Raw genomic sequence first — 71,056 nt, 5'->3', positions numbered from 1 at the left:
ATGTGCCTCAGTTAATACAAACTCTGTGGAATAAAGGGAACAAACAAGATATGAGATATGAGTATGAAGGAAACAAATCCATCAGGATATCAAACCTTCCCATAACATCTCATTCTGGATCTAAAGCCATGAGACATCATAGCAGAACAGAAAGTCAGAAAGATCCAGTTTAACTTCACTGTTCACAAACTCTGTGACTTAGAGAAATGGTTTAGCTTTTCTGAGATTCCTCTTCTTTATCAATAAGAGATTATAATCCCTGCCTCACAAAATTGTTGTGAAGTTAAATAACACAAATGTAATTTGCCTAGTTTACAGGTTACTTTACCTCTTGTAAATCTCCCATGTCTCTCTCTTTCAGCTTCTGGGATATAGGAGAGCCCAATGACATAGTTACAGTGGAGGACTGCGCCACCATAAGAGACTCTTCAAATCCAAGGCAAAACTGGAATGATATGCCCTGTTTCTTCAATATGTTTCGGATTTGTGAAATGCCAGAAAGAAATAGTTGAACAGAGAAAAATCTCCAAGACAGAAGGCACAACTTAAACATATAAATGAGAAGGAAAAAGTGATAATCACAGCCACACAACTCCAACATAAGAAAAGTGTGCATTGCACTTTATAAGGACTTCATAAGTGTTTGTTGCTTTGATGTAAATAAAAATACATAGTTTTGAATGTTGTAATTCATGATATTGACAGAAGTGCATTTTTCTCTATATCAGTCTTGGGATTTCTCAGAATTTACCAAGCTTCTCTAGCAATGTTGGGGGGGGGGAAGGAGTATTCCTTTCTTCTTTTGGTACATTTGCTTCAGTTATGAGTATTTGTAAGAAAATACAGGGACACAGAACACGCTCCAAATCCAGCAAAGAAGAGGATTTTGGAAAGTGCCTTGAACAATTCGAAATCAGGCTCTGTGTCATGTCTACTTTTTTTTTTTTTTCCACTTTTTTTTTTTTTTTTTTGCGGTATGCGGGCCTCTCACTGTTGTGGCCTCTCCCCATTGCGGAGCGCAGGCTCCGGACGCGCAGGCTCAGCAGCCATGGCTCACGGGCCCAGCCGCTCCGCGGCATGTGGGATCTTCCTGGACCGGGGCACGAACCCGTGTCCCCTGCATCGGCAGGCGGACTCTCAACCACTGCGCCACCGGGTAAGCCCCATGTCTACTTTTTAATTCCTGAAAAGTCTGTCTTCTCTTCTCAGTTTCATCCTGTTTTTCACTCCCTACCTAAGCATATCTCCTCCCTATGTTCTCCTATATAATAAGTAGGAAACTTCTTCAAGTCATGAAACGTATTCCTGCAAAAAAGACTGGTGTGGACTTTCTGGCCAAAGGCATTTACTGCACCTTCTTAGAAAGATCATGCTAACCTTCAGCTCCAAAGAGACTGTCAACCAGTCTACTCATCCCAGGAACTCCATTTCCTCTCTATTCTCTTCCATTGACTAACTGGATCGCACCCAAATTTGTATCTATTGCTTAGCCAGAACCAGAGTCCAATAGTCAAATTATTCTAAGAGAACAGTCAACTTGACACTTTCCTGTCTCAAGCCTATCCACTTATTCCATAATATTCTATCAATACTGACAAGATTATTCAAGAATATATAAATAACATGGCAGCTTTTGTAACTATGTTTCTTGCACACAGCACCATAAAGAGATCCTTGAAATCATTGGAATGTGTAATCATTGAATGGGAAAATTCAACTGAACAAGTGAATATATTAGCTTTCTTTACAAACATTTATTTCTCTTAGGCATACATAACAATCTGTAGTTTTGAAATCAATATGCCTTTAAAACAAAAGTCATTCAACCTGAAAGTAATCCAATAAAAATATCTTCAACTTTCTAATTTCTTTTTTTTCATCTCATAAGTATCAATGAGGAAACATTGAAAAACGTGTGGAAATTTTTTGTTCATTGTTGTTGTACTTCAGGTGGCTATAATTATCTTACATTTTATATCGATATTGAAAGACATATAAAAATATTAATGTATATTATTTCACCATTTATAATTTAAGTTATACAACTAACTCTGTCTTCAAAGCTTGGCAAGAAAAGAAACAATTGTTAAGGGTTTATTTGCTAAAGTAAAGATCATTAGAACCTAAATTATTTATCAGGAAAATTCTTCTTTGAGAAGGAAATCATCCAATTGAAACTGTTTTTAAATATCATATTTTATAGGACTACATAAATACTTAGGCACCAGAAAACCCAAAAAGTTGCAAAAAATAAAGAGTATTTAATCATTCATATTCCCAAGACCATATTCCCCAAATAAACCACTGTTACAACTTAAATACTATTACCATTGGGGTCCCCAATTTTTTTAAAAGTAAAAATCACTGTACTACATCTTATAAAAATGATACATATTTATTATTAGAAATTCCTACAGAGCACAACTGTATAAAGATGAAAGTGAAAAAAATTCAAATCCCAAGTTGATATAGTTAGAAATCATACAACAGATGAGTCTTTTAAAACATTAAGTTTAATTTTACTTGAATTTAACAAATAAAAAAATTGAGGTGAAATTTAAGAATTCTTGAACTTCAAGAATTTTATAGGTCTTATAGATTGCCACAAAAAAAATTTTCCTGAAGGGTCCCTAAAAGAAAAGTGATAAGGAATCAAGTAAAATGTTCTTCTTGCTCTCCTATTTCTTCCTCTTCCCACCCCCCTTTTCCTTTCTCAACAATATAGCCCTAAAATCGTTAATTGGATGGGGCATAGCTAGGTAGCTTTTGCATGTGCATGTGTGAATGCATGGGGGGAAATAGAAACATATATAGATATACATATAAGAAACCAATAATCATAGTTACTTTGAAGAGGCATTTAGGGGTTCAGGGTGGATGAGAGATTCACCTTATACTTTTATTAATGTTTTTTACTGTTTGCCTTTTTAATGCACACATACATTACATTTTCAAAGATAAAAAGTGTTTAGATTTTTTAAGTGTTTCAAAGTTCTAAGACTCTTGCAATGTCCTAAAGAAATAGGCAATTATTTTTATAAAATTACTATCAGCTGTCTTAAAGAAATTGTGAAGACTAGGAGAGGTGCCATGAGACTTGAGAATAGACTGAAAGGGACCAAGTGTGGAAACAGGGAGAACAATCAGAAGGCCATTGCAATAATCCAGGTAAGAGAGATGGTAACTTGGTCTGTGAGGGTAGCCATGGAGGGAATGAAAAATGAACAGCAGCGGGAGAAATAGATTAGAGGTATAGATGTAGACACAGATGTATAAAATCACAAACAGGTCATATTTTATCGACAACTGAATCTTTAAATACAGTTTTATACAAATGAAAAATGGATAATATTAACTATACAAGCCTATTATCATTTACATAAATTTATTTCAACAAGTTTTGTAGATTTGTGCTATGTAATTTATGGCTAACACAGTTAAAGTCACTTGTTGCTATTTCAGTTAAAAGTATCAGCTTTAAACACAGACACACACAAACATGCACACAATCAATCAATCAATCAAACGCTAATATTCCAAACTTACAAGATCACTAATTTACAGAATAAATACTATTTTTAAAAATAGTGGTAAGGGGCTTCCCTGGTGGCGCAGGGGTTGAGAGTCTGCCTGCCGATGCAGGGGACACGGGTTCGTGCCCTGGTCCAGGAAGATCCCACATGCCGCAGAGCGGCTGGGCCCGTGAGCCATGGCCGCTGAGCCTGCGCATACGCAGCCTGTGCCCCGCAACGGGAGAGCCCACAGCGGTGAGAGGCCCGCGTACCGCAAAAAAAAAAAAAAAAAAAAATAGTGGTAAGGAAGTTAGGTTAAAAAGCTGTCGCTTGAAATTTTTTAGCTTGGATGCAGGAAACATCAGCAAAATGAATATATGTACGAAGACAGCCTTATTTCGTTGATGTTGGATATGACTGCTTCACAATTAAAACTACACACATCGCAAACGCATAACTTTAGGTTGTTAAAGCCATGATTTCCTTGCTAGTTTGAACTGCAGCTTTATAGCTCTAAAGAAGCATGCTAACAATTTACATAAATGGATTGAAAATATAATTTTTTTCTGATTCAAATTAAAAATACAGAAACACTAATAAAATGTTGCAAGAATAATTAAAAACTATTACCTTTCAGCCAAGAGGCCACAGCACCTCCAGTAACTCTCCCGTAATACCAAAAGGAACACATTTCACTTGCTATGAAAGGTAGATCTGGGCCATAGTCCTGTTTCTGTCATACACTAGACATGTGAAGGTGAGATCTTTGGCTTCCCAAGGGTTTTGTGTCCACAGCTATAGAATTAAAGGAGTTTGGTAAAGGTGGCCTGTAAGGGACTTTTCCACTCAAAAAGAAATTAAGTCAGCTTGAGACTCCCCACTATGGGAAGACTTTTAAAGTGGAGTAAGAAGTAAATTTTTGAAAAGGTAAATAGACTTTTTTTTCTACCTGGGCAATACCATAATTCTAACTATTCTATTCTGTTATTCAGAAAATATTTTGCTCGTGGAATTTCAATCTAATAGCATACTATTAAGAAGTCTGAAAATGAAGCATCAGACAATAAAAATGTTGCTTAAAAACTTTAAAGAGTTTGTGATATTTGGGTTAAAAACAATGATACACCACTACCAGTAGGAATATCCCACCTTTGAACTTTAAGAGCTAAGAATTGGAGCAGAGGAAACAATGACTTATAGATTTCACCATTCAAGCTACTCTTAGATACGTTAATCAATACACACTAACTGAAAAGTAAATACCTTGAAATACTATCAAGAAAGCAAAGTTAATGAAAATTGATTCTCACAGAAAAATACGATTTTTTTCCACCAAAACGCTACACAAAAGCACATTACCTTGAATGAATTAAACAAGAATAACTAAGGCCATAATGACTGAAAATGTGCTATGACTGAGAATGTTTTCTCTGTTCCCACGATGCATGTACATTCTTCCCTAGTCTAATTGGTTCTTCTTTTCTGTCCTCATAACAGGGACCCCTTCCTAGGCTTCTTGTTGAATGCTGCTCCAGGTATCTTATAAATCCTACTTGTCTTAAAGTCACAAGGAAAATCATTCCAGGCCCAGTTGTCTTTGTCATTAACAAAGACAACACATTTTTCTTTCTGGTAGTTGTTGGGTTCACCCTCGTGCCAGAATCTGAAATGTGTGTGTGTGTGTGTGTGTGTGTGTGTGTGTGTGTGTCTATACATGTTGGGTATGGTAGAGGCCAGAGGACAAGGCAGAGAAAATGCTCCTAGTGAAACATTTAGAGTTGCACTGTCCAATACAAGCGTAGTAGTCTCCTAGTATAGAGGTTACTCAACACACAATGCTCTATTCTGAGTAAGCTTTCTTACATTGGTATACTCCACCCCAAAATGAATTCTGCCTGCTGTCTTCTTCTCACCTTTGCCTATAAAGCTCTTTTGCCCCAGTCAGTATACTCACACAATCTGTGGGTTAAATGGTGTCTTGTCCACCCAATGCCACTGGCCTTCAAGGTTCTCATCTGTAAGTCCCAGGAAATATGAAAATCGTCTATCCAAAAATTGAGTGATAACATTCTGCATAAAAATGTGAATTTTTATAAGTATATTTGCCTTTATCAGGTGATAGCTGTTATGTTAGGAGCAGAGGAAAGAAGTCAAATAAATTACTAGTTAAGCACAAAAGCATTGGCATCAGATCTGTTTTCACAGCCCGCCTCTGGCGTTTATTCCATAATGTTAACAAGTGCTTTAATTTCACCAAATCCCAGTTTTCTCAACTCCAAAAGGGATGACTCCACTATTTCATAGAGTCACTGTGAAGATTAAGTGAGATCAACTTGCAAATCACTTAGCACAGTGCTTAATAGGATTGGATTTCTAGGAACTTTTATTTTTAAAATTGCCTTTATCAATTGTTTGTGTATTTCATTAAACTCCATTTTATTCAGGAGCTGGTGAACCTACAGTTGCAAAGCCATGGAAACAGAATCCTCCAGGAAACCCTGCTAACCAAGAATAGAATCTGAGTCATGGTATCGTACATATATGGAAATATATTATTTGAGGAAATAAATTTCAGTTCAAATTGAATTTACCTTGAGATTTTTTTTTATTGAGAATGACAACCATACTTCTTAATTATTTTTCCTGTGCTCTATTCTGAGAAGCTATATCAATCCTGATTAACCATTCATTTATTTACTTACTCATGAAATATTTATCAGGACCTATCTAAGTGTGCCTAGCACTGCACAGGCCATTGGAGATGCAAAGATGCTTAAGGCATGGCTCCAGCTCTCTACAAAGTAGGACTCATTGGAACACTGAAGTAAGTAAGTGCCATGGTCACACGATGCACAAAGTACCACGGAAGTATCTCCAAACGAGAATAGGAAAGATGGAGCAGAGAAGGTGGTCAGGGTAGTTTTCTGTAGAAAATAACACATGAATCAAATCTGGGAAGACCAGAAGAAGTTGGCCATGTAAAGAAAAATGAGAGAGGAAGAAAAGTCTTTCCAGGCAGCTGGAAGAGATGAAGCAAAGGCACAGAGGTATAGAAGATCATAGAAATTCCTCTTTCTCTGCAAAGAGATTCAAACCAGCAGAGAAACTGATGTAAGCCTCTCAACATACCTGCTCAGCTTCTGTGCTGATGGTGGCCAGATGAGCCCCCATCCCCATACAGTGGCTTTCACTCTGAGCCCACGTCTTGTTGTCATTAAAAGGAAAATAGCAGTTGGACTGGAAGGCTCTCCAGCCCACAAGACAGCAATTCCAGGTGACCCCTCTTGTGAAAATTGAAAGGAAAATAGTTACACCATGTATGTCATCTGTAACAGATTGCATAACTATTTCACCACCTAATATCCAACTAACATTTATGAGAATAATACCAGGATTACCAAAGTCATTCTGTCCCTCCCTTTTTAAAAATCCTGAAAATTATTTATTGCCATACTCGAATGTTTGCAGTGGTATCTCATTGTGAGTTGAATTTGCATTTCCCTGAAAACTAATGAAGTTAAACATATTTTTATATGTTTATTAGACATTTCATTTTTTCCTTTTTATAATGCCTCTTTAAGACTTTGCCCATTTTTTCTGTTGTATTGTCAGTATTTTCCTATTCATTGGAAAGAATTGTTTTTATATTCTGTACACTAACCCTTTATTAATTATATGCATTACAAATATCATCCTGTGGCTTTGTTTTCACTCTTAGTGGTATTTTTGTTGTACAGTAATTCTTACTTTAATGTAGTATACTTTGTTGATACTCTGTTTAATGGCTAGCACATTTGGTGACTTGTTTAAGAAATCATTCCCTGTCTCAGGGTCATGAATATGTAGTCTCCATGTATTTTCTAAAAAGTGTTTTTAATTTGCTTTTTACATTTTGGCCGATAATCCAACTTACATTGGTTTTGTACGATATAAGGCAGGAGAACAATTTCGTTCTTAAAATATGGATAATCAATGGTCTCTACCACATTAATTGAACAAAACTGTCCTTTCCCTACAACTCTGCACTATCCCCTTCTGTTTTATATAAAAAGTTCATGGAAGATCTGTAACATAGCTCTCTATTCTTTTCCTCTGGTCTATTTGTTTACACTTGTATCTATACTATATTACTTTAACTATAATAACTTTATACAATGTCTTGATATCAGAAAGAACAAGTCTTCCAGCTGTTCTTCTTTTCAAAGTCAGACTACAGTCCATCTGAAAGTTGTTTTTTGTTGGTTACTCTTTACTAGTAAGATGCAGTCCTTTGAAGTCCTGGTCCAAAATGGGGAATGATTTACTACAGTCACCAAACTTCACACGTATAGATATGGTCTAAATTCCATCTTTCATTCCCTGACACAAGGCAGCATCATCAAAGAATATAAGGTCAAGTATGTAGCTCTGAATATTAAATCCAAGCCCCTGAAGGCATTCTGGATTGGTATGTTGGGGAAAATCATGATAACAAAAAGTTTAGAGTAACTTTATAAATGGTGTTTGGGTAAATAATTCAAGGAGAGTTCCACTTTTGCTAATAACTTACCCACACAGCTTTCAATAAAACAGGCACTTAGAAGTGACATGAGGGCCTCCCTGGTGGCGCAGTGGTTGAGAGTCCGCCTGCCGATGCAGGGGATACGGGTTCGTGCCCCGGTCTGGGAGGATCCCATATGCCGCGGAGCGGCTGGGCCCGTGAGCCATGGCCGCTGGGCCTGCGCATCCGGAGCCTGTGCTCCGCAACGGGGGAGGCCACAACAGTGAGAGGCCCGCATACCGCAAAAAAAAAAAGAAGTGACATGAAAAAATAGCAGTGGCCCAAGGTATCAGCTGGGAATGCTGGCCTCCTTCTACTAAAATAAAAAGAAAGATAAATAGGTTATCTTCTTCTCAGCCACAAGAACTAGGGAAGCTAATTCCACCCAGGAGAAAACTAAGGATGAGATCATCCAAAATATTTTAGATCTGGAAGAGAGCTTAAAGATTTCCCCTGAATAAATCAATTTTAGAGCTCACTGATAAATAAATAAATAAATAAATAAATAAAATGTAAACAATTTTTTTTTTTGGTTTTTTCGGATTAGGAAAAGGCTTTTTATAGCAAGACTCAAAACCCAAAAATCATTACAAATGGATAACATGAGTACATAAAAATCAAAGCTTCTATACAACAAAAGTAATGTTAAAACACAAGGAACGCATGGAAGAAAAATCTTGTTACAATGTTAATATCCAGACTATAGAAAGAATTTCAAAAATCAATTTGAAAACTGAGCAAAAATTTGAGCAGGAAATTTGCTGAAATTATCAAAAATCCATTAAACAAACTAACAAAAAGCATGCTCGGAGAAATGCAGACCAAAATATTATGGCATTGGGCTTCCCTGGTGGCGCAGTGGTTGAGAGTCCACCTGCTGATGCAGGGGACACGGGTTCGTGCCCCGGTCTGGGAGGATCCCACATGTCGCGGAGCGGCTAGGCCCGTGAGCCATGGCCGCTGAGCCTGCGCGTCCAGAGCCTGTGCTCCGCAACGGGAGAGGCCGCAACAGTGAGAGGCCCACATGCCGCAAAAAAAAAAAAAAGTAAATTGAAAATATGTAGTGTAGCAAGGCTTAGGGGAAATAAATATTCAGTGAGGAAATAAATGCTACTGCCAAACTGTAAAGTGGAAAGCCTTTTAGACAGATCAACTTAGGAACATTTATAAAATTTTAAATGCATTACATTTGCCACAATTTCAATTCTAGAGATCGAGCCTGTAGAAATAACAGGATATTCTTGCAGCAATTATGGAAATAGAAAAAAAAAAAAAACACCTAGAACCCAATACTTGCATGTGTATCATCAGTAGCAGAGACTCTAAATCATGATGAATTCATATGATGAAATTCTACATATCAATTAAAATAATCATGTATACATGTATGTATTGACAGAAAAAATCTCCAAAACATATTGTTACATAATTTTCAGACTTCCCTGGTGGCGCAGTGGTTAAGAATCCACCTGCCAATGCAGAGGACACGGGTTCGAGCTCTGGTCCAGGAAGATCCCATATGCCACGGAACAACTAAGCCCGTGCGCTACAACTACTGACCCCACATGCCACAACTACTGAAGCCTGAGTGCCTAGAGCCCGTGCTCTGCAACAGAAGCCACTGCAATGAGAAGCCGGTGGACCACAACGAAGAGTAGCCGGCGCTCGCCACAACTAGAGAAAGCCCACACGCAGCAACGAAGACTCAACACAGCCATAAATAAATAAATAAATAAAAATTTTTTTAAGTTAAAAAAAATGTGATTTTCAGGACCATTGTACGTCGTGATCCCATTGAAGTTTGGGTGGGGTGATAAACATTAATTTTAAAATTATATATTTCTGCATTCATTCTGTATATTCCTCAAAAGCTTTTTTTAATATTCTTGTAATACAAGTCCATTTGTGTCACTTGAGTAGAACATAAAACAAGATAAAGTCAGAGCCTCAGGTACGCTGTTTCCCCAGTGTTTTTTCTGTATCTTTCTTCTCTCTCTTCCCTTAAAAGAATCTTCCCAAATTACTCTCTTCATTTTCATCTTACTTTTTATATACTTGGTGTCCTCTCTTGGCCCAGTTTACATTTAGTAAAGAAGTTTCTACTACCCGAAATCTTTGAACTGATGTCCTTCCTCTTCACCAAAATCATGTTCACTTTCTTCATCCTCCTCCTCCCCATCACCATCTTCAATCTGCACAACTACAACTATCATCAATTCATATTTAAAAATCTTAGTCATAATTAAATATGCTTCTTCAAAACTAAAAGGAGAAAAAATACTCAAATTTATTTTGTGGTTCTTCTTGCCCCATTGTGTGTTAGATCTCTTATGCTTCAGAGGTTGGGAGAAGCAACAGCCTCAGCAGCCTCTTATATTTTTTCTCCAGGGTCTATTTCTGCAGATAAAGAAATATATTCAGGGCCGGAGGGGAAGATGGCGGAAGAGTAAGATGCGGAGATCACCTTCCTCCCCACAAATACATCAGAAATACATCTACACGTGGAACAACTCCTACAGATCACTTCTGAATGCTGGCAGAAGACCTCAGACCTCCCAAAAGGCAAGAAACTCCCCACGTACCTGGGTAGGGCAAAAGAAAAAAGAATAGAGACAAAAGAATAGGGACGGAACCTGCACCAGTGGGAGGGAGCCGTGAAGGAGGAAAGGTTTCCACATACTAGAAGCCCCTTCGCGGGCGGAAACTGCGGGTGGCGGAGGGGGGAAGCTTCGGAGCCGCGGAGGAGAGCGCAGCAACAGGGGTGCGGAGGGCAAAGCGGAGAGATTCCCGCACAGAGGATCGGTGCCGACCGGCACTCACCAGCCCGAGAGCGCGGACCCCAGAGATGGGCATGAGATGCTAAGGCTGCCGCTGCCGCCACCAATAAGCCTGTGTGCGAGCACAGGTCACTCTCCACACCTCCCTTCCGGGGAGCCTGTGCAGCCCGCCACTGCCAGGGTCCCGTGATCCAGGGACACCTTCCCCGGGAGAACGCATGGCGCGCCTCAGGCTGGTGCAACGTCACGCTGGCCTCTGCCGCCGCAGGCTCGCCCCGCACTCCGTACCCCTCCCTACCCCCCGGCCTGAGTGAGCCAGAGCTAAGGACCACACAGTTGTTGATGCTGTGGACCCCAACAGCCTGAACAGAAAACACATCATGCTCTCACCCTGACCCTGACCCAGTGCAACTACACACCCCAGCACTTGGCACCTTGCATCACTAGACCTGGGGTTACAGCATGCTTCAGCATGCCCCCACCCACAGGTGAAAGTCTTCCCTTACCAGAATTGGTCCATAAGTCTGGAAGAAGTGACTGCTTCCTCAGATACTCAGACAACTATGCTAAGCTACAAGGATAACAAGAACCAGGGAAACATGTAAAGGAACACAGTAAACCTCCAGTAACTTGCCCCAGAGAAATGGAGTTCCAGGAATTACCTGACAGAGAATTTAAAATAATTGTTCTAAAGAGGCTCAGGGACTTCCCTGGTGGTCCAGTGGTTAAAACTCCATGCTTCCACTGCAGGGAGCATGGGTTCGATCCCTGGTCAGGGAACTAAGATTCCACATGCCATATGGTGCAAGCAATAAAAGAAAAGAAAAGAAAATGGCTCAGAGAGCTATAAGAGAACACAGATAAACAGTTTGATGATATCAGAAAAACAACAAGAAAAACATCAGAAGTTCAACAAAGAGCTAGAACATAAAAAAGAACCAAACAGAAATTTTGGAGATGAAGAATACAATGACTGAACTGAAGAATTCAATGGAGAGCTTCAACTTCAGACTTAACCAAGCAGAATAAAGAATAGTGATGAAGACAACAGATCAATTGAAAGTATCCAATCAGAGGAGCAAGAAGAAAAAAAAAAGCATGAAAAGGAAGAAAAGAAGCCTGCAGTACTCATGGGAAACCATTAAGACAAACATTCTACCTGTTATTAGAGTACCAGAAGGAGCAGAAAGAGAGAAAGGGACAGGAAGCTGTTTAAAGAAATAATGGCTAAAGATATTCCAAACCTGGGAAGAGATTAGACATCCAAATTCATGAGGCAAAAGGTCACCCCAAAATCTCAATCTAAAACAATCTTCTCCAAGACACATTATAGTAAAACTGTCGAAAATCAAAGACAAAGAGAGAATTTCAAAAGCAACAAGAGAAAAAATATTTCTCTCATACAAACAAACCCCCATAAGGCTATAAGTAAGTTTGTCAGCAGAGACCTTGCAGGCCAGGAGATAATAGAATGATATATTCAAAGTGCTGAAAGAAAGAAACAGCCAATCAAGAACGCTTTACCTATCAAAGTTGTCATTCAGAAATGAGAAAAAGTCTTTCCCTAACAAACAAAAGTTGAGGGAGTTCATCACCACTAGAACTCCCTTGTAATTAATGCTGAAAGGAGTTCTTCAAGCACCAACGAAGGGATGCTAATTAGTAACACAAAAACATTCAACACACTGATACAAGTAAGTATATAGTTAGATTCAGATATTCTAATACTGTGATATGGTGGTATGCTAACCACTTAACTCTAGTATAAAGGTTAAACACAGAAGTGTTAAAAATAGTTATAGCTACAATAATTTGCTAATGGACACACAATATAAAAAGAGGTAGGGCCTCCCTGGTGGCGCAGTGGTTGAGAGTCCGCCTGCCGATGCAGGGGATACGGGTTCGTGCCCCGGTCTGGGAGGATCCCATATGCCGCGGAGCGGCTGGGCCCGTGAGCCGTGGCCGCTGGGCCTGCGCGTCCGGAGCCTGTGCTCCGCAACGGGAGAGGCCACAGCAGTGAGAGGCCCGCATACCGCAAAAAAAAAAAAAAAAAAAAAAAAGAGGTAAATAGTGACATGAAAAACATAAAAAGGGGGAATAAAAGGGTGAAATTTTTGTATGCAATCAAAGTTAAATTGTTACCAGCACACAACACTGTGACAGATAGATAGATGATTGATAGATAGATAGATAGATAGATAGATAGAAGGAAGGAGGGAAGGAAGGAAATGATGTTTTATGTAAGCCTCAGGGTAACCTGAAGCAAAAACCTACAGTAGTCACAAAAAATTAAGAGAAGAGGATCAAAGAATACCACTAAAGAAAATCATCAATTCACAAAGGAAGGCAGCAAGAGAGGAAGAAAGGAACAAGGGAACTACAAAACAGACAAAAACCAATTAGAAAGATGGCATTAATAAGTCCTTATCTATCAATAATTACTCTAAATGGATTGAATTCTCCAATGAAAAGACACAGAGTGGCTGAGAAAAAAAGACTCAGCTATATGTAGCCTATAAGAAACTCACTTCAGCTTTAAGAACACACATAGGCTAAATGAAGGGATGGAAAAGATATTCCATACAAGTGGAAACCAAAAGAAAGTAGGGGTGGCTATACATATATCAGACAAAATAAGACGTTAAGCCAAATATGGTAACAAGAAACAAAGAAGGTCATTATATAATGATCAAAAAGACATAACAATCATAAACATATATGCATTCAACATCAGAGCACCTAAATATATTAAGCAAATACTAACAGATTTGAAGAGAGAAACAGACAATTCAATAATAGTAGGAGACTTCAATACCCCAATTTCAACAATGGATAGGTTAACCAGATAGAAAATCAAAAGGATACATTGGACTTCAACCCTACTTTAGACTAAATGGACCTATAATAGACATATACAGAACATTCCTTCCAACAAAAGCAGACTACACATTCTTCTCAAGTGCAGAACATTCTCCAGAATAGATCATTTGTTAGACCAAAAAACAAGTCTTAGCAAATTTAAGAATGCTGAAATCATACCAAGTACCTTCTCCAAACACAATCGTATGAAACTAGAAATCAATAACAGAAGGAAAGCTGGAAAATGCACAAATGTATGGAAATTAACACACTCCTGAACAATCAATAGGTCAAAGAAATAGAGAAGAAAATCAAAAAATATCTTGAAACAAACAAAAATGGAAACACAACATACCAAAACCTATGCAAGGCTACCAAAACAGCTCTAAAAGGGAAGTTTTTAGCAATAAATGCCTACATTAAGAAAAAAGAAAGACCTCAAATAAACAATTCACTTTACACCTCAAGAAACTAGAAAAAGAAAAACAAAGCCCAAAGTTAGTAGAAGGAATGAAATAACTAAAGTCAGAGTGAAAATAAATGAAACAGAGACCAGAAAAACAATAGAAAAGATCAACAAGACTAAGAGCTGGTGTTTTGAAAAGATAAACAAAATTGACAAACCTTTAGCGAGACTAAGAAAAAAAGAGAAAAGACTCAAATAAATAAAATCAGAAATGAAATGAGGGACATTACAACTGATACTACAGAAATACAAAGGATCATGAGAGACTACTATGAAAAATTACATAGCAACAAACTGGATAACCTAGAAAAATAGAAAAATTCCTAGAAACATATAGCCTACCAAGACTGAAGCAGGAAGTAATAGAAAATCTGAACAGACCAATAACAAGTGAGTATACTGAATCAGTAATCACAAACTTCCCAACAAAGAAAAGGTCAGGACGAGATGGTTTCACTAAATAATTCTACCTAACGTTTTTAAAAATTAACAGCAATCCTTTCCAAACTCTTCCCACAAATTCAAGAGGAGGGAACACTACCAAACCCATTTTACAAGGCCAGCATTACCTTGATACCAACGCCAGATAAGGATACAAGAAAAGGCCAATGTTCCTTATCTATGGATACAAAAATTCTCAACAAAATTAACAAGCCAAATTCAACAGCACATACACCATGATCAAGTGGCGTTCATCCCTGGATTACAAGGATGGTTCAACATACAAAAATTAACAACTGTGACACACCACATTAATAAAATGAAAGGCAAAAATCACAGGATCATCTCAATAGATACAGAAAAAGCATTCGACTAATTACAACATTCTTTCACGATAAAAACTCTCAACAAATTGGGTAGAGAAGGAACATACCTGAACACAATAAAGTTCATATATGACAGGACCACAACTAACATCATACTCAGTGATAAAAGATTGAAAGCTTTTCCTCTAAGTTCAGAACAAGGCAAGGGGGGCCACTCTCACCATTCCTACTCAACATAGTACTGCAAGTCCTAGTTAGACGAATCAAGTTAAGAAAAAGAAATAAAAGTCATCCAAATCAGAAAGAAGTAAAATTGTCTCTGCAGATGATATGATCCTATATATAGAAAATCCTAAGAACTCCACCAAAAAACTGGTAGAACTAATAAATCAATTTAGTGAAGTTGCAGGTTACAGACTAAACACATAAAAATCAGTCTCCTTTCTATATAATAACAGTGAAACAACCAAAAAAGAAATAAAGAAAATGATCCCATTCACAATAACATCAAAAACGATAAAATACTTAGGAATAAATTCAACTAAGGAAGTGAAATTTCTATATATCAAAAACTACAACTTAGATGAAAGAAACTAAAGGCACAAAAAAATGGAAATATATCCTGTGTTCTTGGACTGGAAGAATTAATATTGCTAAAATGTCCATGCTACTCAAGCCAGCTATAGATTCAATACAACCTCTATCAAAATTCCAATGGCATTTTTCACAGACGTAGAAAAAATAATCCTAAGATTTGTGTGGAACTACAAAAGACCACAAAAAAGTAATAACCAAAGCAATCATGAGAAAAAAGAACAAAGCCAGAGGCATCACACTTCCTAATTTCAAATTATACTACAAAGCTATCATAATTAAAACATTAAAAAACTAGCATAAAAAGAGACACATAGACCAATGCAACTAAATAGAGGTGCAGAAATAAACTCCTGCATTTACAGTCAACTAATATTTGACAAGGGAGCTGAGAACACTCAATGAGAAAGGACAGTCTTTTCAACAAAACTATGTGTTGCAAGAACTGGATAACCACATGCAGAAAAATGAAATTGGACCACTATCTTAGACCACTCCCCCAAATTAACTCAAAGTAGATTAAAGACTTAAACTAACACGTGATACCATAAAACTCCTGGAAGAAAACATATGGAGGAAGCTCCTTGACATCGGTCTTAGCCACAATTTTTTAGATATCACACCAAAAGCACAAGCAACGAAAGCAAAAATCAGGAATTGGGACTACATGAAGCTAAAAAGCTTCTGCACAGCACAAGACACAATCAAAAAAGAAAGAAAGAAAGAAAGAAAAGACAACCTACGGAATAAGAGAAAATATTTGCAAACCATATATCTGATAAGAAGATAAGAAGTTAATATCTAAAATATACAAAGAACTCATACAACTCAATAACAAAACAAACAAGAACAATCCAATTTTTAAAATGTGCAGAGGAACTAAACAGACATTTTTCTTAAGAAGACATACAAATAGCCAAAAGATCATTTTTCTAGAGTCACAAGCAGTTGACTGACTCAGTGTGACTCAAGACCACAAAGAAACCATTTCTAATTCACACTGTTCTGAGTCCTGGGGTTGGGGCCCAGGCTGGCAAGAATGATGCTTGGGACCCATTCCCATGAAAACGTACTCAACATCACTAATCATCAGGGAAATGCAAATCAAAACCACAGTGAGATATCTTCTCACGTCTATTAGAACGGTTATCATCAAGAAGACAAGAAGAGATAACAAGTGTTGGTGAGGATGTGGATCAAGGGGAACCCTAGCACCCTCTTGGAGGGGATGAAAACTAGTACAGCCACTCTGGAAGACAGTACGGAGTTTCCTCAAAAGATTAAAAATAGAACTACTATATGATCCAGCAAGTCCACTTCTGGGTATATATCCAAAGGAAATGAAAACACGATATTGAAGAGATATATGCACTCCCATGTTTATTGCAGCATTATTCACAATAGCAAGGTATGGAAACAACCATAGGGTCCACTTGCAACGAATGGATAAAGAAGATGTGGTATACATATGCAAGAAAATATTATTTGGCCATAAGAAAGAAGGAAATCTTGCCATTTGCAATAACGTGGAGAGACCTTGAGGTTATTATGCTAGGTGAGAAAAGTCAGAGAAAGACAAATACTATATTTTATGATACCACTTATATGTGGAATCTAAAAAAGCCAAACTCATAGAAACAGAGAGTAGACTGGTGGTTACCAGAGGCTAGGAGGTGGAGGAATTGGGGCGATGCAGTTTAAAGATGCAAACTTTCAACCAGTAGGTAAGTTCTGGAGATCTAATGCATAGTACAGTCATTATAGGCATACCTTGGAGAAATCACAGGTCCAGTTCTAGACTACCAGAATAAAGCAAATATTGCAATAAAGCAAGTCACACAAATTTTTGGTTTCCCAAGGCATAGAGAAGTTATGTCTATACTACACTGTAGTCTATTAAGTGTGCAGTAGTATTATGCCTTGAAAAACAATATACATACCTTAATTTTAAAATACTTTATTGCTAAAAAATGTTTTCCATCATCTGAGCCTGCAGCAAGTCATAGTAGTAACATCAAAGATCACAGATCACCATAACAAATATAATAATGATGAAAAAGTTTGAAATACTGTGAGAATTACCAGGACATGACACAGAGACACAAAGTGAGCAAATGCTATTGAAAAATGGCACTGATAGATTTCCTCGATGAGGTGTTGCTACAAACCTTCAATCTGTAAAAAACATAGTATCTGCAAAGTGCAATAAAGCAAAGTTCAATAAAATGAGGTATGCCTGTATAGACAATATTATATTACAAACTTCCAAGTTGCTAAGAGATTAGATCTTAGTTGCTCTCACCACAAAAAAGAAATGACAATTACATAAGCGTTAGCTAACACTACATTATTGCAATAAATGTATCACATTTTGTACACCTAAACATTTACAATGTTATATGTCAATTATAACCCCATAAAAATTAATTTTTTAAAAAAGGAAAGGATCTCATCATTTTGCCCTTATACTTACCATGTTATTGCAATCCTAATAGCCAGAATTAGGATAGCCAGCCAAGCAGCAGTAGTGGAAGCAGTACCAACAGAGAATTTACCATATGCCAGCCTTTGTTCTAAGCACCTTAAATTTTTAACCTATTTTATTGACAACAACTCTATAAATTAGGAACTATTATCTTCATTTTGCATATGAGGAAACCAAGGCAAACAAGGGTTAATTTGTCCAAGTCAAGAAGCCAGTAAGTGGCAGAGTAAAATTCTGTGCCAAGGCAGTCTGTCTCTTTCCAAATTCATGCTCATAACCACTCCTCTTTACTGCCCATTAATCACCTATTTTGGTGGGACTGGGGCGGGGGGGGGGGTTCATTCAAATCAATAAGTATATTCCCCATTCAAAGATTTATTTAAGTATTAAAGTCTGAAGAAAGTATTATTCTGTTCTTCATTTTCCACCTACCCAAACAGCTGTTCTTCTACATTCCCAACAAACTTTGGATCGGGTACATGTTTATAGACTCCATAGATGCAATGTCCCTTGACAATCTTCATTTATGCTTTTAGGTGTCTCCCCTGCCACCAGGAAATCTGAGCAGTATTTCCCACCACTGTGCTAGTTACTAGGGGGAGCCCGCCCTCTAGTGGTCCCATGCTGATATGCAGCCAGTTAAAGCATCCACAGAAATTGCCTCAAAGACATTTTTTTACGACTATTAGGTGCAGTGGCAGAACACACATAAGACAAAAGAAAATATTAAAAAGCAACCAGAAACATTCATGTGTTGGTCTTAATGCATTATTGTGTTTAATTGAGGGGATGACACTAGTCTTAGATTGATAGGGCAGAACATGAGGTCTCAAAGGACAATTATTTCACTCCTGACTGAGATGTAGACTTTAGTATACTAGAGCTTTTTCAAAAACATACCACCCCCATATCTTAGTAACTTTCAAAAAGGGACTGAAAATGACAATTCTTATTCTGAAATAAATGCCATACGACATGGTTTCAACCATGGTTGCTGTGAAAACCATACCAAGCCTACACATTCCCCAGGCTTAAGGGACTTGCAAGTAAATGTAATCCTCTTCTTTTTTCCTTTCTTTCTCAAGAGAATATGGGATTGATGGGGAGCTCCTGAGTATGAGTTCTAGTCACAAACCATATGTATTTTCCTCATGTACAGTCAAGAGGCAATAACAGAAATGATTTTATTAAAAAGCTAAAAAAAAGCTAAATACAACCAAGTGCAATCTTAGCCAGTTGTGATAACTGAGATCAGACAGTAAGCTGCCAGATTTATCAGCAGCTGTGCCACATGATATCCAGTTTTCCTTTTCCCAGGCCATAGCGTCTACGTACCAAAGTAAAATTTGTCTTCAATGCTACTTTCTTGGGCCCTAATATTAACTGACTCTGGAGCATATAAATGAGACCTTCTTCAACTATAACAAAGCATATAAGGAATACTTATGTCCTGTAGCTAGGAACAACCAAAATGAGAATGAGTGAAAAAAGGAAAAACCCAACTTTCTGATTTCTAGTCCCTCTTCACTGAAATCACTGTTAATTCAACAAGTGTATATTTATGGCATAAGGGAAGTATTGAGTAGATAAAAATGAAGACATGGTCCTTATATCAAAGAGCTCACAAACTAGTAAGAAGAGAATTTCAACAGCAACCCCAAAAAACAAGGGAGATCACCTTTCAGACTGAGGGGATAAGTAACGTTTCACAAAGCAGCACTTGAGCTTTCCAGGATGGGAAGGATTTCACCAGGCAGGTAGAGAAGGGAAGTAGTTCTAGGCAGAGGGAATTGCAAGCACTCAATGCCCAGGGTGCTGATGGCATCTGCAGAATGACTAGTGTGCGGGAGCAGACTGAGAGAAAGGGAAAACTGAGGGCTGAGGATGAAACCGTACTTTGGACGTTAAATCTGTAAGCAAAGGAGAATTATTAAAGGTAATCAATGAGTAGGGGAGGAAAGGGCCTGAGCAGGGTTTGGTTTCAGGAAGGTTATTCTGGTGTCGACATGTAAGCTGAACTAGGGCTGAGAAAGCTAGAGGCAAGCCAACTACCTAGAAGGTTAGCGGAATGGAGGAAGTAAGGAGTAATAAAAGCTCACATGACAACCGTGAAGGCAGATGTCAATGTCTCACCAAGGGGGTTGAGCTGGAAAAATTATTATCTGCATCTTCTGCCCAAAAAACCCCCTGCAGTTTAGGATATATGCTTATCCATGATAGTGCCTCACAACCTCAGTAATGATAAGAAAGGCCATGGTTGGGGAAGCCATCCAAGCCCTTCCCTGGGAGGGCGAATGGGGCCGGTGTATCAGAATCTCTGGAGAGAGCAGTATGTTATTTTAAATTGAAAAAAAAAAAAAAAAAAAAAAAAGAAGTACCCATATCATTCTGATTCATGTCCCGTGACAATCACTGAATGAGAACTCCAAGATCCTTCTGGCTTCCAAAGTCTATGACTCTCACTTTAGTTCTATCTCATGCGTTGATTCCCTTCATTTATGCTGACCATAGTTCTGGGATCTGAAAGGTGGCCTAGATCACAAAGATAATTTGAAGCAAATGAAATTAACTGTACCAGCAAATAAATAATAAATACAAATGATCTCGACAAGGAGCCTCTGTGGGTTTAGAGACATGAGGACAGACAGAGGTCTAGCCTTAACTTCTTAAAACCTCCATTTCTTGAAAATGAGTAATAGATATAAAACGTCCTTTTATTACCTACTGGCCACCTATATTGGGTCAATTAAATAAAAAAGATAATGAAACAGGCAAAGAGAAAGATAAAAGAGACACTACCTCTTTCCATATTTTTAATTAACATTATTGCACCAATACAGCATACATATGCTCTATATACATATATCTGAAACTGCATTTTCTTCAGCAATTCAAATACATAATATAGTATCATCTTGAGAATACAAAGAACACAACATAGAGGAAGATTGAGAAAATAGGCTCCCAGCAGTTAGTCACTAGTGATTCTATAGGCTTTCCTTTTAGTGTTTTCTATTGGAATTCTTAAATGTCCTGTCATGGCTCTGCAAGAAAAGAGCTGCCTGGAACGGGAAGCAATGAAAAAAAAAAAAAAAAAAAAGGACCCAAAGTTAAAAAGAGTCAAGAAGGAAATCCAAGAGAGAGGATCTATTTTGAAACTAAATATAAGGACTCCCTTCAGCCAGAGGGTACACATCCAAATAGGTGCTAAGGGAAGAAGTGAGATCCTCCCATTTCACTCTCAAAATTGCCCCTTAGCAGACAAAATAGCTGGTGCCAGTTCACCTAAGAGCGGGACCCCTTCACAGCATTGTAAAAGGAATGGTGGGCAGAGAGAGGGAAAGTGGTGGGGGGCAACTTGCTTCTGAGATACTCCTGGTGATGGGTGTTGCAGCCGTTGTTTGGGCAAAGTCTACCACAGCTAAAGCCATGGCTCTCCAGCTTGCTTCATAAACGATGGTACATGCAATAGCAGCTTTCTGTTGAAGAGCGGGCGGACTGAAACAATAAACGTGTATGAAAAGGAGCCAGGTACCCAGGCAGCAAGGCAACGTGGGTACTGTACAAGAGTTAAGTGCTTTCAATCTCTCCGCTCTACAAATTAGGTTAAAAACTCTAAACCCTTTAACTTTAGGACAAATAATGGGGCCATTACAAAGTAACGCTGTGCTTCAAATGCAGCAACTAGATGGAGCTGCAAGAAAAGTAACTGCTTCTCTAGAAAAGAAGTAGGAAAACATAGTCCCTTGAACCTCCTTCATCCGAGAGACACCCACTGATCAGAGATGCTGCACTATTCAACAAAAGGAGAGTGGGGTGCCACCAACACAACCCTCTTGTCACAGGAGGAGACATGTAAACGCACTAGAGGGTCAGGGGGCTGCACCCAGCACTGGATGTTCACTGAATAAGACAAGCCTGAGGGAGGATATATAGCAGAGACCCAGGAAACAGGTCTTTCTTCACACCTACCCCTATCAAAATTCTGAATCTGTAAACACTGTGATCAGTCTGTCCATTGTTAGAGTCTTCAGTTAATGGAAAAGGAAGTTCTGAGGTTTTTGTCTCCCCTGAAATTGCTAAACAGAGCTTCACAAAGAGGCACACAAGGGTCATGAGATGATTCTGACAGAAGTTAAAGAATTTAAAGATGGGGAAAATTTTACAGATGTTGGAGGTTATTTCCCCACCAAAGAGACCCTGGCCTTTAGAGCCCTGCAATAGTCAGCCACAAGTATCATAAGACTCACTATTCCCCTGCCCTGATAGTGAACAGGAGATAAGAAATACTTTCTTGGCTGTACAGCAAGGAACACCACCGGGGAGTGACACACCAGCCTGAACGCAATGGAGAAGCTATGAAAACAACTGTTCAATAATTTTGGTTCTGGGGAGGGAAGGGGTTCCGAGCTCCCCTCACAGATGGGTGCCCTCAAGGTCATTTTGATTCTTCAAGTCTGTCCTTAACATCCTGCCAGTGCTCCTCAGAACTGGACCCAGTTGGATGGCTGTGGTGCCTGGTTTGCAACAGAGCTGCAAGACAGAACAGAGAGAGAGCCAAAGGCATATTAGGATAGGGACTCCATCCTTAACAGTAAGAAATTTCTGCCCAGAATTCCTGACACTATACTTCACGGCAATTCTACTTATTAAGGCCTGAGATATTCCACTCGAGCCTCGTGCTGCAGCTTCCTTATCCCACCCCCCGCCCCCAGCACTCCTCTACTTTCTTACCTAGAACTCCTGCTGAAGACTCTATACGACCTACAAATGCCCTGCTTTCCCAGATCAGAGACTTCATTTGACTGTACATACATCATCGATACCCTGGTTGAGAGTATGCTGGTTTCCCTATGTTAATACCTGGATGCAGTGCTAAAGTCACCCCACAAGTCATTGCTTGCAGAAACTGGAGCCGGTGCTGGTGTCGTTACAGGAGCAGGAGAATCCAAATCTAAAAGGATATCTGAATACAAGGTAAGAGAAGAAGTAAGAAAAGGGGAAACATAATAAAACTTTTAGAAACAAAAACATGTTCACACAAAAACCTATACGTAAATGTTCACAGTGACTTTGTTTGTAACAGCCCAAAACTGGAAACAACCCAGATGCTTTTCCATGGGTGATGATTAAACATACTGTGGTACAACCATACCATGGAATACTACTCAGCAATAAATAGGAACAAACTGTTGATATATACAACTTGATGACTCTCAAGGGAATCATCCTGAGTGGGAAAAGTCAATCCCAAAGGTTATATACTATATGGTTCCATTTATGTAACATTCCTGAAGTGACAAAATTAGAGATGGAGAACAGATTAGTGACTGATTGCTGAGGGTTAGGGATTGTGGGGAGAGGCAAAGAGGTGTGGCTATAAAAGGGCGACACAAGGGATCCTTGTCGTGGTAGATCTGTTCAGTATCCTGACCATGGTGGTGGATCCAGGAATCTACACATGATAAAAACTGCACAGAACAACAGCCGACGCTTGAACGACATGGGTCTGAACTGCGTGGGTCCACTTACGCAGGGATTTTTTTTCAATAAACACTCACTACAGTACTACATGATCTGTGGTTGGCTGAATCTGCAGATTTGGAACCGCAGATATGGAGGGACAACTATGAAGTTATACACAGATTTTTGACTGCATGGGGGGGCGGGGGGGGCAGGGAGGAAGTGGTCAGTGCACCTGAGCCCTGCACTGTTCAAGGGTCAACTGCACACACAAATGAGAATATGTAAAAATGACGAAATCTGGACTTCCCTGGTGGCGCCGTGGTTGAGAATCCGCCTGCCAATGCAGGAGACATGGGTTCGAGCCCTGGTCCGGGAAGATCCCACGTGCCGCACGGAGCAACTAGGCCCATGCGCCACAACTGCTGAGCCTGCACTCTAGAGGCTGTGAGCCACAACTACTGAAATCTGCATGCCTAGAGCCCATGCTCCGCAACAAGAGAGGGCACCGCAACGAGAAGCTCAATGCAGCCAAAAAAAACAAACAAACAAACAGACGAAATCTAAGTAAGATGAGGAGATGGTCTCAATGTCAATTCTGCAAAATGTTGAGGGTAACTGGGTAAAGGGTATGTGGGATTTCTTTGTATTATTTTTTATAACTGCATGTGAATCTACAATTAGCAAGTTTAATTTTAAAAAATAAAAATAAATAAACCTTAGATACTATCGTCAGTGCCTTCTGGCAACACTTAGCAAAAGAAGTAGCCTATAACCACTTTTACCTCAAAAATTCCAGAAGGATAAAGTTTGCTCTTAGCAATCAATTACAAATGATTACTGATATAATTTAAAACTTAAATTATATTAAATTATAATTAACTAATTAACGACGTAACTTAAAACTCCCAGATTCTAATACTAGGTTCTCTAATCTTAGGAAAATTCCTTCCCAAGTTCTAATTTCTCATCCTTTAAATGGAAATAACTGTATCTATTCTTTTTTCCCACCAGACAGTAAAGAGAAACGAAAATGTACTCATAAACTCAGATGGCGTCTCATTTCCTCTCATGGCCCTTGTGAAGAAATGGAACGGATTAAGAAGTGACATTCACTGAATGGCTACTATATTCCAAGAACTGGGCTAGGTACCATCACATCATTTCACCCTCAGAGTCTTGGGGTAGTTTTACATCTCCATTTTACAGGTAAGGATACTGAGACTCAAAGAAATTAAATAATGTTACCCAACACATTCAGATAAAAAGTAGCAGAGCCATGACCAAAGTCTTGGCCCATCTGACTCTCAGGCCCACTAGCATCTCTCTCACCGAGGCACAATGAAGGAAACAGTCTCCTCAATATCTACTCATTTTCAGCCAAAGGACCACCCAGAACCATGACTCTCAGCTCACTAGAAAAGCTTCAATGCCTTGCTAGGGGTTCCCAGGGTCACCTTGTCAGTGTCAAGTGCCATTTAACAGCAAAACCATCGACACTCTCCTTGGCAATTAGGTGTTACCCAGTTAAACCCTAAGATATGATTTCTCAAGGTTAAAGTGCTAGAGACAGTTACCTGCATCAGTACCTCCATGACTGGATTTTGGTACAGGCGGTGGAGTGACATGATTGCTGATGGCAACTGAGGAGGACGGTGGGGGAATTGTGACTCTGCCTCCAGGCGGGGGTGGGAGTAAGCTTAGGCCCCCAGCTGCTGTAGTCTTGGGCCTAGAAGCACCTCCTTTCTTGGTTGTGATGTTCTACAGAAGAAAAAAAAAAGAGCAGAGTGAGAGAAAGAAAAAGAATAAGTCACAGGCTTATGGAAATACAAGGAGGGGTGGGGGGAACCATACTCACCCCAATACTCAACTTGATGGTCTGCCCCTCCTTGAAGCCCAGATCCAACTTAGGACGATTATCCATTTCCTGAGATTCTTTGGAAATCTCAGATTCCTGCTTTACCCACCTTCAGTAAAAGAGTAAGCTATTTTAATTGGGATTCCCTGAAAGTGGAGTCTGACACACAAATTTGAGTGTAGCTAATTTATGTGAAACATGATTCCAGAAAGTAGAATAAGGGAACATGAGATGTGAGAAAGGAAAGGAAGAAAAGCCAAGAGAGGGCAACTGGGGTTCAATACCGCTGAGGAACCATTCAAAATGCCTATTAAACTTGTCCCTCCAAAAGAGGGCACTTAGCCACCAATTCCCATCCCCCATGGTTGAGGGCGGCCCCTGAGGGGGTGTTAATTCCTCAGTCCTTCCAGGTTGCCCCCCCTTGCTAACTGGGTGGCCTTCCACAATTTCAGGAAGTCCTAAAGCAGAAAAGCCTGCCCTTGAGGTAGGAAGCTGACAGTGTGCATGGTGCTGTCTACCACAGCTGAGCCAAAATCGAATGGGCTGAAGAAATACTGCAATAGGCCCAAAACATGTCAGCTACGTGGAGTAACAAAGCTGGCACATAACTCCCCACATATCTCACAGACAGCCCTGCTGTTACTGTTAGGCCTCCTTCAGCCACCTAAAAGCAAGGGCAAATTCCCCAGAGGCATAAACAAAAGCCCCATCTCAAACCACTGTACAAGGGATTAAAAACATATTCTAGCTATAAGGAAAGGATAGAATAGATACAAATATAATGTAAGAAAACAGAGTGAATGGGAAGATTTATATTCATGTGAACTAGTTTACCAAGTAAATAAACCAGGAGGTAAAAGAGATAGTGCCCCCTCAACTGAGGAGCAGTATTCCCCAAATATTTAACCTGGTAAATAAAGACAAGCTTCACTCACTTGAAGTGATCTTGCAAAGAGACATTAAAGTCAAAGGCATCACCCCGATCTGAGAAGCCAATGCCAATGAAAGCACTACGCCCTGTGAAAAAGACAGGAATCTTCAGAACAGGAAGTATCCCTTAGGGCAAACTCTATCCAATGAAAATATCAATGTAATATTTACCCTAACTAGATAACATCTGTGAATGTGAAATATTTTCTCATGGACCAGGGATCGGCAAACCGCATGCAGCCCATGGGGCAAATGCTGCCAGAGCTTGTTCCTGTAAATAAAGTTTCACTGGAACAAAGGCACACCAGTTTGTTTACATACCATCCATGGCAGCGTTCACATTACATCAACAGAACTGAGTCGTTGCAAGAGATCATTTGGCCCACAAAACCTAAAATATTTATTATCTGTGTATTTCCAGAAAAAATTTGCCAACCTCTGATTGGAGAAAAGATGACTGCCATAAACACAAATGATGTAAGATAGTCCCACAAAAAAACCACCACAACAATGAACAGGCAATATGTGTCAATTCTTTGGTTAGATAAACATTTTGATTTATTTATGTCTACTTTTAATAACCACATCTTGGAACTTGTGTTCATATCAATTACAAACATGTTAATCCTTCTCCTTTAGCAACTAGAGTTAACTTTGGACAAAGGGGAGGAAAAACTTAGTAAACTGAAGTAAGATAAATGCATTGGGGCACACTTCTGTTGAAGTGCATTAACTCTTTTCCTAATCTCAACCCATTCAAAATCCCTGATCCCTTACCAGTACCATCCTGGATCCGGATTACAAAGTAGCGGCTGGAATCTGTCACTGTCTCCACAGCAATACCAGGATATTGTTCTACTGGTGCTTGAGCAAAGAGCTCCCCTGACAGGTAAGGAAAAGACTTCTTTGAGCAAAGGAAGCAAACATTTAAAACTCAATGGACAAGTATTTGAACTCCAGTCCCCAATTTGAAGGTATTTATAAAAGAATACCAAACCAATATCCTTAATATGTTAGAAAGTCACCAGCACAGATTACCTGAAACTTTATCCTCAAGTTTGATATAAGCAATCTTCCCTTTTGAAGTGATTCGGAGGCGACCAGTCCAATCAGGCTGATCTAATTTCCAGTCAGATGCCCTAGGATAGGAAAATGGAGAAGCCTCAGGCCTCGGGTCCATGTCTTTAATACACTAAAAACCTACGCAGAATCATTTGCTATATTTCTGTTTCCCTCTTCTGAATTGCTTACTCTTCCTACGTATTAAATAATCAAAAGACTAACTCATGATTATCTCTATTCAGATGCCTCATGTTACACACAGTCCAAAGCAAATAGAAGAAATGTTACTAATGAAGTGCAAAAAGCATCAATAAAAGTATAAAGTACAAAAAAAAGCAATTTAAAAATGTATCACAATGACACTATTTTATATAATACTGTAGATGGTATTTTATATAATAGTGTTTTGCTGATCAGGGAACAACAAGGCCTACTAAATGAAATATATTAGGTACAGAAGCCTCCCAAATCCCTAAACATATTATCTTTCACTGAATTCAATCAATATTTACAGAGTGTGGATTAAGTTGCAGGTACTGTTCTAGGTACTTGGGATACAAGAGGGAACCAAATTTAAAGCCCTCATGAAGCTTTCATTCTAATAGAAGATAGATAATAAAAAAGAAGCAATAAATAAGTAAAATAACATCTCAGAGGTGATAACTGCTACAGTAAAAAGAAAATGCAGAGGCAGAAAAGGGAGATCGGGAGGGTCGTGGGAGCATGAACAGGTTGCAGCATTCAAAAGGGTGGTCAAGGTTAATAAGGCAGGCCTTACTAACAAGGTGAAATGTGAGCAAAAATGTGAAGGAAGGGGCTTCCCTGGTGGCGCAGTGGTTGAGAGTCCGCCTGCCGATGCAGGGGACACGGGTTCGTGCCCCGGTCTGGGAAGATCCCACATGCCGCGGAGCGGCTGGGCCTGTGAGCCATGGCCGCTGAGCCTGCGCGTCCGGAGCCTGTGCTCCGCAACGGGAGCGGCCACAACAGTGAGAGGCCCGTGTACCGCAAGAAGAAACAAAAAAAATATGTGAAGGAAGTGAGAGTTACCCATGCAGACATCTGGAGGAAAAGCATTCCGGGTGTAGGAAACAGCTAGTGCAAAGATGCTAAGATAGGAGCATGCCTGCCATTATCTGCCCTCAAGCAAGGAGGCCACTGTGGTTAGAATAAAGAGATGAGGTGGGAGAGCTAACTGAGGGACAGATCAGGTACAGGTAGGGTTTTGTAAGCCATTATACGAACTCTGGCTTTTACTGTGAGTGAAAAAGGAGCCATTTAAGAAGAGGTGTGACATGATCTCCCTTCTAATTTAAAAGGACTACTTTGCCATCATAGCAGAGATGCAGCAATATGAACACTGAAGCAGGGGGATTAGTTAAGAGACTGCTGTGCTAATCTAGGAGAGTCACGATGGTGACTAGGAAGAGAAAGGAGCAGAAGTGGCTAGACTGTGGATATATTTAAAGTAAGGCAGCGGGATTTTCTAATGGAATGGATTTGAGGTAGAAGAGAGAGAGAGAGACATCAAAGATAAAAATCAAGGATGCCTCCAGGGTTTTTAGCCTGAACAGAGGAATTGCCAATAATTGAGATGAGGAAGGCTACAAGTAGAGCAAGTCTGGGAAGAAAGATCAGGAGTTTAGTTTTGGCTATGCTGAGTCTGAGGTGTCTTACAGATTTTCAAGAGGAGATACAGAGTATGCGTTTGGATATATGAATCTGGACTTCAGGAAGGACATGTGGATTAGAGATACAAATGTCCACGGAAACAGTACAAACACTGAATCCTTATGATCTGTGTTATAAATGAATCTGAATGAAATCTAAGACATTATTTAAACATGAAACAATTTTACAAAACATTGTATTTGTGATTTTGTTTTGCCAGCAGTGTGGAAAAGGGAGGGCAAATAAAAGTTATTAATAACTCATCCCTAAAAAAAAATAAAATAAAATAACTCATCCCTTGGGAACCTAAAGACTAATACTTGCAGGTTAGGAAGGTAACAATAAAGTATATCTGAATAAAAATAATTTTCACAAGGTGGTAAGCAAATGGTGGAAAGGAAGAAATGAAAATTTACATTAGGACAAGTTCTGAATAGGATTTGCAAGATAAAATCTTTGTCACGCCCTTCTCTCTTGATGTCCCGCCTCAAAGACCCTCAAGTACCTGAATCTGATCCAGATTAGAGCAAGCTCTAGAGGTCCCTGTCTATGAAATTTTTTTAATGAGTCATTACTTATTCCACTATACCGCCATGAGCTAGACATAGTGTAAATGGGCTACTGAAGATATTAGGAACAAGCCTACTAGACACGCTTCTTTGGACAGGTTCCTAGGCTTATTTGTGTGTCTGGTGGCCAATATTTAACAAATCCTCAGTAAATGAATGGATACTCATGGCAGCAGCTTCCCTCAGCCCTGAGCCTTACCTCCTCTCCCACTCCCCTGACCTAGCCTGAGGAACTCTTGGTTTTACTGATCTTCTAAACCAACCTCACAAATTTTCATCTACCTTGGCAATAAATCTTACAGCAGCCATATGGAATAGGCATGAAAAGTCTACCACCTCTCTCTAAATGAAGAAATAGACAATAACACACTAAGTAACAATCCCTAACTTCAAAGTCCAGCATTCTTTTCATTACATTAAACCACACTATAGGGTTTAATACTGATTTAGCTGAGGAGGAGGGTAATGATGAATAAAAAAAAGTTTTATAGGTTGGGAAACCATTTTCTAATCACTTATAAGTTTTGCATCAACCTAAATTCCATAAGTCTGGTCAGTGAAAGTCTGGGGAGCAATAGCTTATGCTAGGTGAATCAAAGTCAATTATTCCCTCTCATCTTACTAGTCACTCAAAGAAAGCATTTCTCCTGCTTCGTACAAAGTCCAGTTTTTCCTTTAATGGCAGCCTGGAGAACAAATCATGCTCATAATGTAAAATGGACACAGACAAAAAGGGAGAAAAGTAATATTTATCAAGCACCTGTTCCAGGCATTATGCCCATTCTTGTGAAAACTGAGAGGATCTCACAAAGTAAGTAATTTTATATCCATTTCTATAGACGAGGAAACTAAAGTTCGAAAGAGTTAAGTGACTTGCCAAAGGTAACCCAGCAAATAAATGAGAATCACAATTCAAATTCAGTTCTGCTCTCTTCACTGACTAAGAGAGTTTGATGTAAAAAGCCTCTTGTAGGATAAGATGTCAATAATAAGCATGGAAAACACAGAATGACAACAAGAAAAAGGGTAAAAGAGGAAAATTAAGAAACTGCTTTGATGGCTCAATGCAGTTAATTGACATAAGGATAAAGGATAAACCAGAAGTGAAGATAGAGAAAGCAGACGGGTGAGAGAAGCTTCAAGCTTTTAAAAAGCTTGAAATAGAAGAAAAAGAACAGAACCTCACTTCAACGTGTATCATATCGTTTAGGAAGTCTCAACGCGTAAACTTGGAGGTCATGAGCTCCAACTTATTTCACAGTTCAATCAATGCTAATTTAAATGTAATCTACTAATTTCTTTCAGTCAACATTTACAGAGTCTCCACTATGTGCCAGAAACTGTGCTAGACCCTAGGAATATAAAGTTTAAAAAGACCTCAAGTTGTTCACAGTCTAGTCTGGAGAACTGGGAGACCAAACAATCAATGAGAATGCAGAAGGAAGAGCTCTGTGATAGAGACAAGCCCAGGTGCTATGGAAGCACCAAGAGCACACCTAAGCCAGAATGGAGGGTCAAGGAGGGCTCACCAAAGAAGGAGAGTTCTCAACTGACGCACACATATTAGTACCCGTGACTACCATCAAAAAGCATGTAGAGTCTTATTCATGGTCAATTTGGGGTCTGATTGAAAGTCTGAAATGAGGACTACCTCTTTGCCAAAAGGTACAACCCACAGGGTCTAGTGCACAGGTCAGCAAGCAGAAAGATACTGATTCATGATGAATGAACCTCTGATAAGGAGGCAAAACACTGGACACAGGGAGAGGATAACTTTTCGGCCAAGGTAATAATAAATGCCAAGAGGAAAATCATCATGGTGATGTGAGTCAGAGAGAGAAATCAAAACAGTATCTCATGTTTATATGCTGCTTTACTGTTTTCCTAAATTCTTTTTAGGAAATGTATCTTAAATTCTTTTTCACATTTATTATATGATTTCATTTAACCCTCTAAAAACTTCTACAAGGTACGTAGCTATTACAGGTTTTATTACCACCTTTTTTTTTCTATTTTACAGATGAGAAAACTGAGGCTTGGAGAGGCTAAGAGATTTGTCTCAAATCATACAGCTGTAAAGTTGCGAGGGCTCACACTCATATTTTTTAACATGCAACCCAGTGAGTTACATGTGAACTCTTTGGACTACATGACTTGGTGACTACCTACAGCATAAGCAGACCCTCCCAGTCATTGGATTACAAGGTGGTTAGTCAGCCCTCCAGTGAAAATGCTGCGTTAACTGTGGAAGTAAAAGCTATAGGCGAAGTGGAGAGAAGGGGGTAGGGAAGAAAGATTGAAAATACTATAGTATCACCAAGAAAACATATGGAAAAGAGACAGAGTGGACAACCATTGGAAAACTTACGATCATAACCTTTGCCCACTGGCAAAAGAGCTGAAAGGAAAAACCATATGGTGGATGATGAGTTTTGGTGACAAGACGGAACAGCACAAAAGACAAATTAGCTCATCCAGAGAGGGGCCAACGACACAATGATTACCCACAAATACGCACGAGGTACTGGAAATGGGGGGCGGGGACAGACAGCGGGGGGAAGATGAGGGTGACAAGCTAAAGGACGCAGGGAAGAGCGAAGGAAAGGTGACTGGCGATGAAGCAGACACGACTGGAAACGGATGGAGAGCAGAGGGGCAACCCAGAGGGATCCGGGGGAGGAGGGGTGGGAGGATGCAGGATGGTCATTTTTTTAAGCGGCGGAAACAAGGATGACAGCAGTCCAGAGTGGGGGAAGAGCAGGAGGACAGGGTGACAACAACCCAGGTGGGGAGCCCAGCAAGGTGACAACCCAGAGGTGGCAGTGGCAGGGACGGGCAGCGTGCTACTGAGGAGCAAAGTGTCAGCCCCGACCGGGTACGCGCGTGCCGCAGTACCTCGGGGTTAGTACCTGTAACCGCGGTTGGAGGCCCGGGGCGGAATCCGGTAGACGCTGACGTCGGGCTTCACACACAGAACAGACTCATACTCCAACTCCGCCGCCATCTTGGCTCTGCTCACCGCCCCGCTGGGGGCGCGGCGTAAGCACGGGGGCGGGACGTGGAGGCGGGGCATCGCGTTACGCAACAACTTCCGTTTACGCTACTTCCGCGAGAGTTCCGCTGGGCTCCTGAGATTAACCTCCGGTGCCGCGGGTCCGGGAAGCCATGTTGAAACCTGGAAACGGTGAGTTTGCGCGACTCACCATCTTGGGTAAGGGCAACGGTGGCCTCCAAGTGAGTGATGCTCGTTAAGGAGCTCTCCATCCCCGAGAAGCGAGGAGGGAAAGCGCCATCTTGCTCCGGGCAACGGTCCGCAGTGCTCTGGGAGGGTGCCGACCTTCGTGAATTCGGGCGAGTTTCTTTCTTCCAAGAGTCACTTTAAGACGTGTCTTAGAAACCGTAGTTTCCAAGCAGAAAAGGGGAATCCGCCCGTCGGTATTCCCAAATTGGGTACCTCCAAAAACTGTATGACCCAGGCGTAGACAGACGTGGTGGATTTTAACCTTCCAGAGTCCAAACTTCAAAAATGGCCGCCCAGCCTGATCCATTGCCTTATACCACCTTTTTATCTCAGAGTTTCGAGAACGGCACCTGTTGAAATAGTCCGCCACACTTTGAGTGTGTATTCTGGTTATCTTTTTGGAAATTTTGCCCGTGTTAAACTGTAAATGGGATCAACTCATTCCTGACCCATTGGGAAAGCACCATGAACTATTTAATAGCCAATATTTGCTCCCAGTTTTATTATAATGATAGATTCTACTGTCTCCATAAACACATGACTCGTACACTCCAAAGGTATACTTGCCACCATTCCATCACTTAATTGATTTAAGTAGCACAGACAGCAAATGGAAAACCGAGATACCAACTCAAGGCTGTCTGACTACAACAGCGGTGATCTTCACCACCTCATTATGTTGACTGGTTGGAAACCTGTCTCTAATTTGTCTACCCTGCGTAGCAAAGTGATATCTTAAAATTCGAAGAGAAGCATAATATCTAGCCCTTATGAGGAGGTGTGTAATCAGCTACTCTCGTACACTGTGAGCAGGAAGGTAATTTGGTACAGCATTTCCGAAGGTAAATTTAGAATTGATCAGAATATTGTGGTAACCTTCAATGTAGCAAATCCACTAATAGCTATTTTAGAGAAGTTTTTAATGTGTGCAAAGAGGTACGTACAATAATGTTTATTACAGCATTGTTTGTAATAGTGAAAAATGGAAACAACATGAATGTCTATCAACAAAATGGGTAATGGCATATCCATTGCTATAGGATGTTTTGAGGTGTGTGTGTGTACAATATATATAGTAAATAAATAAGTATAGGTATATAGATATTAAGGCCATAAAAGAGATCCAAGATTTTTTTAAAAGCAGACATTCACTTAAAATTTCAGTAATCCTCAACTACTTAAGGTTTCCTGAGTTGTCCATGTTCTTCATATTCTTCATACCTTTGCATGCATTAAACCTTCTGTCTTAAACACTCCCCTAGCTTGTTAATTTGGCAAACTAATATAGTCACATATCAGCTCAAATTGTACCTCCTCCTGTGTTTTTGCCAGGTCCTTTAGATGAACTTTCTCTAATGCTTCCACTTGCTTCTGTTATACCTTTTCATTGCATCTAACGTGTTATTATTCTTCAAATATCTCCCACTAAACCATCAGCTCTATAAAGGCAAGAACTTTGCTTTTTCAGCACCCAGCACATTGCCCTTCACATAGTAGGCAGTAATAATTGTTGAATAATACAAGATTTCTGCTTAAGTCCAATCATTTAACTTATTAACTTGGCCATTTCCCCAAATCCCCCAATGTAAGGACTCTACATATACTTTGCAAAAAATTCAGAGAATATGAAATTATAAAATGAAACGTGAACTTCCACATTTCTATATTATTAACAACTTTATGCCAACAAATTTAATAACTTAAATGGTAATGGATGTACACAATTTACCAAAAATAATTCAAGAAGAGATAGAAAATTTGAATAGCCCTGTACCTGTTAAAGAATTTGAATTTATAACTAAAAACCTTCCCACAAAAAAACAAACCTCCGTGCCCAAAATGTTTCATCATTGATCAAACATTTTAGGAAGAAATAATGTAAATCCCATACAAATGCTCTAAAAAAAAAAAGAAGAGGTAAGACACTTTCCAACTAATTTTTTTTTTTTTTTTTTGCGATACGCAGGCCTCTCACTGTTGTGGCCTCTCCCATTGCGGAGCACAGGCTCTGGACACACAGGCTCAGTGGCCATGGCTCACGGGCCCAGCCGCTCTGCGGCATGTGGGATCTTCCCGGACCGGGGCACGAACCCGTGTCCCCTGCATCGGCAGGCGGACTCTTAACCACTGCACCACCAGGGAAGCCCCTCCAACTAATTTTTATAAGACAATATTACCTTGATACCAAAACCAGAAAAAGATGTTACAAGAAATATATATATATATATACATACACACACACATATATGAAACTACAATGAGACAACACAAAAAGAACCTGGGTAAGGCAAAAGAAAAAAGAAAAAACAGAGAAAAAGAATAGGGATGGGACCTGGACCTCTGGGAGGGAGCTGTGAAGGAGGAAAAGTTTCCACACACTAGGAAGCCCCTCAACTGGCAGAGACGGGGTCGGGGGGCAAGCTTCAGAGCCACGGAGGAGAACGTGGAAACGGGGGTGCAGAGAGCAAAAAAATTTGATCATTTGACCAAAATGCAGTGACCAGAGGCTGGCAGAACTCAACCCCATATATCCCCTAGCAGCAGTGGTCCAGTGTCTGCTAATTCAGTGTTCCTGGTGACATTATAGAACATAACTTCCACGAACACGGAGACAGTAGACCAGATTAGCATTCACAGGGCAGCATGGTGGCTAAGAGCATAGGCTCTGGAGGCCAGCTGTCTGGTTCTAAGTCTTCCATTTACATAGTGGTGTGAATTTGGATAACTCATTAGCCTCTTTGCATCTCAGTATCCTTTTTGACAATGAGGTACTAATATTAGTACCTATCTCATCATTGGGGTGTCGTTAGAGTTAAATAACATGCAGCCAATGAAGCACTCAGCACAGTGTCTCGTAGATGTCCTCAACGTGTAAGTTACCACTATTATTAATATTAATTTATATTTGGAACAAGAATGATCATGTTTGTTTAGGTAATTATAAACATAGACACATTCAGTTTTAGAATTTCAGGAGCTGCACAGCAAAGAACATAATAACTAAAATGGAGTTACCATTCGAACACCATTTTTCCCTAAATGACTGACAAATATGGCCAGTGTAGAAAAAAACATTTCACCTGAAATGAGTATGCGTGCTACTGTGATTTATAATAGGAAATATATATATATCTTGATCTGTGCCCCCGGCTCCTAAAACCCTTGTAAATTCCTAGGTGACAAGAGCATTAGGAGCAACTTTTGTTCTAGTATTTGGTCACTGATCCCAGTTTCTGACACAAGGGAAACCCTTGTAATTTCCTGGTGATAGGAGTGTCTTTTGATCCAATGAGGTGACTGGGTGGGCTCTTGGATGGCTTCTGGATAAGGGCTCTGCAGAGACCAAGCCATGATTAGAAGCTTAGAATTTTCAGTCCCACCCCCCATGCTCTTGAGAAGGGAGAAGGACTGGAAATGAAGTTAATAATTGAACTTGCCTGTGTGATGAAGCCTCCAAAAAAACGCAGTAACATGGGGTTGAGAGAACTTCCAGGTTGGTGAACACATCCATGTACTGAAAGGGTGACACACCCCAACCCTACTGGAGACAGAAGCTCCTGCACTCAGGACCCTCCCAGACCTCGCCTTATGTAGCTCTTCATCTGGCTGTTCATCTGTGTCCTTTATCATATTCTTTAATAAACTGGTAAACCTAAATAAATGTCTCCCTGAGTCTGTGAGCCACTCTAGCAAATAATCGAATCCAAGGGGAAGAAAGTCATGGGAACCTCTGATTTGTAGCCAAGACAGAGAGAAGTTGTGGGTAACCTGGGGATCTACAACTTGCAATTGGCATCTGAAGTGGGGAGCAGTCTTGTGGAACTCAGCCCTTAAGCTGTGGGATGTGACGCTATCTCCAGGTAGATAGTGTCAGAATTGAGTCAAATTGTAGGACACCCAGCTGATGTTACAGAATTGTTTGATGTGGGGGGAAAAAAACACACACATTTGGTGACCACAAGTGTCAGAAGTGAAGTGTCCTGTGTGAAAGTAAAGGAGACACATGGGAGATGGAGACCTGTGGTTTTCCCTGCACAGAAGGAAAAACTGGGTGGTTTTCAACCCAACATCCTTTTGTATCACCACTTTCTTTGCCCACATTCTAGTGGAAATGAAATGGGGAAGAAAAGGCAAAGGATAAATGAAATGGAGAAGACATTTTCTAAATAATGCACAAATAGGATAGCTAACCTAAAAAATCCATCAAAATTTACTCAAAAATTTATCTACACTTAAAACATTTATGAGAGCCATCTACCCCTCGATAATCCTGAATTCTGTCCCCCCTAAAAAATTTTCTTATGTCTTCTCATTAGGTCAGATAAACACAAACTGAAACCTAGTCCCTGGTCCATTTTGGGTTTCATGGAACTAAAGTCACAAAGGGTGTTCATGAAACACTCAGTTTACTTCCCCTTCAATCTCTCTTCCTTGGCTGACTGCCCTGGATACATATTATAATAGAAAATCAATCATCAATGAATCAATAGAAGAAACAAAGTTTGCTAAATTTTCTTTAAACCACTCAGATTTGAATGATTCATCATGCCAAATTTGGCTGGGTTCTTTCAAGATCCAGGCATCAGTTCATCAGATATTTGTTATTATGACTGGATTAACAGTTTTTGTTTGTTTTATTTTATTTACCTTTCGACTGAATTACTTTAATTTCTGGGTGACTTTGTCCTTCAGTTTGTGCTCTTACTTTGTTTTATTATAACTATGTGCATAATTAGGCAGCTATACTATAGGGAGTAGAGAGTGTGTCAAATCTACATCCTTGAGGGCTATGGGTTAGAATTTGATTCGACAGAAATGATGTAACTTAACAATGTGAAGGGAACATTCTGTAAATTATTTTCTAAGAGTCCAAGATGGGAGAATAGTTTTGATACGATAGTCAACTGGAAGCCACATTAGTTTTTTGACCTAATAACTGCTAACATTTATTGAATGCTTATGTGCCAGCAGTGTCTTAAGCGCTTTGCATGTATTAATTTATTTACTCCTAGCAGTCCTATAGAGTAGGTACAGTGAATATTCCCCGACTGTCATTGCCCAGCCAGGAAAACAGAAACCATTGTAGGTATTTCAAACAAGGTATTTAATACAAGGACTTCGTTGCAAAAGTGTTGGAAGGACTAGAGGAATAAAGGGGGAGAAGATAATATAACTTCAGGAAGGTACTTCCCTAAAATTGGAAGAGAAATACTCACAGGGCTGTAGCTGCTGCTGAAAGCAGTAATCCTGCCAGAGCCCACAGTTGCCAGCAGCTGCCAGGGTCACACCTGCCATCTCTGTTACAGAAACCCACCAGAGTTGTCTGCTGCTGAAGGAGCCAGAAAATAAATGATCCCCCTTTCAATCTCTCTCTTTTATATTTTAATATTTTTAATGTTTATTCTATTTTATGGTTTTGTTCTTTTATTTTTAAAACATATTTGCAAACTCTGCACAAACTAAATGTCCATCGACGGAGGAATGGATAAAGAAGATGTGGTACATATATACAATGGAATATTATTCAGCCATAAAAAAGAATGACATAAGGCCATTTGCAGTGACATGGATGGACCTCGAGATGGTCATACTGAGTGAAGTAAGTCAAACAGAGAAAGACAAATATCATATGATATCACTTATATGTGGAATCTAAAAAAGTGGTACAAATGAACCTATTTACAAAACAGAAATAGAGTCACAGATGTAGAAAATAAACTTACGGTTACCAGGGGGAAAGGGTGGGGAGGGATAAATTGGGAGATTGAGATGGACACACGCACACTGCTGTATATAAAATAGATAACTAATAAGGGCCTACTGTATAGCACAATGAACTCTACTCAATACTCTGTAATGGCCTCTATGGGAAAAGAATCTAAAAAAGAGTGAATACATGTATATGTAGAACTGATTCACTTTGCTGTACAGCAGAAATGAACACAACATTGTAAATCAACCATACTCCAATAAAAATTAATTTCAAAAAAAAGAATCAAATGCAATGATTCCCTTTTCTCTTCACTTTCCAAGAGCACATGAACATGCCCCTCTGGCAGAGCCTAGGCAGACCCTGCCTGAGAGGCAGTCTCAGAGATGCAGTACTCAGGCTTCACTTAGAGAAATAAAAAGAATGGAAATGGGCCTGAGTATCAATAAATAAAACTTGACACAATCCCTGTTTTGCAGGTGAGGAAATGAAAACACAGAGTCTGAAAAATTCCTGTGCAGCCACACAATTAGTCAGTGGCAGAGCTGGGATTCAAGCTCAGGCTCTCTACGCACCTTCTATTGCTCCCTGTGTGCTTTTTACTCCAGTCAGACCACTTTACCTGTGTCATTCAGTCACACTGGGCTTCCCTCCACCTTAATGTGTGTTTTCCCCCTACTTGAAATGGGAGAATTATAGATTGTTAGATGTAAAAGAAACCTTAAAGATCACTCGAGCCAGCCCTTTAATTTTACATCTAAGAAAAAAATTCTAGGTCAAGCATCCAGCCCAAGGTCAAGTATTTAGTTATTACTAAAACTAGAACTCAAATTCCTAATCTAGAGCAGTTTTCACCTCAAGAATGTTCTTCCATGAAAATTTTCCAGCTAATTCTAACCTCCACCAGGTTTCATCAGATTTGTCCTTAGCTAACTAGCCATAGCATTTGTCTATGTCATCCATAGTTTTTGGCACTTGGTTATTTTTTCATTTAGAGTATAATTATACTTGGTCTAATAATGAACCTAATCATTTTTCATCAAAGTCCTTAAGGACAGAAACTTTGTCATATATTTATTTTTAATTCTCTCAGAGCAGGCTAGAGATTATACAATTCTAAAATTTTTATTTTGGCCAAATGACTACAGATTTCCATCATTGAAAATGTAGAATTAATCAGCGACTCATAAAATGTTGTAATATGACTGTGTTTGCAACCTATATTCAAAATTTCACTCTTTCCAAAGCATCTGATCTCTGCTTAGAAACTTATAATTAGATATTAAAAAGGGACAAAACAGAAGAGAATCACATAAATTCCCCCCAAGTTTTCCACCTTACACCATAAAACTAGTACTTTATAAGGAGGGCAGAAGCCATCTAGAAATACAAGCCCTATTCACAAGGTGTTTTCAGTCATTTCCTTCCTGATCTGAAAATCCAAGTAATACAGCTGGCAGTCTCCAACTGGTTTTAATTGCTGTATAATCTTTAGAGAAAGAGGAATCAGTAAAACTGGATCCACACCAGAAACAACTTTAAAGACTCAAATCAATTCTTTGAATTAGATTCAAACGCCACTATCCTTTTCAACCAAACTTTCATTCATGCATTCATTGGTGCCCCAGACAGGTATTATTCCAGGCACGGTAGCAGGCTCTGGAGATGGCCACAAACTCTTGGTCTAGTAGGAAAGAGAGACAGATAAATTAGTTTATAGCACTATTAGTGTCTGTCAAATTTCTACCCAGCCTTAAAGCCCAGCCCAAGTGTTACCTTCATGTTTGTTTCAGTGAGAATGTCTCTCCCTCTTCCATGTTCCCAGGACTACCCTGCTAGCAGCCCTTACTCAATTATAATTATATATTTACATCTTTCATTTCTTCTGCATCTCCTACAGTGCAAAGTATTGTGTCTATATTAAGAGCAGAGTACTTGTTTATGATACTGAACTTAATGATGAAGACCTTACCTTTTGAAAATGGAATAGATACCCTCGCCACCGTTGATGGAAGTGTAAATTGGTGGAGTCTCTTTAGTGGGAAATGCCATACCTTTCAAAAATGTAAATTCACATACATAGATTTAGCAATTACAGTCCTAGGAAACTATTCTACAGAAATTTTCACAGACGTGTAAAATGCAAGAGTACTCATTGAAACATTGTTTGTAACTGTTGTAAAATTTGATAAGAACAAGATCCATGAAAAGGGGAATAATTGACTACATGGTATAATATAGAATAATTTAAAAAGTATGACGTGGGGACTTCCCTGGTGGTCCAGTGGTTAAGACTCTGCACTTCCACTGCAGGGAGTACAGGTTCAATCCCTGGTCGGGGAACTAAGATTCCCACATGCCCTGAAATGGCCCAAAAAATAATAATAATAAAGATAGTAAAAATAAACAGCTTGTCACCTCTTTCTAGAGAAGTCCCATAATTCTTGAAGAACCTGCCCAGACCTTATTTCTACCTTAAGACTTTCCTAGATTGCCCCAGGCTAAATATACCCCTACATGTCATTTTCTACTCTTTTACTTCTACTGCTATTTCTGTCATTATAGTCTGAATTGTATTACAGGTGTTTTTTGTTGTTGTTGTATGGGTACATATTCTCACCAGACTGTGAGTCTCTAGAGATTAGAACACAGTTTAATTCATCTGATTTTTGCACGACAAACTTCTTTGACACATATTAAGCATATAAGAGATGTTACTTGAAATTCATTACATGGGGTTGTGCAGGTCATTCCCCCCAGTTACTCCCCACCCCCACTCTCACATACCATAGGATCATTTTTGTGCATTTCCAAAACAAAGCAAATCCAAAAACCTATAAAGTGGGAAGCTGATGTAAAAAGTACTCTCTCTCTAAGCATACTCTATGTCCTGCAGAAAATTTTTGAGAACCATGCTCTCCCACTTCTGTTTTTCTTACTTTTCTTATATGAAACATTTAGAAATGACTCACTTTGAAACTCTTCTTGTGGAGTCAGATAGTTGTCAAAAGTGTTGGGTTTAATTTATCATCAGAAACGAAGAGAGAGAAGAAAGAGGAGGTGCTCAGCAACTTTCCTAAACATACTTGACTGTGGTCAAGACAGGACTCGTGGACACCTCCAGATCCATGCTGAAGTCTTCAGCTACTATCTCGGGGTTTTGGTAAGTTGAATTTTGGTTTCAGGATTTTACTTATCTTTTTAATTACTGGTTGGCCAATTCAGTATTGAAAACTAAAAAAAAAAAAAAAAATGTAGAGGTACTTTTCAGCCAAAACACTTGTTGAAATATAAAATGTTATCTTGCCCAGAAAGATTTTTAAGATTCTGATTCATATATACTTTCATTTCAAGACAGATACTATGTAATATTTAAAATATAGCTCACACCAGATGACTCAATTTCTTTGTATTGGAATTTTTCTCTTTTTAATCTTTATCATTTCCTTATTATTCTTAATTATTGTGTGGCTCTTGGTGCCTTTCCCTTTATTAGCAATACCAAAGGCTTTTCAGTTATGTGATTATTTGTAGTAAAAAGAGTATTGGCCTGACAGTCACTGGACCTAGGATATGGCAACCCTCCTACTTGTGAATATGTAAAAGTCCCCTAATTTGCTGAGTTTCAGTGTCCAAAACTACAAAATAAAAATAGAGACAAGAAGAGATGATTGCTAACTTTGCTTTCAGTCCTAGAATTCTATGACTCTATCGGTCTCTCAATATTTTATGGGTCTATGTGTGAATATGTGTGTAGGACAGTGGATCAGGGTAGCTGCCACATACAACAGTGAAGGAAATGACCCTGACAGGACTTGAATATTGGAATAAGCAAGGTTACCGAAAGGAGAATAAGAATCACTTCTTTTTTTTAGTATTCTGTTGTCTTAGTTATTTTAACTTCTGCTAATCCCTATGGCAGCATGTAGTTAACTCAGCAGAACAGCTTCAAGTCACACAAGTATTTTGGACTTCTACAAAAGGAAACATAAAATGCTGTTACAGCCAGTAAGAATTAGGAACTGGAAAACAAAAAAGGAAGTTAGAAGAGACAGCATCCTTACTGGATTAAATGGACAAGAATAAGAATTTTTCATTTAGTTGAAAAAGAAAAAAAGTTAACCCCCAAAATGAGCATCTATCCATTCAAGTAATCTTTAATTGTGCTAAATTCTGTGGAACGAGCATTTAGGAACAAGATTCTTTTTTACCATTATGAAACTTAAGGCTAGAATGATAGATAGGACAGCCACAAAAAGAATTATAATACAAGATGAAATGCATCATTGCACAGAGAATATGAAAAGAAGTTCAACCCCCCACACACACCCAAAAATAGGAGGCTGAAGAAATAAACTATGACTGGGATTATAAGAGAAGTTTCAGGGAAGATATATTTGAGCTTGATCTTAAAGAATGGCTAGGATTTCAACAGATAGAGATTAAGAATGGAGGAAAGAGGAGGTTAAGGTGGAGGATATAATTCCATATAGAAGTAAACAGCACTAGCCAAGGAATAGAAAATGCTATTGACTTGGAATAGTGAGTTGTTCAGGAAAGCTATAAAGTAGGGTATGTTTATGGGAATGTTGAAAATCAGGGAAGGGTAATGTCACAGAGGCCAAGAGAAGAAAGTGTTAAGAAGCCAGTGTATCAAATGACATGGATATTGTGGAGGATAAAGACAGAGAAAAAGATGCTTGGGGGGCTTCCCTGGTGGCGCAGTGGTTGAGAGTCCGCCTGCCGATGCAGGGGACACGGGTTCATGCCCAGGTCCAGGAAGATCCCACATGCCGCGGAGCGGCTGGGCCCGTGAGCCATGGCCGCTGGGCCTGCACGTCCGGAGCCTGTGCTCCGCAACGGGAGGGGCCACAACAGTGAGAGGCCCGCGTACCACAAAAAAAAGATGCTTGGGTTTGTTTATCTAGAGTTAGTTTTAGCAGCATGATGGGGAAGAAGACCAATTACAAAGGGTTGTGAAGTGAGTGGTGAGAACAACAGACCCCAAAACAAGCCAGTATCCTTGAAAAAGAGAAACAGTGCTACATTAAGAGACTTAAGAAACATCCTGATGCAGTGTGATCCTAGACTGGATATAGTTGTTGACAAATCAGGTATAAAGGATTATTTTGGCAACAGCTGGAAAAAATGGATAAAGTCTGAGTATTCCTTAAGGTACAATCTTACTGTATAATGTGGAGACTGCTAACTGATAAAAGTGATAAAAGAAAGCAGTTTATATAAAACAATATGCATTTACACGCATGTTCATAGCAGCATTATCCACAGTAGCTACAATGTGGAAGCAACTCAAATATCCATCGACAGATGAATGGATAAACAAAATGTGGTACATCCATACAGTGGAATATTATTCAGTCTTAAAAAGGAGGAAAATTCTGACACACACACTACAACATGGATGAAACTTGAGGACATTTTGCCAAGTGAAATAAGCCAGTTACAAAAAGACAAATGCTGTAGGATTACATTTATATGAGGTATCTAGAGGAGTCAGATGCATAGAAACTGAAAGTAGGATGGTGATTGCCAGGGGCTGCGGGGAAGGGGAAGTGAGGAGTTGTTTTCTAATAGGTATAGAGTTTCGGGTTTACAAGATGAGAAAGTTCTAAAAATTGGCTGCACAATAATGTAAATATACCTAACACTACTGAACTGTACACTTAAAAATAGTTAAGATGGTAAGTTTTACGTTATATGTATTTCACCACAATTAAAAAAATTTTTAAACCAATGCACAGTATAATCTAATTTTGTTAAATTTTGCTTAACAAAAAATATACATACATATAGTATACATGTATGTATGTGAAAAAAGATCCAAAAGGATGTAAATTAAGATACTAAAATAGTAATCCCTGACTAGTGGTAATCCCTGACATTTTTATTTTCTTATTTTTGCTTGCTTATGTTTTCTAAGTTTCTTCATGAATGATTTCTTTTTTTGTTTTGTTTTGTTTTCTTGGCCATGCCAAGTGGCTTGCGAGATCTTAGTTCCCCGACCAGGGGTGGAACCTGCGCCTCTTACAGTGGAAACGTGGAGTCGTAACCCCTTGACCGCCAGGGAATTCCCTATCTCCATGAATGATTTCTGTTTCTGCAATAATCAAGCTATTTTTCTCAAGTTATACTCATAAAAAACAAATAAGAAAGAAATGATGAGTGGTAAGGAAATCAGTGCAAAGAGGGAAAACAACTCTTGATAAATTTGACAGCAAAAGGAAAAAATGAGGTTGTATCTAAAAGACGTAACGGAGGGAATTCCCTGGTGGTCCAGGGGTTAGGATTCTGAGCTTTCACTGCCGAGGGCCTGGGTTTGACCCCTAGTCGGGGAACTAGGATCCCACAGGTGGTACAGGGCATGGCCAAAAAAGAAAACATTTTTTAAAATGTTATTGAAGTATAGTTGATTTACCATGCTGTGTTCATTTCTACTATACAGCAAAATGACTCAGCTATAAATATATATATATATATATATATTCTCTTCCATTATGGTTTATCACAGATATTGAATATAGTTCCCTGTGCTCTACAATAGGACCTTGTTGTTTATCCATCCTATATATACTAGTTTGCATCTGCTAATCCCAAACTCCCAATACTCCCCTCCCCCACCACCCACTTTGGCAACCACAAGTCTGTTCTCTATGTCAATAGAGTAGATTTTAAATTGTCTTTCAGAGAATGTTTTTGTGTAATCCAATGTGAAGTCGGAAAATAAAACTAAAACAGTGTGAGGGTCTTTGTGACTCTACATCTTTATGTGGGGAGGTTAGAATTCTAAGAATATGCATTTTTTTAAAGATAGTTTTAACATTTTTGTTTATATTTTTATAAAAGTTTAGCAATGGAGTCTTTCTCTGCTGAGACCAATTCAACTGACCTACCATCACAGCCCTGGGATGAACCCCAAGTAATTCTCTCCATGGTCATTCTCAGTTTCACTTTCCTACTGGGATTGCCAGGCAACGGGCTGGTGCTGTGGGTGGCTGGCCTAAAGATGCAACGAAGTGTGAGCACAGTTTGGTTTCTCCATCTCACCTTGGCTGACTTTCTCTGCTGCCTCTCTCTGCCCTTCTCCCTGGTTCACTTGGCTCTCCAAGGACACTGGCCCTACGGCTGGTTCCTATGCAAGCTCATCCCCTCCATCATTGTCCTCAACATGTTTGCCAGCGTCTTCCTGCTGACCGCCATTAGCCTGGACCGCTGTCTTTTGGTACTCAAGCCAATCTGGTGCCAGAATCATCGCAAAGTGGGGACAGCCTTCACTATCTGTGGATGTATCTGGGTGGTGGCTTTTGTAATGTGCATACCTGTGTTCATATACCGGGAAACATTCACTATAGACAACCATAGTATGTGTGGCTACAATTTTGGTCTCTACAGATCATTAGATTATTCAGACTTCAACTTTGATCTACTGGAAAACGGGTCTCTTGACAACTCCATTGTTGAGCTGCCTGAAGAAATGGATGATAGGTTAGATTCTTTCTCTCAACAAACAAATGATTGTCCCTGGGCAGCCACCGCTGGCCTCCGTTCTCAAATATTTCAAAGAACTTCTGGACATTCACTCCCTACGGATTCAGCTAGATTATCTGTTCAATATCCATATTATAATGTGTTTAAACCAGCTGATGAGTTCTTAGCTACAATCCCCAGTGATTTTCCCATTGAAGATCACAGAACTAACCCACTGGAGAACTCTGATGCTTTTCTTCCTGCTGATTTAGACCTTTTCTCTAGTGCCTCCGGCAGCTCCTCATACACATCGGAGCCATTGGAAGATTTCCAGTATGATGATTTAGGCCAATTTGCATATGGCCATCAAGTGCCAACACCCCAGGTAGCAATAACCATCACTAGGCTAGTGCTGGGTTTCCTGTTACCCTTTATCCTCATGGTGGCCTGTTACAGCCTCATTATCTTCAGAATGCGTCGGAGCCGCTTCACCAAGTCTCGGAGCAAAACCTTGAGAGTGGCTATGGTGGTGGTGGCTGTCTTCCTTGTCTGCTGGGCTCCGTACCACATTGTTGGAGCCCTTTTACTGTTTATTGACCCAGAAACTCCCTTTGGGGAAGCTCTGTTGTCCTGGGACCATGTGTCTCTTGCTTTAGCATCTGCCAATAGTTGCTTCAATCCCTTTCTCTATGCCCTTCTGGGGAAAGATTTTAGGAAAAAAGCAAGACAGTCCATGCAGGGAATTCTGGAGGCAGCTTTCAGTGAGGACTTGACACACTCTACCAGCTGCCCCCCAAACAAAGTCTCTTTGGAAAAAAACAGTATCAGTACAGTTGTGTGAAAATATGGAGCAGTTGACCCAAGCAGAGGTTCTTAGGCATTCACCCAGTGCATCATATTTCTAAAAAGACGACAGAGATGGGGAGCAGGGGATTTCAGAAGCTGTCAGAGAATCAATCCAGAGGGTCTTAAAGTGTGGTCCCAGACTAGTGGCATCGGTATCACCTGGAAAGTTGATAGAAATACAAATTCTCCAGCCCCACCAGAGACTTGCTGAACTAGTCTCTGGGGGTGGGGCTCAGACAGTGTTTTCACAAGCTCCCTTGTTTCGGATGAATGCTAAATTTGGGAAGCATTGTAAAAATTAGTCTATTTCTATCTCAAACAAAGCCATGTGAAATAAATGCGAAGGCAGTCTCCTTTAAAATGTTTCCATCATTAAATTTCTAATTTCCTTCCAGATTCAAGTTAAAACCATTTCTTCTAGTCCTACCTGAGTGAAAGGTGATCATTTATTCTATGGCTTTGGTGTGGTGATGGTGGTGGTGGTAGTTTTAAATGAAAAAAAAAAGGTGCATAAAGAAAGTCTATGAAAACAAGGAGTTATGAGTCTGAGTCTGGGGCAGAGTACAGTGCCAGATGCCTGCAACTTGGAATACTCCTGGATACAGGACGTAGGAATTCTGAGTTTCCATTATTACAACTAAATAAGCATCTATTGTGTAAAGACAGACTACTTAGGCATCTAAAGACTTTCTCATGAAACAGTATGTAAGCCGCAGTTTGGGGCGTTCTCTCTTCCCTGTTTTCTCTATCTGCCTATTGATAGAATCATCTATCTTTCTTTCCTTTTCTTAAGCTCCTTAATTCCCTTATTCCTCCCCTGCCTCTAAATCTTCTTCCAGACTTTATGCCTCTAATAACCAATAGTTTCATAAGATGCCAATTACTCCCCTCCTCTAGCTCCACATTAGTACTTTCCAAGAAACTCATTTCAAATGAAAGGAGAAAGACGGTGGAGGATAGGGCAGCTATTCTTGAATTCACTGCAATATAACTGAGTACCCTCTGGGCACGTTATCCAACTTTAAAAGAAAACATGACTGTAGGTGGGTATCTTTCATGCCAAAATTACCAGATATATCTTCGGGGTTTTTTTAAATTAATCTTTATCTTTACCAAAGTAATACATGCACATAACTTAAAGAGAACCTAAGGCTTATAATGAAATCTAACAGGTTTCCTGCCCAGCCCCTCCTTCCTCCCACTGCCACTTCCCAGGGATAACCTTTGAAACGATTTTAGATGTTTCCTCTGATATTCACCATGACATTTCTAAGTCATGACCTTATGCTGCTAGTTTTTGTAGACGTGATAAAATGACTTCTTGTTTTGAAAGATGACGATTTTTATCCAAACACATTCATATTTTTTGTTTATTCAGCATCCCAATATTCATTACCCATAATCCTTTCATTTGTTCATGATCACACATTTTCTTCTACTTTGTCGACCCATTCCAGCCCCCCTTTTCTTTTTCTTTCATTTTTTTCAGAAAACATTATTAAACCCCCATCACCTTCTCATTTTTCTCCGTATATAAAGTTTTATGTGTTAAACCTGTAAATTTTCAGGTTTTGTTTGTACTACAACATAGCCTCATCTGCATACAGTGATTTAATCTGAAAAAATAGAAAATGAGATGTCTTAGACTTTACAAGGCACTATCCTTTGTTCAGTGGTTGAGGGGAGGGTCTGGACTACAAACAAGTTATAAAGTACTATGTGGAAAAATTTCAAATCACTAGGAATGCTTTCAGTTGTGCAGTAATGATATCTGACATGATGTGAGATTTGCCATGCTACCTTCCAATTTAATCTGATCATACATTTGATGTGAATAAATGCTTTCTTTCTGAATGGTTCCTTGCAAGGCTGAGAGATTCATGGATCCTTTTAATTGTTTGACCCTCAGAATATATCATAATCTCTAAACATACAGCAAATATAAATCTCATAGTGGGTTGCTGTAGGCTTGCTATAATGATGATTAGCTGGGCTTCTGGAAATCCCAACATTTCTCACGGGACCCTGGGTATAAGTCCCTAACTTCTAGGGGTACTGTATAGGATACCAGGGTGAATGATTCTGGCATAGTTATAAAGATTCAACAGTTCAGTAGCTGACATTTCTGGACTCCTTTTGAGTTCTATTTACCCTGGAAATGTATTCTGAAGAAATCTCTACAATTGGAATTCCCTCATTTCCAATGAAAAACTCTGGTGAGTACCTGTAAGTGTTCACTGGAAGTCCCAGAGGGGGACCCAAGTCCTCATCAAATTGTAGTATCTTTAATCTTTAAAATATCCCAGAATGCAAGCAAGATGGCTTAGCCCACACAAGCTGCAAGGGGGGACTGCCTCTCCCAACAATATTTCGCTATATTTAATAGCATTTGAAAAAAAGAATGTTAAAGCCATGCTTTTAATTCTTTTTTCCCATCAATCTTACCAAAAATGTCAGGGTCAACTAATCAAACCCAGTGAGGGGTGGTGAGGAGGGGCAATAGAAGACAAATGCTTTCACATTTCTCTTTTCCTACCCTGGCAAAAACAAATTTAAGACCAGCGCCAGGAAGATAAAACCATAAACATTCTTTTTTTTTTTTTTATTAAGAAAGCATGCAAACAACAACAACTTGTGAGACCATACACCCCCCGCCCCAGCCTGCACCAATGCAAAGCATTATGGGTGGTATGAAGGACTCACCAAACCAGAAACGTGGGGGTTGAAGAGAGAAAGGCAGGGATGGGCGGATCAATACCAAAGAATTGCTCCTTCCGTCCCTCTCCTCCACTTTCTCCCTTACTTCCTCTTTTAGGCAGTGAGCTCCTGCAGTTTTGCACACATCACCCAAGACAACAACAATGACAAAACTTTCACGGCCAGCAACGCTGGACCAACAACACAAAGTAGGATTCTTTCCATTTCATGGAGGGTAGGGGAAACCGAGGCCCAAAGAGGGTCAGGTTTGTCCTGTGCCATTTAGCAAGGCTGGGTTTAGTGAAGAGGAGCTAAGATCCCAGAAGGGCTGACGGCCAATCTCCAGCCCTAGCCCCAGACTTCAGTTACTCTGGCTGCCTGCCAGAGTTCTTAATGACCCTCGTTTTCAGAAGACACTGATGAAATATAAACAAGAGACATTTACATGTCTGATTTAGTCTACCCTTGCAAATCCTGTATGGATCTGGGTAGAAAAGGGGTTTAAAAAAGAGTGATGATTTGTCAAGGGGGAATCTTAGGGAGAACAGATGGGACGTTGTATGTAGGAGGCACCTTGATTGGAAGGGTAAGGAAGACACGCCTCAGATAAGGACACTGGGCAAAGGCGTGTCACCACCCTCAAGAGAAATTCTCCTTTCCCCAAGGGGAAATCTTACGGCATACTTCAACCCCACTAACTGCCCTCCGACGCCATGGGGGATTCACACCACTCACACCCCTACTTCTTACAAAGAACTTCAAAGAAATAAAGTGCTGTTTAGTTAACTGCCCTTTCTTGCCCCCTGACTTCAGCCTCACTGGTCGTCTTCAACAAATTCTCATACAGAATCCCTTACAAAGAAAGGAAGGGGCGGATGAGGGGGAAAAGCAGGAGAGCAGAAAGCATGGGTAAATAAAAGAATATGAACACAAAGCAGAAATCACAGAGAGAGTGGCCTTGTCCATTCGGTACATTTTGTCCTGCAGCTCTGAGAAAGTGAACATTCAGCAAAATAAAAACGGAAGTAAAATTGTTCTTCCCTCTCATAACTAAAATTCAGTGATTAATATCAAATATACACTAAGTACTTTGCAGCCATAAATCATGGCCACTCCTTGTTAAAGGAGGTTAAGTTATCCCTGTACCTTTCTCTGGGGGGGTCTCCCTTGGCCCTCATGGAACTCTTTGCTTTAGGTTACTTATTCCCCTCTACCAATTTCCCTTCACCCCTCAAAAGCCTGATGGCAAAAGCCTCAGCCCCAATGATCTGGATTCCAAGAGAAGCATTTGCCTACGTCGTTAAATAACTGAAATATTCTCCACCCATGTCTATGCCAGCTCCCCTCCCCTCCCCGCACCCTCCTGCCACCAGTCCTGTAGGTTTGGTTCTGCTGTGATGGGTGGGAAAGAGATTCCCGTCTTGCCCTAGGACGTGGTGAGACTACAAGGAATAATGGGTTACTCTCCTTTCTTGAGAAAGCCAGAAAATGGGGAAAGAAAATACCACGGGTGGAAGAGGTGAGCAGACAATTACAGAAGGACCAAATAATATTTGCTGAATGAGATAAGGGGGTGAAAGGATAATTGCTAAATGCAAATAAAAGCCACAGTTGGTTTCCAGAGAAAATGATGTTGAAAAAGTCAAAATGGTTCAATTGAAACCATCTCCAAAAAGCTGAACCTATGCTGAAGAGTATCCTCATTTCCACCAGAGAAGCAGAGCCTGGCTAAGCCCGACTCTATCTCCTACAGAGAACAGGCCAGGAATAAGCCAATGGCAGTTTATCTGACAGAGTAGCATAGACGCAATTTCTGACTGTTTTATATTCCATCACCCCTCTACGATATTCTACCCGACCCAAGCCAGACCTCTTATTCCACTAGGGTTTTATTGCCACCACCATCACACTCACCCTTGGTGGGGAATGACGGTCACCAGAAGTAGGATTGGAGAGATAAAGGGACAAGGAAGAGCTCAGAGGACAAAATTAGCACCATTGAGTAAAACCTGCAAATTCATGGTTGCCAAGCAGTGTTTTAGATCCCTTCTACTTGATAACGTGGCTTCTCCAGTCCTGGATCCAACGGATATCCACAGAAAACAATGGGGGACTGAAAGGTGGGACTAACGCTGACTTTCCCAAAACGAAAGGGGAATCAAAGTTTGAGACCTTTCTCTGCGGCTCTCATGGCCTCACCTTCCAGCCAGATGATTTTAAATTAGCAAGAGGTGGACATGGTCCATGGTGGAGGGACAGGAGACCGGAGACAGCATATAACCAATAATAATAATAATAATATAATAAGAATAATAAAAGAATTAGGAAAAAAACAAGAAGGAAGAGGAAGAATGAGGCAGAAAAGAGGGGGTAATCTTCGGCAGCATCTTGCGGTGGCTTCTCTGGCAGAGAAAGAAAAAAAAAAAAAAGAGGATATATATCTATATACAGGCAAGGGTGGAAGGGATGGGCTGGGACTGTGCTTTCCCCACTGCCAGACTTCACCACCCAGCCCTGGGCTGATGGCCAGGCTCTCAGATGCACTAGGTAATCAAGTCCCAGTCGAAGTCATCGGGGATCTCCTCATTGGCCCCAGGAGGTGGAACTGGTGGCCGAGGGACCATGTGGTGTGCTGTGGGAAGAGAGAAGGAGATTAAAAGGAGAGTGGATGGGAAGCCGTTCTATCCATCTCAGTGGATGGTGGTCAACCCCAAACACCACCATGGGGAAGGTCTGGGGAAACTATGGTCCTTATCAGCCCAGAGTTATTTTTGTTTCCGGCCACCACTTCAGTGAGATCTCAGGAAAGACTCAGAGTAAACTAGGTCACATGGCAATGTCCCAGTATGCAGCCATTAAAAATTATACTCATGGGCTTCCCTGGTGGCGCAGTGGTTGAGAGTCCACCTGCCGATGCAGGGGACACAGGTTCGTGCCCCAGTCCGGGAGGATCCCACGTGCCGCGGAGCGGCTGGGCCCGTGAGCCATGGCCGCTGAGCCTGCGCGTCCAGAGCCTGTGCTCCGCAACGGGAGAGGCCACAGCAGTGAGAGGCCCGCGTACAGAAAAAAAAAAAAAAAAAAAAAAAAATTATACTCATGGGGATTTCCCTGGCTGCCCAGTGGTTAGGACTCTGCGCTTTCACTGCCAAGGGCCCGGATGTGATACCTGGTCAGGGAACTAAGATCCCGCAAGCCACGATGCATGGCCAAAAAACAAAAAAAAAAAAAAAGAAAAAAAATTATGCTTATGAAGACTACGTAATAATGACAAAAAAACATACAGAATATACTATTACATGAAATAGCAATACAGAAATTTGTATATAAATCACATGGAGAAGGAATACATGGACAAAGAGCTGAACATCGCCTCCAAAACTGAAAACACTGTGGTTAGGCAGCATGAACAGTGATTTTTCTCAAATGCATTTAAAGGTGAAGGATCTGTTCGTTTTGTAGTATTTATGGCAATTTAGGGTCTCCCCACCTACTCTCACCATCAGAGGTAGTTCAATCCCAGAACCCTGATACTAGAGGTCAGGAGGACAAGAAAGCAGACGTGGGCACAAAGCAGGTACATTTGCATACCATGTTCATGTCATTTGTCTGAGTGTATCTCCCACCTAGATTCCAAAGCTAGGCATAAATGTTCTACACGTCTATCTTTTGTTTATAGCCATGCTTCTACTTCCTTTCATCACTGCAGGCACGAGCTCATTTTAAAGTCAGTTGGTCTTCTTTAGTCTCCCATGACGTACACCTCCCTAGCAGGTGGACCACCCTCCAGCCTTGAGAATCAGGAAGGCTCACCCCCTCCCAGCAGGTGCAGGCAACAGAGCCAAGAATGCAGGTTCGGAGCCATAGGAAAGCCAAACGACTCGCTGGTGGTGAAACAAGCTTCCTGGCTCTTACCTGGGCGATTGTATCCTGCTGAGTCCTGGGTGGCAAGTGGGTACATTGGTGATGGACCCGGGTAGAGGTGGGGGGCTTGAGGGTGCACATAAGAGTTCACTGCCAAAGCAAGACAAGAGTTAAGTGAGTGGGACCGTCGTATTCAAGGAAGCAGAGTCAGATAGAGAGGGAGAAAAAAGTACTCCTCCTCCCCTTCATCTCTTCTCCCTTCCCTGCTCTGTTCTGTGGCTCCTGTGGGCATCAAGGCTTTCTGCAGAAGCTATCAGTCCTCACCACTTAGGGCACAAAGGGACCCAATACTAGTGGAGTTCAATATCACAGCTATCAGAAGGGTGACAAATATAGAACCGTGATCATTGACTCTTACTTCACCAGTTTAAAGACCATATAACTGGAGAGAATCACAACTCCACCTAATTACGATCCAGGGAAGCGTTACTGAGACACAAATTTGGAACAGGGACTTTCTCCTCCCTTTTCTTCAGTAACCCTGACCTCCCAGATCAAGATCTAAAAGGACTCATACGGTCCATTGCTTTGGCATTTGGATCGCGGCTCATGAGCTGATGTTTCTCAGTTCTCTCCTGCCCTTCTCGTCCCCCCTCCTTTTCATCATCCAGTCTCCACCTCCTTGGCAGCTTGCTTTGTGCGGTACCTTGGTTCATGGCTGGCTCCTGTTTGCCACTAGTGAGGGCACAGGAATCAGCAATGCGGGCGGGGGCGGGTGGCCGGTGGGAGCCCCCCTGGGGGGGCACGTGACCAGTCTGAGTGAGGAAGTGGTTGAGGGAGTCACACAGATTGGCAATGTGATGCTGGTCCAGGCTCCAGTTCTTCTGCTCTGCCTGCCGCAGACTCTCCATCAGCTCTGCAAACAGAGCAGCAAGAAAGGCTAGCCTTGCAGACGCCCCAATGCCCCCAGCGGTTCTATGCCCAACTCACTGCTCCAACTACATGGCCAATCAACACCGCTGATTGTATGCGCTACCAGTAATTGACATCTGTTAGAGTCCTACATTTTCAAACTCTCATTCTATTTCTTCCTTACTAAATTCTTTTCTTTCTTTTAATTTTTTTAACATCTTTGTTGGAGTATAATTGCTTTAGAATATTGTGTTAGTTTCTGCTTTATAACAAAGTGAATCAGCTGTACATATACATATATCCCCATACCCCCTCCCTCTTGCATCTCCCTCCCACCCTCCCTATCCCGTCCCTCTAGGTGGTCACAAAGCACCGAGCTGATCTCCCTGTGCTATGCAACTGCTTCCCACTAGCTATCTATTTTACATTTGGTTCCTTAGTAAATTCTTATTATAATTTCCATCTTTCTGATGAATAAGTTTCAAAGTGACTGAGTGAATTAACCGTGGTCACAGTGTCAGTAAATGGTGACAAAACTACAAAATAGTGGTCCAGGGTGATGAATTCCTGAGAGTCTTGTTCTCCTAAAGATAAAACTCAGTGGAATAAACCACCGTCATATTTTGCGTTAAGGCAAAAATCAATTAAAACTGACTTGAAGAGGGCTTCCCTGGTGGTGCAGTGGTTGAGAGTCCGCCTGCCGATGCAGGGGACACGGGTTCGTGCCCCGGTCCAGGAAGATCCCACATGCTGCGGAGCGGCTGGGCCCGTGAGCCATGGCCGCTGAACCTGCGCGTCTGGAGCCTGTGCTCCGCAACGGGAGACGCCACAGCAGTGAGAGGCCCGCGTACCGCAAAAAAAACCAAAAAACAAAAAACTAACTTGAAGAGAGCATCAATATTATCCACCCTGTGTAACATGAAATCCTCCATCCTCAAGCTTCACTTAACCATCCCTCCTGGTTCCGGTTTCCGATGGGTTTTTCCACTTCCGCTATATCCCTCTTACCTCCAGGCACCATCCTTTGATCACTAACCTGAGAACTGTGACTGCTCAATGCTGGACCAGTTGAGCCGGTTCACCATCTTGAAGCTTTCCTTTAAGGAGTCAATATTGGAGCACCAGTCAGGAGGAAAGGCTGTAAAGAGGAGGGGGACGTGGTAATGAGACAGAGTGAGGGGTAAGACAGCCGCCAACTGACAGCAGATTGACTACTGAATGCAAGATTCTTGCGTCTACGTAGGTTATCAGCTGCATGACCAAGATAATTTTGGACTCTCCCTCCCTGGAGATTTAGGACAAACAAAGCTATCGATGCTTTAATTACAGACAGCCAAGCTCATGGGCAAAAGAATATGGAAAACCATCCCAATTTATCCAAGAATTCTCTAATATGGAGCTCTAAGCAGCAACCTCTGTGGCTCAGAAGAGCTCTCACGGGAGAGAGGCTACAAGACCCACTGTTAACTTCCTAACCAGTCGTACCTCCTGCCAGAGTCAGAACAGGGGGCTCAACCCGCAGTCCTCTAGGGTCTCCCTGCACCCTCCCTACTCACCAAAGCCAGTGCTGTTGATGGGAGCCTGGCCTTGTGCCTGCGGCGGTGGCGGCGGCGGCTGGGCAGGGTGGGTGGGGGGATGGTGCTGATGAGGGTGGTAGCCGCTGTGCTGCAGCGGGGGTGGGTGCATGGCCATCACAGGGGGCGGCCCGTAGCCCTCGGCCCCTGCTTGCTTCCCCCCTGGTGGGGCACAACCATCTGGGCTTGGGGTGTGCAGGGGGGGCGCACCGCCCACAGAGGAGGGGCCCTGGGCGGGTGCCTGCTGCGGCTGCGGCTGCGGCTGCGGAGGCGGCGGCGGCGGCGGAGGCGGCGGCGGCGGCTGCTGGTACATGTAGTAGTTGTTAGAGGGCGGCAGGTCCCCCAGGAGAGACGAAAAGCCTGCGGGGAGGGGCGGGGTGGAGGGGGAAGCGGGTACGTGAGCGGGGCAACGCATCGCTCAGGACGTCCACTGGGTGGAGACGGGACGTTCTGGGACAGCAGGGTCCCCTTCCTCCCCCCGGCAGGGAAAACCGACAGACGGAGGCCCTCGACAGCACCGAAAACCGCTGAAATTTTAGCCAAAAGGTCAGCATGCACCTTTTCATGCTATTTTTCAAGGATCTGAGATGTAGTCCTGGAATCACAGTTTCAAAAGACATCGGACATCAGGTAAAGTTCCAAAAGCAAATTATAAATAAAACAAAGCCATGGGCTTCTGTTCTCTCCTTTTCCTTATTGTCCTACACGCTTCTGCCTCTTGCAGTCGCTACGAAAAACGGAGTCTGGGTACGCAGTAGAGTGGGGACGGATGAATCTCTCAAACAGATGGGGCAGGGAAGAGCTGGAGATGGAGACCCGGGCTTTCAGCCGTAATTAAACTTCAGTGAACTCTCTGCTGTCCTCGCTCCATCTAATTTTTCCCTTTGTTTCTGGGAGCCCTCCAAGCTCCCTACTTCCAATCAACCAAATCACCTGAGTTGGATTCATTTCTCAAGCAAATGCTGCAATCTAGCAACACAACTCCAGATAGGAATCCCCTGGGATATAAAAGACAATTAATGACAATTAATACAATTTTCCCCAAAGTGACTCCTAACCTTTTTTTTTTTTTTTTTTCGGTACGCGGGCCTCTCACTGCTGTGGTGTCTCCCGTTGCGGAGCACAGGCTCCGGACACGCAGGCTCAGCGGCCATGGCTCACGGGCCCAGCCGCTCCGTGGCATGTGGATCTTCCCGGACCGGGGCACGAACCCGTGTCCCCTGCATCGGCAGGCGGACTCTCAACCACTGCGCCACCAGGGAAGCCCCCAACCACTGCGCCACCAGGGAAGCCCCTAACCACTTTTTATCATTCCATTCGTCTCCGACCGCCTATCCAAGGCCACTGAACAGAACAAGATCTCATGATTCACCTAAAGTCCTGACTTCATCCCTACCTCTAAATTCTTTTTAAAAATTTAGGGGAGGGCTTCCCTAGTGGCGCAGTGATTGAGAGTCCGCTTGCCGATGCAGGGGACACGGGTTCGTGCCCCGGTCCGGGAAGATCCCACATGCCACGGAGCGGCTGGGCCCGTGAGCCATGGCCGCTGAGCCTGCGCGTCTGGAGCCTGTGCTCCGCAATGGGAGAGGCCACAACAGTGAGAGGCCCGCGTACCGAAAAAAAAAAAAAAAAAATTTAGGGGAATTCCCTGGTGGTCCAACGGTTAGGACTCCGCGCTTCCACTGCAGGGGGGCATGGGTTCAAACCCTGGTGGGGGAATTAAGATCCCGCAAGCCGTGTGGTGCGGCAAAAAAAATAAAAAGTAAAAATAAAATAAAAAATAAAAATTCAAGAAACAGGAATCACAGAGCACTGAACCAGACAATCTCTCAAAAAGTCTTCCAATAACGACTTCAAATCATTCTCATATGCTAATTTGGGAAATTTGAGTACGGATGAGATATAAACTGATATTAAGGAAGCATTATTTACTGTGTTAGGAGTCATCATGGCAATGCATAACTAAAAGAAAAGTCTTCATCATTAAGGATGCATACTGAACCAATATTTGCAGGTAGAATGATGTGCATTAAATTCCACCACTTAAAAGAAAAGCTGGGTGGTAAACAAAACAAGCTTAACATATCGGTAACTGGTAAAGTTGGGCAATGAAAATATGAGGGTTTATTATACTATTTTCTCTATTTTTGCATCTGTTTGAAATTGTTCCTAATAAAAATTAACATAAATACGCTAAAAAATAAAATTAAATTGTTCTCACAGTGAAACGCAGGGATTCTTAGGAAAAGGAAACTACTGCTGTCCCCTAGTGGCCATCCTCAGAATGACTTGCTGGCAGCCTTAAAATCATGGCCCTTAGTTCTAATAGGGGATTCCTCCAAATCACTTACTGAAACTAATGACCCAGCTCGCCTCTTGAAACAGCTGTCCTTCAGAACTAAGCCAGAAGAGCTCTGACTCCAAGCAGTTGTGGCTCATGACATGCTTTCCCTGACCAGTGATCAACCTCTCCTTGTGTTACAAGTAAGAAAGAGGGAAAGAAGAGAATGCCCCCACCTGTTCAAAAACCCAAGGACGTCTCTGCTCCCCTCCCCACTCCAGACTCACCATGCTGAGATGAGGAAGAGGACTTCTCCAGCATGGATTTGTAGAGGTTGCGGAAGGACCAGCTTAGATCCTGAAAATTGATCTCTGAGTAGGAGAATTTGAAGTCATGGTTGGTGTTGTACAGGGGAGGGGCGCCCTCGGTGCTCTCTCGGCCTGGAGCCCCTGCTGCCACTGCTCCACCATCCACAGACCCTGTGCCCTGCAGAAAGAGGTAAGAAAGACTCGATCCATGTCCTACGTGAGGGACCAATACAACCCTTTAGTGGACACCGAGTTCTCCTGCCTGTCCTCTTCATCCTCTCCCAACTTTTCAATGAATGAGCATCATTTTCTCCTTCTTTTCTCATTCGTTCCTATCTTGATGTAGCTTCTTGCCCTTTTCCTGTGCTACATCCATAGTCATCTTTCCTTTCTCATAACCTTTTTGGCTCTCTTTCTTGTCTTCTCACCACTTTTTTTCTGATCTTTCTTAAAATTTTGTTGTCTCTCTCTCTCTCTCCATCTCTCTCTCAGCTTCCCTCTTTCCCTTTCTCCTTCTTTCCCAATTTATCTGCCTACTACAGCACAGATACTCAACACATAATTTTGAACCAACAGATATATGAATCTATTCAACCATCCATCCATCCATCCATCCATCCATCCCTATATCCCCTGCCACCTTCACCTCCTACCTGGCTGTAGCTGGCGATAGATGTGGGGCTCTGAAGTGGCATCTGAGGATTCCCCTCAGGAGGCAGTGAGGCTTCTCCACTCCCTGGAACGCCTCCCCGTGGGCTCTTGCTTGCCTCCTGTTCTGGTGAGTCCTGGGATAGCTGAGGGTTGTGAAAGAAGAGAAATCTATAAGCAGATGCTAAACATCCTCCCAAGACCAATGGTTCCACACCTGCTGGTATTTGACCTTGGCCCCAAATTTAGGAAATGACTGAAAAAGCAGGCAAAGACGTGGAAGGAGCAGCTGGCTCATAAATGGCATCTCATTGAGGTGGAGACTTACATCATCATCGGGAGGGTGTCTTCTCTTTCGGGAGATGTCAGGGCAGGTATCGATTGTCCAATAAGAGCCCTAGAAGGAGAACCCATCCCCATAAAGAAAACAAAAAATCATTAGATACGGAAATTCCCACCTTTGGAAAAGTAGACATTTGAAGGGATTTTTACATAAAATAAGAGTTATAGTTTTAAAAATGACTGGACTGAAATTCAACTATACTTCAATTTAAAAAAAATAAATAAATAACATTAACATTAAAGAACATCATCTATCTGGAACCTTAAAAAAAAGAAAGAAAAGAAAAATGACTGGAAATTCACATAGAATCCTGAGGGTACCAGCTATTTTTGAGAACTAAATTTGTCCTAACAGCTCACTGAGGCCTCGATCATTCTAGAGGGACGGTACATAGCATCTAGTTCAAAGAGCTGGAAATGTCCAGACCAACCCTTCCCTTCCACGTGATCTGAGGCGAAACTCTCTTGGACTTCAGCATCCACAGCTGTCAAACAAAGAGGATGATCTATCTCTTCTCTCTTCTGAAGGTAAAATCATGGGATTTTTATATAGAAAAACTCCTACAAAGGTTATTAAGCCCACTTTTTTCATCTAGAAAGAGCACCATGCACAAAAAAGGGGGCATCAAAGTCCATTTTTTAAATAAATATTTCTATTTAAAAAAAAATTCAGTCTTCCTTAGTCGTTCACTCTCATGGGGACCCACTAGCTTGATAACCAAGCTCTTCCTTTGAGGAAAAAAAGAAAGCTGCTCCTCTAACATGATTTCCTCTTCTGGGTAATTAAAACAGCCATAGGACTCTAAGCTGTCAACTACTTCTCGCTCCTTCCTCCCTTCCCTTCACCGCTTACAGCAGAATCTCACCTTCCCAGGATCATCCCGAGGTCTGGGTACCTTCCGGAAACACTTGTTGAGAGAAAGGTTGTGCCGAATTGAATTCTGGGGAAGCAGAGAAGCAAGTTAGATTTGAGCATTGTGCAAAGCAGAAAATTTTTCAGTAGTGCACAGAGGGACACAAAGGGATATAACACACACTAAAGTTCAAGTATCAGGGTGAACAAAGCACCTCTTAACTATACTGATGGAGGAAATTACCTATCAGATAGCAAGAGCAATGAGATAAGAAAAAGGAAGCAATTAAATTGATGAGAGGTAATGGCTGTAAATTTGACTACCAGGTGCTTCTAGAACGCTGATTATATACTTTTTCAATCTTTCCACCCAACTAACAACATGTATATAAATGCCTCAAAATCACATCTGCCCAAACCTAAGTGTCCATCAATAGATGAATGGATAAAGAAGATGTGGGTGTGTGCATACACACATACACACACACACACACACACACACCAGAATACTGCTCAGCCATGATAAAGAATGAAATTTTGCATCTGCAGCAACATGGATGGACTTGGAGAGCATTATGCTTAGTGGAATAAGTCAGACAGAGAAAGACAAATACTGTACAATATTGCTAACATGTGGAACCTGAAAAATACAACAAACTAGGGAATATAACAACAAAGAAGCAAATTCACAGATATAGAGGACAAACTAGTGGTTATTAGTGGGAAGAGGGGAGTAGGAGCAATATAGGAATAGGGGGGTAAGAGGTACAAACTATTGAGTATAAAATAAGCTGCAAGGCTATATTGTACAATATGGGAAATACAGCCAATATTTCGTCATAACTATAAATGGAGTATAACCTTTAAAAACCGTGAGTCACTATACGGTACACCTATGACTTACATAATAGTGTACAGCAACTATACTTCAATTAAAAAAAAATCACATCTGCCCAGTTCCTTCATTCATTCTATCAGTAGTAAAAGAACAATGTTTTAAAACTGATGATGTGGGAATTCCCCAGCGGTCCAGTGCTTAGGACTCGAGCTTTTGCTGCCAAGGGTGTAGGTTTGATCCCTACTCGGGGAACTAAGATCACACAAGTCGAGGGGTGTGGCCAAGGGTAAAAAAAAAAAAAAAGCAAAAACTGATGATGTAAATGATAACAAAATATAAATTATGAGTGAAACAAGGCACAACTTTGCCTTTGTCTTCTCAACATCCCATGGAATGGTCACACTTGGAGGAAAGAAATATTGCTGCTACATGTCTTGGATGAGGTGGTTGGAGGCTGTGGCAGCTAGCAGGAACATATTTCTAAAGGAAACACTAAATGCTTTCAACAGTCTCCAGCTCATCATCTGGTTTGTATGTCAGCCGGTGATTTACAGAGTGACAGACCTACATTAAATCCCCATTCCTACTCAACAACTGGCAAGCGAGTGATTGCTCCAAAGGACTGAGAACATCAGTCTTCCTTCTTCGCTTGGAAGAGGAGGCCCCTTTTTCCTTTATCTCCAGCCAAACAACTTATCCTCTCCTTCCTTGCATGGTGGATGAGCTGTTGGGGAAGAACCTAATTATATTATTCTTTTTCTTCATACACAATTTGTTAAAAGATGATGACTATGTGGAATGAAGCTCTGCAAACCTGATGAGATGCTACCTCTAGGTAGGATGGAGCAATGCCACACTTTGCACGTGACTTCAACAGAGTAGAGTGGCAATAAATATCTGTGAAATGAACCAGAGGATAAGAGGGTCTGATAAGCGTCAGCATCCTGTTGCCCCCATAACTATACTTAGTGGCTCGGTATCACTGGCGTTTCCCCGATACACCTTACGGAAGTTGTTCAACTCTGGAAAAAAAGTAACGGATGGGAGATTTGAGATTTTTAAGTTCACACATCTCTGAGACACTCAGAGTGAACTGGACCAGGTTATAGGAAGAAATAAAAGTAGAGGAAAAGGTTGTCAGGGCTAAGAATCATCTCAGGGTATAGAAGCCGTCCCACCTTCCAACCAATGCCAGCATTCTTGTAATAGGGGAAGTTATCACAGATCCAGCGGTAAATCTCGCTGAGGGTCATCTTCTTGGCTGGAGAGGAGTTGATGGCATAGGTGATGAGGGTGGCGTAGCTGTATCGGGGTTTGCCATCCTGGTGGACAGCTGCCTCATCTTTGCTCAGGGTGGCGTTAGGATCTGTGGGTGAGCCTGGTGGACATTTGCGGCTGCCGCCTGGAGGCCCAGCCTGGGAGGCACTCCCAAGCTTCTCAATGGTAGCCCGGAGGGTCAGCTGGGGGAGCCAGTCTATGGAGGTGAGGCTGCTCTCTAGGTCAGAAGCCATGGTATTTCTGGGTTCTGCAGAGAAGAGGAAAAAGAGGAAAACAGAATAGACAAATATTACCTGTGGTTACTGGTGGCAAGTAATACACAAATCCTAGGGCTTTAAGGGAAGGAGAGGTTCTTCCCACTCTAATTCCTGTAGAAGACTCCTCTACTGGGATGCCCTCGCCCAGGTGTTACCAGAACCCCCAAATGGATATGTCACCAACTACCTACCAGGTGATAGACTGGTACTTATTCTACATCTTCACGTGGAACGTGGCCAAGAGGCCTCTCCCTTCGCACAGGACTAAAAAGGAGATCAAACCGCCCACCAAACTGAACTATTCCCTCAATTCTTCTCACTTAAAGCCCTATAACATAACTTTTTTAAACTGTGTAGAAATAAATTTTAAAAATAAAATAAAATAAATAGCAGGTAAAATCAGCCAAAGTCTATTCTCCAATTATGTGATGCTTGTTATATTTACATTCAACATCCACAGATAGATAGCACGGGTGAATGTGCAAAGAAAAACAACCAGAGTAAACACAAGTATACACTAATGAAGCACACACCAACACTTTTAAAGATGCTTCACGTTAGTTCCGTACCCGTGCTCACCCTTTTTATCCCACATACACGTGCACATGAGGCATATTACATACTTCCCAACATAAGTTCCATGTGACAACCAGCCAAGCACAGATGCAAGACAGACACATCAACAGTGGCTCACGACCAGAGATCACAATGAGATACACGGCATAACGTTACCCATAGGGCACCAAGTCACACACAGAGCGAACGGAGCCCGAGCACAGCTGCCCTGGCACCTTTAAAGCTCCCCCTGGCGAGCTCCCGCCCACAGACACCGACACCAGGAAGAAGTCATTGGCAAGGCCCTCCCACCTCTCGGCCTGCCCTGCTGCACTGAGCCAGGGAGACACCCAGCTGCGCGCTCACCGGTAACAATCAGATCGCCGGGCTAAAAATAACCACTCTGGGGCTAAGGGCTAACTCCCCTGCTCCCGCCCTCCTCCTCTCTCCTTCCTTCCCGGCCTGGCACGCACGCTCGCTGCACCTCCATGCAAACTCCTGACGCTGCCAACCCGCCCACGCCTGCTGTCTGCACGCCCGGCTGCCACCCACGCAGCCTGGGCGCTCTTGCAGGCGGAGAGGTGCAGCTAGAGTGACGTCTCCGTGGGGGAACGTGAAGAACGGTGGGTGAGATCTGTATCGCAGAATCTGGAAAGGCTGGCAGGAACCACTTGGTAGCCATTTGGCTCTCCCCTGGGGTCGATGCCAGCCACCCCCCAAGCGCTTGCTGCCTGACCGGCTCGTGCCTGCACAGCCGGCCAGATTCCAGCTAGGATTTCTTCCTCTGGACCCCTGCTGAGGGTCCATCGAGGCGTCCAAGGCTAACATGCCTCAGACTCCTGGACAGAAAACCTATTCCGTATATAACCTCTAAATCCACACCCAGATAATACGCCCCAGCGTTACATGCAACTACACACACAGCCACACACTTTATAGTTAGAAGCTCAATCGCAGATATGCCTGCCTACCCCAGTCTCCGCCTCCAACGCATCTTTCAGGCTATTGGCTCGCTCTTCTAGTTAGAGACTCTTCTCCCCTGGAGACATCCTCCGAAGGGTCAGCATTCTCACTCATCTCCCAGTTCCCCAAGTTCCCCACCCACGCAGTCTCTGCAAGCACGCGCATGTCCCCTGCCCTGCGCGCCAGCAACACGCCCACTCCCGAAGGCTCGAGGAAACACCTTAGCGCCCCGGGCGCTTGGGCAGCGTGAGACCCAACTGCAACCCAAGAATTGCTTGACAGGAGAAAAAACTTTAAAGGCCCCGTTCAGAAACAGCACCACGACGGGGTTTCCCCTTTACCCTCAGCTCCTCTCCCCCCAACTCTCCTTGCCATCCCACCACCACCATCTTGCCCTAAAACCACGGAAACCTGGAAACTAAAGGGACATTTAAGCATTCCAGGAAGCCTCAGACCCCCTGGCACTTTACTAAGTCAAAGCAGCACAGCTTCTGGGGTAAAGCAGGGTGCAAAGGGCAGCCACCCAGTCCTGCAGCTGGGTTATCCCAGCTGAACGGTAACATGGCAATGAGCGGGTTCGTGATGACCAGGGTCCTCCTGGGTCTGTAAGGAAGTTTTACCCTATTCCCTATTGTCTCCTGCTAAAGATCCTTGGGAAGTCTCACCTTAAGTACACAGAAGCCTTCAGGGGACATTTCATTTGAAACTCTCCAGACACTGGACAGGGAGGGACATGAGAGAACAATCAAAGTGGTTTACAGAACCCATTTGGCAGTGCCAATCACTGTGAATTCCAGAAAGCGAAGCACCCTTGGCCTTTTGCTACTTGTTCTATGACCTTCCCTAGCACTTCCCCAGTACCAGGTTAGGACACTGAGGTTAAATTTAACCTTTCTCCAGCACCCTCCCAGCCAGCCCTCCAGATACCGCCCCAGCACTCAAAATATCTTCCGATAGACGCAGCAGAAGATCCTTCTGATCTTTCAGCACCGTTCTCCCTAAACCCATCCCATTTCCTCACCCCCATCACTTCCCCATTCTTGAAGGGCAGCCCAGTGTGTGGAACCTCGGAGAATGAGGTTCCTTGATTCTATTCCGAACCTTGACATTAACTCACTGAATGTCCCGAACCGCCCCTTGCTCCCTGAAGTCTTCCTGCCTCAGTTTCCCCCTTTCAATAAAAGGGATGCGGTCATAAACACTGTCCAAGCTTCATTCCTGGAGGGACGTGAAAGAAGCTTAAAGAGCCAGTGGCTGCCACACATTCCACACTCCCCAAAATAATGGCACCAGGCTAATGTTCAGGGCTATTATTAGAAAGGCACACAAAAGGTACTTCCATTTCTCAGTCCAACCAACCTAGTTACCCAGACCTCTCTCTCCAGGTGGGCCTCGTGCCACTGGGCTGGGGCAAAACCTGAGTCAGGCTACATTCTTCTCTTCGAGCTGGAAGACTGAAAGGAAATACCCGTAGAAACTGGGAAAGGCCGCCAAAGGGCAGGCTCCATCACATCCATGGAACGTCTAATGAACACCACACTACTGGGAGAAAGGCAGAGAAGAACAGAAAGACATTCTATGGGCGGGGGGACCTGATCCTGGGTGAGACATGTAAGACCCAAAACAATAGGCACAGTTTTCTTCCCATTTTCTCTGAAAGGCCAGTAATTGTTCTCTGTATGGTGCCAAGGTCAGACATCAAGGAATGATAACTTCCTGCTCTGTACATAACGTAGAAACTAATAGAGCAGCGGCTAGGTGTGCCACATTACCGATTACCAGCCAGGCTGCCTGGGTTTCAATCCTGGCTTCACGACCTACTGGCTGTGCAACCTCAGGCAAGTTACTTAACCTCTCTGTGTTGTAGTTTCTTCATTGGAAAACAGAGGTGATAACCGTACCTACATAGGGTTGTTGGGAGGATTACCTTGAGTCAAAATTTTTCAAGCACTAGTGTTATGTAAGTATAGCAATTACCATTTTTGAATGAGGAAAAAAAGGAGAATATTAGAAATTGAAAATTAGAAAATGGACAGACCATACAGGTAAGCCTGGAAGTAGCGAACTCGCAGTGGTTTACACCTGCACTGAGTTCTCAATAGTTTTCAGGATGTCAGAATCTCAAACTTTTCCTTTGGGGGGAGTGTCGCCCCAGGACTGACAAATGCCAAGACTAGTAAACTCCCCAGGATGAAGAAATGGGGGAATATCATCCCTTATTTTTCAGGGGGAACTAGGTCTAGTCATAAGACATGATCTGGAAAATAGCACCCTCTAAGTCATAGTTATTCCAACTCAATAGCCATATGCTTCTAACTGATTCCACGGACGCAAGGAGGACTAGGGAAACTCAGTCCCAGCAGGGCCAGTTCCACTGTGTGCCAGTGAGACACCTGCAGGTGTTGTGGTCCAGCGCACTCTGAGCCATTCAACAAGTAGCATTCCAGCATCTGGTAAAGTACTTTGTGAGAAATAGTCTGCTGTTCCACAGAGCTGGCTCTTTTCAAAACATGGGGGAGGGAGTTCTAGAGTTAAGAGCCAAGGATCCTCATGCTTTTTAGACCAGAAACATCAGAAATGAAGCTCTCTTATCAGTCCTAGAAGTGGTCCTAGCCTGAGACTGGGCTGCCCTGCTGCGTGGGATGACTCTCATGCAGCCATTCATGAGGGCTCCCACTGGACAGCGCAGGCCAAGCCTTTCCTCCCGGCTGGGCATTCTCACCAGCACCCTCTCCACGTTCCTGCACAGGGGCACCTGCTCTTAGAGGCCTACCAGAAACGCACACTTCTAGGTAACTGGAGGCTTAGTCTGAAAAGCACATGTGTACCGGTCCCCGCACCTTGCACGGATGTGGATAGAGCCACATCCACCTGAAGTAAGAAACAGGCGCACATCACTCTACAGCACAGCCATACAAACCTGAATTAGAGCCCTGTCTCACTGACCGCGACTAACAGGTAACTTCCAGGACCCAGTGGAGGTACTTAGAGACTCAGACAGTCCACCCAATGCCCAGACAGAGAAAGGAGGAAACATAAAAACCCAAATAAGATGAAGCCTCCCACTTGGACTCTCTGTGGGGTCTAATGCCCCTTACAGGAGACGAGGTATTTCCTAAAGGTGAGGCAGGAAAGCAGGCACCCAGCTAGGGACCCCAGGTTGAAAGGCAGAACACTACTAAACCCATAGCCCAGGCTCAGCCAGAAGGAGTTCCTGGCACCTTTTTCTTGCCTTTTCTGAACAGCCTGGGCTTTGATGATTCCTGCTATTATCTTATGAAAGAAAACTTACATACAAGGTTCCAGAGACCCAGAACTGAACAAGAAACAGGAAGGCAGAGGGTGAGACTATTAGGTGCTTTTCTGAAAGGAAACTCCTTGGGGGGTCAAATCTCCCTGGCAGTCACTGATTTTGATGCAAGACCGGAAGGAGGCTGAGCAGCAACCCTCCTCTCCTCTCCAGGATCTGCTTTTTCCTGGGGAACTGTCAGCAAGACAGGAGCGGTGTAGGGCACTGGGGCAGTGGTACCCGGCCAACATTAGGGAAGAACTTCAACCCAGGAGCTGGCATTCCCCTGCACCCTTTCTTCTTGTCTTGGGACATGGGATCCCCATTTTCCCTGTGGACTTTGTGCTTCCGGCCAGGAATGGAGATGTCATGAGAGGAGGCCTCTTGGTGCTGGAGGCGGGGTGAGTGGAGACAGACTGGTTTTCTTGTCAAGGGAGCAGTAATCACAGTGGGCTGCAGAGAACAGCTCTGGTGGACATTAAGTGACCTAGGGTTACAGGTAAGAAAATGTAATAGCAACGGAAGCCCCAGACAAGGCCAGGCCACCAAATGCCACCACGACTTTAGTGGGAGCCCGCTCTCTGCATGAAAAGGCCCAAGGATGGACAGTGGCACGGGAGTCTGGCTGGGACGTGGCTTGCCATCATTATTACACTGTGTGGATGGAGTGCTGAAGATGCAGGTGTTTTCTGATATCCCTTTGCCCTCAGCATGAAAACATACACTTCCCTAGGGACCTCAAATGAATCCCATCTCTTTAATCCCCCAACACTAAGAAACCCACTTCTCAGAGCCTCTGCAGCAAGATGAGGACTTGAATCCAGTAGGTTCAGAACACATTTCCCAGAAGGTTCTGAGCTGTTACTCTACCTTCCCCAGTAATGAAACCCAAGAGTCACCACCTCAGCCCCCTATACCCACTACTGCCTAAAGATGACAGAGAGAAGATGAAAGAAAGAAAGCACTGACCTGTCTCCAAGTCTCCCCCAGCAGAGGGAGAGGACCACTTGGTACTGGAGTTTGGGGTTGCAGGGACTCCCCTCTTCAGAGGCAGATGAAGAGTCTCATCCTCAGTGGCTCTTCCTGTACTTGGCTGAGCCTCCCAAGCTGGGGAGGGGAACTGGGTCCCCTGAGGAGGAGCGGGGGGAGGGGGAGGGGGAGGAGAAGGAGGTCCCACCTGGGGAAGATGGCACAGTCCCCACACTCGGCCGGTGACCCTGGGGACGAGGGGAGGAGCCTCTCCCAACCGGGAGTTGTCTCCTCCCCCTTGGGGGAGTCCCCCTCCCCCCCAAACTGAATCTGTCGGGAGTGGCGGGCTCCTTCTGTCCGCTGGCGATCTGAGCGGAGGGGCTCTGCCCTGTTCCACCGTCTAGGTACAAGGAAGTTGGGGGGAGTTCTTCCCCTCTCCTGAGAGGCTGAGAGCCGAGTCCTCTCCCTGGAGTGTCCTCTCCCCTGTGGATGGGAGGGAGGGTGTCTACTCCACAGGCATATCCCCCTTGCTTTATGCCTCAAAAGTCCAGAACTGAGGAGAGTGGGTTTGGAGGAGTGGAGGCTCGCCGGGGCGGTCTCACTCGCTGCCTTTGGTAAGGATCACCCCTCTCTACTTCGGGAGCTCCATCCCCGGGCCGGTACGGGGATCTTCCTCGCCTCTAGGAAGAAGAGACTCGTCCCCTAGAGAGGTCTCTTCTTTCCCTCGCCCGAACGCGAAGGGTCATCTCTCCGGCCGGGGGAGAGGTGGCTCCCGTCCCCGCTCCCGCCTCCGCTCCTGGGGCGCCCCCGAGGGTGGGGTTCTCGTACTCCCCGCTCTCCCGGAGCTGGCCTGGGCAGCTGGGGCCGGGAGGCCGCGGCTCCCGACGCCCGTCACTGCTGCTGCGGCGGCCGCGCCTCCTCTCTGGTCTCGTCCCGTCCGCTCCCCCCGGCGCGTGGCGTTCCCCGCGCCGCCACCGCTCGGATTCCGGCCAGTCCGGGCTCCGGGGGAACCAGGAGGCGGACGGACGGTGTCAAGACTCGGCCGGGGCTCGGGCTCCGCTCTGCTCCGCTGCAGGCCCCGGCTCCTCCCCGGCCTCCGCGCCGCGCTCGGCGCTCCTCCTCCGCCCCCGCCCGCCCGGCCGCCGCCGCCGCCGCCTCCCCGCGCGGGTTAAGGAGGAGCGGGCCGAGCCGAGCCGCGGGCCGCGCCGCCGAGGATGAGCTGAGCCGGAGGAGCCGCGCCACCGACCCCGCGCTCCTGGGGACACGCCGCGCGCCTCCCGCGGCCCCGGGGACGCACGCCGCGCTCGCTGCCCGCCGGCCGCCACCCCGGCACTTGGCCCCGTGCAGCTTGCCATCCACCCGATATGACACCCCCCTGCTGTCTGTCAGGAGAGTCCCTGTTTCGCGCCGCAGGAACTGTCCATTTCAGTTCAACGCTAATTCTGCCACACTGACCTTTTTTCATTGTCTTCTATACGCAGATGAGCATAGGTTTTCTCAGGAATGTCTTTGGTGGGCTTCTTTTTCCCCTGGGATAGCTTTGAAAGGGGTATGGAGTTGGGCCGAAGTTAGTCTGTTACCTTGATATCATCCCGGAGTTCAATAAATGCTTGTGGAATGACTGAGTGTAGAAAGGGAAAAACGAGCGTGCAACGGAGAAAACTCTGGACTAAACATCAGAAGGTCTAGCTTTATAAATTTGTGCAAGGCCCTCGTTCTATGGAATCTTGGTTAGTGAAGAGGGGATCCTGATGCTCGCCCTGCCCACCCAATAAGGCTGCTGCAAGGATCAAATGAGTTCATTTATGTGAAAATGCTTTTTAAACTGTACAGTATACAAAGGATAAAGGATATTGTTCAAAAAAATATTGTTCAGTTCACTTGACAATTCTATAACAAATATTATCCAGGTCACAGTATAGAATGTTCACATCCTCTGCACCTTATAGAATTAATCCTCACCGAAAGACAAAAAACGCCATCAGGAAGACCACCTCCATTTTTCCTCCTGGAATCATATTATTCCTCTGCAAATTCTTATATATTTCAGCCTCTGGCCTATTAAACTTTTCTCAAAGTACTCTACTTTCTGTCACATAAAATAATAAGAAAGCAAAAATATCCATGAAATATTTTAATTGCTAAAAAAAAAAAGCATACTCAGGATTACAGCTTGATCACTACATTTCACATTTAGATATTAAAGGGGTTTTTTTGTCTTCTAGCTAAATATATAATACTATATATATATATATATATATATATATATATATATAAATTACATTATATTTACAATGTGCTAGGAAATCAGCTATGCATGCATTATCACATTTAATTTTTCCCAATCCCATAAGGCACTATTATTAAACCTATTTTACAGATGAGAAAACTGACTTAGAGGCATTGACTATTTCTGAGTACAGATGATTAGTAAGAAGCAAAGTCAGGACTTAAATCAACATATCCAAAATCCAAATGACTCTTAACTTATATTCCATTTTCCTGAGCCATCAGAATTAAAAGTCAATCCTTTAAATGTAATTAAAGGCAGTAAATTCCAATTGAGCCTTTTCTTTCTTTCCACCCTTGCAATACCCAG

General features: G+C 42.3%; 5 protein-coding genes across 7 annotated transcripts in view; 2 read left to right on the top strand and 3 right to left on the bottom strand.

Moving 5' to 3' along the window:
• The window catches only part of LOC309812204 (C-type lectin domain family 4 member E-like), a 5,576-nt gene extending 4,885 nt beyond the window's left edge, over positions 1-691 (top strand). The window contains 1 exon segment of the mRNA XM_082635837.1: positions 362-691. Coding sequence (XP_082491963.1) covers positions 362-512 — 151 coding nt within the window. The 3' untranslated portion in view covers positions 513-691.
• A 4,104-nt stretch (positions 692-4,795) lies between these two features.
• Positions 4,796-8,101, bottom strand: LOC309811985 (C-type lectin domain family 4 member D-like; the record flags this gene model as incomplete). Its single annotated transcript, XM_082635339.1, has 4 exons — positions 4,796-5,175; positions 5,467-5,582; positions 6,642-6,793; positions 8,062-8,101. 4 exons carry the CDS (start codon positions 8,099-8,101, stop codon positions 5,001-5,003), a joined length of 483 nt encoding a protein of 160 aa, XP_082491465.1. The 3' UTR covers positions 4,796-5,000.
• A 12,709-nt stretch (positions 8,102-20,810) lies between these two features.
• Positions 20,811-32,600, bottom strand: NECAP1 (NECAP endocytosis associated 1). Its single transcript, XM_082634788.1, has 8 exons — positions 32,460-32,600; positions 27,290-27,390; positions 27,029-27,133; positions 26,257-26,338; positions 25,322-25,430; positions 25,041-25,224; positions 22,864-22,966; positions 20,811-22,533 (listed from the first exon to the last, which is right to left on the bottom strand). The coding sequence occupies exons 1-8, from the start codon at positions 32,552-32,554 to the stop codon at positions 22,485-22,487; spliced, it is 828 nt and encodes a 275-aa protein (XP_082490914.1). The 5' UTR covers positions 32,555-32,600; the 3' UTR covers positions 20,811-22,484.
• Positions 32,601-32,626: 26 nt separating this feature from the next.
• C3AR1 (complement C3a receptor 1) lies at positions 32,627-49,006 on the top strand. 2 transcript variants are annotated; one of them, XM_082634786.1, is made up of 4 exons: positions 32,627-32,734; positions 38,271-38,390; positions 41,536-41,664; positions 45,366-49,006. In XM_082634786.1, the coding sequence occupies exons 3-4, from the start codon at positions 41,630-41,632 to the stop codon at positions 46,825-46,827; spliced, it is 1,497 nt and encodes a 498-aa protein (XP_082490912.1). In that variant the 5' UTR covers positions 32,627-32,734; positions 38,271-38,390; positions 41,536-41,629; the 3' UTR covers positions 46,828-49,006. The 2 variants fall into 2 exon arrangements, with proteins under 2 accessions (XP_082490912.1, XP_082490913.1); XM_082634787.1 differs by lacking the exons at positions 32,627-32,734; positions 41,536-41,664 and having other exon boundaries at positions 37,707-38,390.
• A 399-nt stretch (positions 49,007-49,405) lies between these two features.
• Positions 49,406-69,566, bottom strand: FOXJ2 (forkhead box J2). Of its 2 annotated transcripts, XM_082636547.1 has the most exons (12): positions 69,286-69,566; positions 68,458-68,940; positions 62,325-62,671; positions 60,322-60,396; positions 59,442-59,510; positions 59,119-59,259; positions 58,445-58,643; positions 55,859-56,236; positions 55,339-55,440; positions 54,097-54,306; positions 53,442-53,540; positions 49,406-52,161 (listed from the first exon to the last, which is right to left on the bottom strand). In XM_082636547.1, the coding sequence occupies exons 3-12, from the start codon at positions 62,655-62,657 to the stop codon at positions 52,073-52,075; spliced, it is 1,695 nt and encodes a 564-aa protein (XP_082492673.1). In that variant the 5' UTR covers positions 62,658-62,671; positions 68,458-68,940; positions 69,286-69,566; the 3' UTR covers positions 49,406-52,072. The 2 variants fall into 2 exon arrangements, with proteins under 2 accessions (XP_082492673.1, XP_082492672.1); XM_082636546.1 differs by having other exon boundaries at positions 68,458-69,566.
• Positions 69,567-71,056: the final 1,490 nt, after the last annotated feature.

This window comes from Mesoplodon mirus (genome assembly GCF_964341445.2).
Source record: "Mesoplodon mirus genome assembly, chromosome: 11".
NCBI classification, from domain to species: Eukaryota; Metazoa; Chordata; class Mammalia; order Artiodactyla; family Ziphiidae; genus Mesoplodon; species Mesoplodon mirus.
The sequence above is the reverse complement of the archived record's forward strand: the minus strand, read 5'-3'. Positions and strand labels throughout refer to the sequence as shown.

Coding starts and splice junctions, on each gene's coding strand:
- NECAP1 (XM_082634788.1), bottom strand. CDS start 32,554: ATGGCGGCGGAGTTGGAGTATGAGTCTGTTCTGTGTGTGAAGCCCGAC. Junction 27,391..32,459: donor GCCTCCAACCGCGGTTACAG/GTACTAACCCCG, acceptor TTCCTATCCTAG/GGCATCTGACTGGAAATTAG. Junction 22,534..22,863: donor GACTTTAGCACTGCATCCAG/GTATTAACATAG, acceptor TCTGTCTTGCAG/CTCTGTTGCAAACCAGGCAC.
- C3AR1 (XM_082634786.1), top strand. CDS start 41,630: ATGCTGAAGTCTTCAGCTACTATCTCGGGGTTTTG. Junction 41,665..45,365: donor GCTACTATCTCGGGGTTTTG/GTAAGTTGAATT, acceptor TTTTTATAAAAG/TTTAGCAATGGAGTCTTTCT.
- FOXJ2 (XM_082636546.1), bottom strand. CDS start 62,657: ATGGCTTCTGACCTAGAGAGCAGCCTCACCTCCATAGACTGGCTCCCC. Junction 59,260..59,441: donor GACACCCTCCCGATGATGAT/GTAAGTCTCCAC, acceptor CACAACCCTCAG/CTATCCCAGGACTCACCAGA. Junction 58,644..59,118: donor CTATCGCCAGCTACAGCCAG/GTAGGAGGTGAA, acceptor CTCTTTCTGCAG/GGCACAGGGTCTGTGGATGG.